The sequence below is a fragment of the Oryctolagus cuniculus genome, chromosome 1 (assembly GCF_051225735.1).
Source record: "Oryctolagus cuniculus isolate XC-2025 breed Fujian yellow rabbit chromosome 1, ASM5122573v1, whole genome shotgun sequence".
NCBI lineage: Eukaryota > Metazoa > Chordata > Mammalia > Lagomorpha > Leporidae > Oryctolagus > Oryctolagus cuniculus.
This window is the reverse complement of record NC_142867.1, coordinates 81,014,779-81,085,675: the sequence shown is the minus strand read 5'-3', so window position 1 is coordinate 81,085,675 and position 70,897 is coordinate 81,014,779. Positions and strand designations below refer to the sequence as shown.

Here is a 70,897-nt window from a genome sequence, read left to right as displayed (position 1 = left end):
GGTATAGTTCTCTGCTGTGGCCCCGGAAGGCAGTGGAGAATGGCCCAAGTGCTTGGGCCCCTGCACCCACATGGGAGACCAGGAGGAGGCACCTGGCTCCTGGTTTCGGATCAGTGCAGCGCCAGCCATGGTGGCCATTTGGGGAGTGAACCAATGGAAAGAAGACCTTTCTCTCTGCCCTCTCTGTCTCTCTCTATGTCTATAATTCTACCTGTCAAAAAAAGGGTGTTCCCCAATAAACCCTTTCCCTTACTCCGGTGTCCGGTGTGTTTTGCGACGGCTGACATTAATATAAAACATTGGTGCCGTGACTCGGATAGCCTCATATTGGTAATCCAGTGTCCCCCAGTGCTCTGGGGTCCTGGATTTCTGCCAGTCGCAAAGCACACCTCCAGAACTCTTTCCAAGCCACCGAACGCTCTGCAATCTCCATCCACACATCGGCCTTCCAAATTTTGAGGTAAGGCACGGAACGGGAAACTCTCACGGCGACTCTACTTGTCTACTGAGTTGTGGTTTACTCTCATCTACATTCGTCTGAGGCTTTTCTACTCAAGTCTAAGGTCGTAGTGCTAGACACCACAACTCCTACTTAAGGCCTTTAGCCTCTACGGACACTGTGTCCAGTGGGTGCGAGTGACGACTCCATCTCTGTTCGCCTCTTTACAGGTGAGGCCCTGGGCTCCAGCGGGCGCTTGGGTGATGACCCCACCTTCTGCTCCCATGTTATCTCGCTAGTCAGACAGCCGGGATGCAAGGACGCTTGCAGTCCACGGATCTGACTCTACAGGTCGCAATGGGAACTTTTCTCTAACCGCATTCCGTCTGATGGTCCCTCTCAAATTGGCCCCAGCCCTCAAAAGCGGCCCCTCCGTGGTGGCACATTTGGCCCTGAGGGATCAGAAGTCGGAATAGTTTGACCCTGATAACATCTTTATCACTTCCGTGAGCGTTCGGGAAAATGGAAGGAGATTCCATACGTTCAAGTCTTTTCCTATCTTCAAACTAAACCTTCCCTGTGTACTTCTTGCTCTCCCACTCAAGTCCTTCTGGTCTCCAAGATTCGCACTAGGGGGCAGAAGCCTGAGCAAAAAATCCTTTCTTCTGCCCATCCTGTTCCCGCCACTACCACAGCCTCCTTTGATCCTGCAGATCAACCTCCCCCTTATCGCTCCAATCTACAGGCACCGGCTCAGCCGCTGAAGTTCCAGTGCCATTGTCTCCCATGCGGCAGATGCGTCCTCACCTTCCCCTCCTGCCGAATTCCAGGGGGCGGTGTCAACCTCTTCTGTCCTATCTGAAATCCCTTGCTCAACTATTCCTCAAAGCCATTCTCATGCCCGCATGTACTTCCTCCCTAGCTGCTACCCCCACTCTCACTGTATCTCCCCCTCCCACCTAGGAATTCTTTATCTCAGAACCAGTCGGGGCCCAAAGTCTACCATCTCTGTCTTATTGGTTTGGGAATGGCGTTTTCCATGGTTTCCAACTGGTCTTTTGTCCCTCTCTTGTCCCAGTCTTACCATAAGAATAGCAAGGGAATGGTAGTCCCAGCCTTTTGGGCTCCCTGCTTATTGAGAAACAAATTAGGTATCCCACCCTTCTGAGGGCTCTTTTGTTTTAACAAGCCAGACAGGAAAATCAGCTTTCCTGCATGGACCTGGCCCACTGTAACTAATTTTTCTTTGAATCTAAGATCACTACCTTTGAAACTATTGCTTTGTAAAATGCTGAACTTATTTTGCAATTGATTTTAACAGGTTTCTGGGTAATCAGTACTCAATGAAACAGCAATGGGTAATTAGCACTTGTTTTAGATGAATGCAATTTTAATTTAAATTAAATTCAGATAGAGATATGATATAATATCAGCATCATAATTCATTTAGATGTAACTGCTAATTTAAATTGGGTAAAGGGGAATAAAATAAATGTGTCTAAATGTGAACTTCTGTATACTCAACATGTTATATTCTATAAAACTATTTGGGTTAGTTCATAAACTGTCTATGAAAATAGTTCAACACCGTTTAAAGTAACTCAGGCTAAAATTTGATGCGTTACCTTAATCCTAATTTGAAGATTTTTAACAGTTTATCTCAAAATGTAAATCAAGGACATTGGCAGATGGAAAACACACAAGTATACTAATCTATTTCTCTTTGACATAGAATTAAATCTGATCCTCTGTTAAAGCAATGTGTTAAAGTAATCTATTATGTTCTTGATGTCTGTTAAATTCTAATTGCTTTAAAACAGCTGAGTTTTTATTAAAATCTATGGGCTATTTAAATATGTGCTTATTTTCAAACATTCAAATAATTACCTTGTAACAGTGATCAAATTTGGTCTATATGTCATGATGTTAAATCTCATTTCAACCAGATATTTTGTATTTTGAGCCTTCTTGACATTCTTGACAGGCATTCAAAAAATCAAAAATCAAAGTTCCAAAGAATTTGGACTCTGAAATTTCCAGTAAATTTTGGACTTAAGTTTTTCCAGTTTGGGCCCAACTGAAAAAATCGAAGGACCTATGTCTCTCATCTTGTAGAGACACCAACTAATCAGGCTATTTGGATTATATTAGAAGTACTGTCAAGATGTGAAGTGGTGCTAAATTTTAAATTTCTATAATATAAAATGGCACTAATACAAACGTCTGAGAATTAAAAAGTCTAATAATCTTGTGTTACTAGACATAATGGTTATCTTAATGAGAAAGCCCCAGAGGCCTAAAAGAGTTACGTGCTTTGTAAAATCCTACAGGTGCTTTCAGAAATACTGTGTGCAGTAAGCAAATACCTCTTGTTGGTTAATGAGTTTATAATTTTAGATGTGGCAACTTAAAGTCTTTTGTCATCCACAGTTTGGTATATCAGATTTGTTGCTCATAAAACTAAAGCATTGTTGGTTCTGTGTTTAGCTGTCCTATAGGTTCTGATGAACTTTTTCCAGCCACATCTATTGTATTGAGTACTTTGGGATGGCTCTGTAAACAGATGAAGCCAGTAATGTATTAAAGGTACCAACTGAGAGAAAGTATGGTTAACTGAGGTTACTAAAAACAAAAGTAATTCAAATCAATTGGTAATTTACAAACAGGAGTTAATTTAAAAAAAAAACTATTTTCTCTCTGTCTCTGTCTCTCTTGCTGTCTCTGTTTCTCTTGCTGTCCACTCTGTCAAAACAAAACAAAACAAAAAACTATTAAAACTGCTATATTGGTATATTATGTTACATGTGTATACATACTGTATGTCTACATGGGAAAATTTAAGAGTTTTATTTTAATTGGCTTATAGATAAAAGATTGCCCATAAATTTAAGCTGTTAAAATTAATCAAAGATACATTTTAATTCGTGTGACCTGAATCTCTGTATCATATGTTTTAAATGTGTTGGTAGAAAAAACTAGAAACATTTTATATGCTTGTGCTGAAATTTGCTGGTTAAACAAGCTACACCATGTTAGATATTTAAGAGATGTTTCCAAATATATGTATTCTTAATATTTATGGAAGGCATTGGACCTTCTGGTAAATGTTTTCTTAAGTTGTTATCTAATGGTTGACACTGCTTTCTAAGTTTTGATGTGCTATTGCTATTGTCAGTAAGCGATCTGGGACTGGCAACCCCATTTCTCTATTCTAAGCCCGACTTGTTCTCTCATTTCTCTATTCTCTTCGAGGTAGGAAACTATTTGTATTATGAAGGAATCTCCAAGATTCAAAATTTGATTTTAGATCTTATAAAAGAGATGGCTAACATTTTTCTGTAATAGCATAGCCAAAATAAGAGCTTAAATTATAATTTCTTAGCTAGATTTACTTCACCATCAGTGAGGTAAACAGAAACAGGAAAGCCTCCCTTTCAGAACAAAGGGAAAGAAAGTTTTAAAGTGAGAATATAGTTTTCCTCATGGGCATTGTCTGCCTCAACATAAACTACTACAGAACATGCCTGTGACTATAGGCTTCTAGTTTAGGCCACCAAGATTAGAGATGGGACTTGAGCACCCCCTTGACTTGCATCCTCTGGTCTGCTTTAAAAAAACCCAGGAGGAAAAGAAAGCTAGGCATCAGAAGCAATGGGTGGCAGCCTATTAATGGCTGCTCTGTACAGTGATCTGCCCTCAAGGAGACCCAACAGGCCAGTCAACTGCAGTGGTTTCCACTGTAGAAAGCCTGGGCTTCAGCAGAAGTCAGCTTGTGAAGATCCCTGGCAGCTCTGTCAAGAGTTGCATCACTGGAAATGGACCTGCCCTGGAGTCGAAGGACTTCAGGTCAGAGCCACGGATCTTATTGGCTCTAAGCTGAAAAGCCCTTCACTCAGTCCAGCTTCCAAGGTGACCACTGCAGCTGAGGGGACGGCCAAGTAGGGTCAGTAACATTGCAAGCAGAACTGTAAATTTCCTGTTAGAGAAGCCACCTGCATTTACCTGGCCAGCTCTTCTCCCAGGCCAGCTAGGGAATGGAAGTCAACAGGGTGCCTTCCCAAGGAGGCTCACACCTCCCCTAGGTTGTAGGCTATATGAAGAGACAGATGAGTCTGAGCCTTATAATTTACAAGGCCTAAAGCCCACCTGACTATTATCAAGCCCCTTCTGTCAGGTTCTATTTGCCTCTCAATCAGAAAACTTATTTGTAGCTTAGCACCTTTCTTAGGTTTTCTAATAACAACTCTGTCCTCTGTATCTAGCCCACTTGGGCCTCATTCCTTTGTAACCATAGCCTCTACTCTACCGCCAATGGCTCTACTCCCAACCTGTGTGTACTGATGGTCCTCTTCCCCACTTAATGTTGTATGATTGTTCAGAATTTCTCTACAAACCCCACTACCTACAAAAGTTAAGTGGCCTTTCTCCCAGTCTTGGCTGGAATCAGCTGAAAGCACATCCTGTCCCCATAAGGGTCCAGAGACACCCCACCCCCATTTCCTCTCTATAAAATCCTCTCATTACCTAGTTAATTAAAAGTCTCACCATGTCTTTTATACTACAGTGTCTAAGTGCTTACAGCAGGTTATAATGGAACAAACGAAGGCCTTCAGCAACCAGGCAGTCAACCAAATGTTGCTACAAGGATATACTCAGCTCCCCACCCAGGAGACAGTGGCTTGAGACATCGCCCCTTGCCAGCGAAGAGTACTTCATCGCCCCGTGTCAGCAGGAAGTAGCTCTAAAAACAGATCATCGTCCCTCTACCCCTCCTGGACTTTTGGGACTAATGTAATCCCATACAAACCCTGCTTTATAAAAAACAAAAGGGGCAGTTTTAGCCAGGTGGCCACATGGCCCAGCTACCTGAGCCAGGCTCCACCCCCATCCTAAGGGGATTCCCTGCTCCTGCTTCCCTGCCCGCCCTCAGGGGAAGTTTTAAAAGGGCCTGTTCCTGAACACGAGCTCTCTTGGCTCTGCTCTCCTCTTCTCTGCTCTATCTTCTCTCCTTGCTAGCTCCTCTCCTCTCTGTTTCTCTCTTATATTCTTTCTCTCTTTTTCTTTTGCCGCTCCTTTACTCGGGTCTGTAGGGTGTTCCCCAATAAACCCTTTCCCTTAAAAAAAAATTTTAAAAAATAATTTATTTCCAATTCTGTACTTAAAGTTACCTAGAACCATTAATACTTATATTAATACTTAGGGAGGATTAAATGAGCATTAATCAAATCAATCACTGTGTAGTGAAGCCTCTGTCTCTTCCTTCCAAAATTTGACCTCAGGTGTAATAATCACCCCATACTGCAAAGATTGATTATTGAGCTTTTTAGCAAATCTAGTGATGCATGACTTAAGATTACCACTGTTGAGGGTTTGCACTGTGGCATAGCAGGTTAACCCTCCAGCTGTGAGGCTAGCATCACAGATGGGCACTGGTTCAAGACCCAGCTGCTCTACTTCCAATCCAGCTCCCTGCTAATGTGCCTGGGGAAACAGCAGAGGATGGTCCAAGTGCTTGGGCCCCTCTACCCATGTGGGAGACCCTGAAGAAACTCCAGGTTCCTGGCTTTGGGCTGACATAGCCCCGGCTGTTGCACTATTTGAAAAGTGAAACAGTGGATTGAAGATCTCTCTCTCTCTCTCTCTCTCTCTCTCTCTGTAACTCTGTATTTCAAATAAATAAAAAATAAATCTTTTAAAAAACAGATTATCATTTTATACAATGTAGTCCCTCAAATTCCTCCCATGCTCTCTGACACAAATTATCCTGTTTTTGCTGTCTTCAGTCAGAATCACTAGACTTCTCCTGAGTCAGAGATTAATTTCTGCCTTAAAAACTGTGGTTCCATGGCCTTGATATAGTTTTATTTTAAATTAAAATTTTCTATGGGTGAAGAACAAAAATTGAAAGCAATTCTGGGGGTTTGAAAAGGACACTGGCAGGCAAAATGGTGAACTTGGCCTCCCTGCAGGAGGTACACGCTGTGTAGTGCCCTCTTCCCTACTTGCTTGAACCTGGAGTTAAAGGATGTGGCCACTAGACTTCAAAGGATTCCAGGACACAGACTCTACTCTTTAGCAGGTTCTTGCCTCTGACTTCTCCCTTTCCCTCCAACAGGAAGTGATAGATGCTTGCCTGGTCCCAGGGTGAAAGTCAGGTCCAATGCTAACTTTCAAGGATCACTAGAAGTGCCTCTAAATTCCTGCCTAACTTTGTCCCCCATCCCTTCTGCATCATCCTAGGTCATATCCCTGAGCTCACACTGCACTTGCCTAAGGGAACGTCTTGGTACTCAGCCAGGCTCTGCAGACCTGGAGCCCCTCTTCTGATGATTTGGGATGGAAGTGGGGGAAATGTGAATGGCACTGTTGTAGGAGTCTCTGGAGACTCGAGGGCCTCTCTCATGTTTGCCTTTGTCAATCTGAAGAGAACTTAAAGCCATGGAGCCCCTGAGCATTTCTGTAGCCATCTAGGGCAGCTGCTGTTACCGAGACTTCCAATAACCTGGCTGTCAGGAAAGGATGTGGCAGTGGCAATTTGAGACTGATGTTTCCACACCACTCTTTCTACTTTGATGTAATTTTTAAAGTTATTATTTGGACATCTTAAAATCATCTTGGATACGTACTGCCGAATCAGCTTTTCCATCACTCAGTATAAAAAAAGAAGTTTTACAAGACACCATCCAAAGTAGAAGGAGCCCTAGAGGCTGAAGAGGGGCACCTTTTCCTCTGGACTGCTCTTAGTGGTTGGTGCTGAAGATGAGGTATTCCTTAAAGAGCAATCTCAAAGGAGGGCTATGGATATCTTGAGTGAAAGCATGAGCAAGAGCTGAGAAAAATGCAATTTCCATACCAGACACTTGGGGTCTTGTGCATTGTTGACTTTTGCCACCCACCCACCCACCCAGAATTCTTACCAAAGTTTAGTTTAAGGGTCTCAAAGTTACAGGTTTACTGGAAAAGATAATAGATCAAGGACTTTTGAGAACATTGCTCTCAAGCAGTCCTATCTTATTTTAACTGGACAGTGGCAAGGATCACAATTGACTAGCCCAAAGAAAGCTGAAACTCAAAATTGCAGCTTTCTGCTCACCTTAATCTCATCTACCAGAACTATCTCTGTAGACCCCAGCATTGTTTTTCCTCTGGGAAAGTGTTGATGGTTATTTCTCTATACAGCACTAGAAGTTAGCATAAAAGGCTTTGAAAACAGAGACAGTAAGCTATCCTTGTTTCCTATCGAAAAACTATATATTATTAGCTGTCAAGGCTATGGAAGCCTGTTCATCAACTCCGATCTTGTTTAGACGAGGCCATATTCAAAGTGGAAGTCCTCTCCTCCCTGAAGAGAAAGGTACTGCCTTATTTGATGGCCCATTCTTTCCGCTGGGATCTCACTCACAAGGATCTTCCAATAAAGTCATTCTTTTTTTTTTTTTGCCATAGTGTCTTGGCTTTCCGTGCCTGAAAAACTCTGATGGGCTTTTTAGCCAGATCTGAATGCTTTAAGACCTGATTCTGAGGTCAGACCTCTCTCTCTCTCTCTCTCTCTGCCTCTCTTCTCTTTGTGTAACTCTGACTTTCAAATAAATAAATATTTAAAATTATATCTTTCTCACATTTTTCTAAGGTATTTCTGTTTTGCTACAATGAAGAGTTTCAGTTATGTTGATCCAAGGAGTCCCTGAGTTGCACTTCTTGGATTTTCTCTCCTGTACTCTCTGAGACTCTTTGGCAGTGCCAGGCAGAGACTCTAGCTTCTTACCTAGCTGTGAGGCCTTGGAGGCTTAGTCTAGAATGTGGGGTGCAGGATTATCATTCTGTGTTGAAGGACAAGGGTGTTGTCGCTTCACAGTACAAAAAATAAATCAATAACTGACAAGTATCAACATGAAAGAATAGAATTAAAGCCACTCTCAGGCTAAAGTATTCTAAATTTTCTGTGACTTTCATTAGTGTATTATATTAACAACATCCTCTTTTGTACACTTTTATTAAAGATTTCTTTATTTATTTGAAAGTAAGAGCTACACAGAGAGAGGAGATGCAGAGAGAGTGAGAAAGGTCTACAATCCGCTGGTTCATTCCCCAATTGGCAGCAATGGCCAGAATGGCGGTGATCCAAAGCCAGGAGCCAGGAACCAGGAGCTTCTTTTGGGTCTCCCACACAGGTTCAGGGGCCCGAGGACTTGGGTCATCTTCTACTGCTTTCTCAGGCCATAGCAAAGAGCTGGATCAGAAGTAGAGCAACTGGGACTGCAGGCAGCGCCTTTACTCACTATGACACAGCTGGCCCCTCTTTTGTACACTTTTATAAAAAAAATTTATAAAAAATTCAAATATAAAATTAGTGTTTTGGAGTATAATGTTGAATCACTGTTGATGGGATGAGGCTTATTGATGTTTGTTTATGGAAATTAGGGAAACTGTTAAACCAATCTTTTTATCCTGTCAAAGAAATCTATTTATCCATTGTAATGGAAACAAAACTAATGGGATTAATTGGGTGTGGTTTTCTGAGACTACATAAAGACCCACAAGGAGCTAAACTCACATTTCCACAGAACAGACAGGGTGGCTTTGGAAGTAGCTCTGGAGACTTGTGAAAGCTGCCACCACCACCTGGAGAGCCCTGAGCAGACTTCATGTCCTTACTTCTACAAGAAGAAGTTGGGGATCACAGAAAGAGTCCTTGGGTGAGTCCACAGCCCTGTTACTTTCCCAAAACAAAACAAAAAAATTTCCAAATTTCAATTTCTCAGCACACTGAATGTATTCCTATGAAATTATGCTATTTTCTTATTTAGGAAAATGATTCCAATTCTCACCGCTCCTCTCCTTCTTAAAAATCTTGGTCTATGTTTTGGAGTTAGAGAGGTGATTAAATTCTATCACTGCAATACTTAGGTGTTTCTGTGTATTACAGCTCAGAAAGTTGTTGTCAGATGCATGTAAGTTTTAAAAAATATGTGTTTATTTATTTGAAAGGCAGAGCTACTGAGAGAGCGAATAAAAGACACTTCCATCTTTGGTTCTCTCTCAAAATGGCAACAATGTCCTAAGGCAGGCCTCATGGAAGCCAGGAAACTGGACTCCACCTGGGTCTCCCACATAGGTAGCAGGGGCCCAAGTACTTGGCGCATCCTCTGCTACTTTCCCAGACATATTAGCAGGGAGCTGTATTGGAAGTGGAGCACCCAAGAACTGAACCATCACTCATATGGGATGCTGGTGTCCCAGGAAGTAGCTTAACCCAATGTAACACAGTGCTAGCCCAATGTGTAAATTCTTGTTTGCTGCAGAGCCTTCATTTTTATTGAAATTAGTTGGTTCTATTTTCTAGATATATGTTGTATTCTAGCCGGATTCTGTCCTGGTTGCCCCTCTTCCAGGCCAGCTCTCTGCTGTGGCCCGGCAGTGCAGAGGAAGATGGCCCAAGTGCTTGGGCCCTGCACCCACATGGGAGACCAGGAGAAGCACCTGGCTGCTGCCTTCAGATCAGTGCAGTGTACCGGCCGCAGCACGTCGGCCGCAGCGGCCATTGGAGGGTGAACCAACGGCAAAAGGAAGACCTTTCTCTCTGTCTCTCTCTCTCACTGTCCACTCTGCCTGTCAAAAAAAATACCTAAAATATATTAAATCATTTGATGAAAGTATTATTGATTTTGAAGAAAATGATATTTTATAAGAAATTTCTTATTTATTCGAAATGCAGAGTGACAGAGAATGAGAGATAGAGTGATACCTCCATCCATTAGTTCATTTGCCAAATGGCCTCTGGAGCAGGGCTGACCCAGGATGAAGCCAGGAGCCCAGTTCTATCTGGGTCTCCCACATTGGTAGCAGGGGTCCAAGTGCTTGGGCCATTTTCTGCTGCTTTTGAGATTCACTAACAGGGAGCTGTGTTGGAAGCCGTCTGATAACTCCAGTCGGGACTCCAATATGGGGTACCCGGGTTGCAAGCAGTACTCAACCTACTACACCCACAATGCTGGCCTCAAATTTTCAGTTTTATGACTTAAAGAATCCAGAAATTGACTGGCTGTGCAGAATAGTAACAGTGGTGACCATGAAAAGTATTAGAAATGAAAGGAACATTAACAGTCATGTGCAGCATAACCATATTCCAGTCAATGAGAGCCACGTACATTATGATGCCTTCAGATTATGAAGCAGCTGAAAGTTCCTGTCACCTGGTTTACCCACTGCAGACATCTTCACATTCTATCAAAACACATCACTTGTGTATGTGATGTAGTTGGTGTAAAGAAACACTATATGAAAGTACAGGTCATTATGTACAATAACATATGATAAGGATAACAAATCACAGTTCCAGGCTTATGTACTATACTATAATTTCTACCATTATTATGCTGAGTGCTCCTTCTGTGCATAAATGAAAACTGCACCAGAAAACAGCCTGCTGTCTTACCCTGGCAGCAGCTTCCTGCATCTCATGTTTACCTTATTCCTTGATTGCATCAATAGGCCACGTGGAATGATTGTCTAAACCACCAAGGTGATGTAAATTTATAATGTTCACAGTGACATCATGACCTAAATAGACACTTCTCAGATCATTGACCTGTGATTAGAAGACTCCTGATTTTACTTACTGGTACCAATATGAGGACCCAGGGGCCAACATTGCGGCATAGCAGGTAAAGCTGCTGCCTCCCATAGGGGAGCCAATTTGTTTCCAGGATGCTCCATTTCTGGTCTAGCTTCCTGCTAATGACCTGGGTAAAGCAGTGGAAGATTGCCCTGATGTTCAGGCTCCAACTATCCACATGGCAGACTTGGAGAAAGCTCCTGGCTTCCACCTGGCTTAGTCCTGGCCATTATAGCCATTTGGGGAGTGAACCAGCAGATGGAAGATCTCTCCCCCTCTCTCTGAAGGACCACATATTAGGAAAATACATAGTTAAAACCACGGTCTATTTTCTGGTGCTCATTGTGATAATAGATTTAGTACTGTGAAGTGGTGCTTGGTATTAGTTTTACAAACTTAGAAATATAGCTATGGGGCTGGTACTGTAGCACAGTGGGTTAATGCTCTGGTCTGCAGCACCAGCAATCCTTATGGGTGCCGGTTCAAGTCTTTGCTGCTCCACCTTCAATCCAGCTCTCTGCTATGGCCTGGGAAAGCAGCAGAAGATGGCCCAAATCCTTGAGCCCTGGCACCCATGTGGGAGACCCAGAAAAAGCTCCTGGCTCCTAGCTTCAGATCAGCTCAGCTGTAGCTATTGTGGTTATTTGGGTAGTGAACCAGCAGATGGAAGACCTCTCTCTTTATAGTTCTACCTCTCTCTGTAACTCTTCCTTCCTTCCTTCCTTCCTTCCTTCCTTCCTTCCTTCCTTCCTTCCTTTCTTTCTTTCTCTTTTTCTCTTTTTTTTTCTTTCTCTCTCTCTTTCTCTCTCTTTCTTTCCTTCCTTCTAGATTTTTATTTATTTATTTGAAAGTCAGAGTTACAGAGAAAGAGAGAAAGAAAAAGTGGTCTTCCATCTGCTGGTTCACTCCCCGGTTGGCTGCAACAGCTGGACTGTGCCAGCCCCTATAATTGACTTTCAGAGCATGCAGAGACCACTCTATAAGTCAGAATTGGGTCAAAGTCTCAAGCTCAGAACATTTGGATGAAAGTCCACCTCAACAAAACGGAATTTCTTTTTAATCTGAGAGACAAGGGTAGGATGTATGGTGCCTACTCTTAGGCAAAATCAGACCTGAGAGCTCTCTGTATATCAAGTTTCGCTCTTCCCCATGCAAAATTCAAACCCTTTGACATCACACAAACTAATGACTGAACAAGCACCTGTTTCAGATTTTCCTTTGGTCTCTGTGTAACAAAGTAGAATAAACTTTGAATTCATTTCCCTTAGGAAAATGGACTCAGGCTTCCCACACATCTTACAAAAAGAACTCTCTTGCTTCATCTGCCTAAACTTCATGATGGACCCGGTCACCATCAGCTGTGGGCACAGCTTTTGTAGGCCCTGTGTCTGCCTTACCTGGGAAGAAGCCCAAATTCCTGCCCGCTGTCCAATATGCAGGGAACCTTCACGACAGGAAGATTTCAAAACCAATATTCATTTGAAGAACCTAGTTTCCATTGCCAGACAAGCTAGTCTCCAGCAGTTCTTCGACTCTGAGGAGGGCATGTGTGGGACCCATAAGAAGATGAAGAAGATATTCTGTGAAGAGAACCAGAGCCTGCTCTGTGTGCACTGCTCTGATTCCCCCGAGCATGAGGCTCACAGACACCGCTCCATTAGTGTGGCTGCTGAGGACTACAGGGTAAGTGATGCTTCTGGGAGCACTTCGAGTGCTGGAGGACGGCAGGCTCAACTCGTAATGAAAATGAAGTTCGTGACGAGGATTAACTCACTCTTCTCTGAATGCCAGGTTCTGTTCTAGATAACAACAAAGAAATCAAAATACAAATGTGTTTACAGATGGATATTTAGCCTCATGGTTAAGACACCCACATCCCATATTTGAGTACCTGATTCAATACCTTGCGCTGTCTCTTAATTCCAGCATTCTGCTAATATGACCATGGGAAGCAGCAGTAAAGGCTCAATTAGTGGGGTCCCTCTAACCCAAGTGGCAACATGGATGGAATTCCTGGCTTCTAGCTTCTGTCACACTTATGCCTATCTGTGTTGGAGATCTAGGCTTTGAAGCAGTGAACAGGAATACTCTTTATCCCTCATTGCCTCTTAAAAAATTTTTTTTAAATTGAATATTGTTGCTAGAGTCAGCTGGGGGACAGACACTCAATTGTCATTATAATATTTTGGTAAAACACAATGGTCAAGATCAGAGAAGAGTATTAGGCTACTAAAGCAAGTTCCAAAAGATTCAATAGTATTTACGAATCCTCCTGAAATAAATAGGATCATATGCTTCGGAATAACAGGGGAAAAGCATTAGTAGATCCAAATTCTGATGTAAGATGCCATATTAAATATTAACATTGCTTTTTTATCAACTTATTTGTGAACATACTTGCATTACATTTTGTGCATCTGTAGTTTGAAATATAACATTGACAATTACAAAGGCAAAAAGGGAGGTATTATGATCCTTTTACTTTCACTAATGTTCTTTTCTCTAAAAGTAGTTGATTTTCTCCCTTATTATGGGTCCCAAATACAAGTCTGCTTGCTTCTCTGGTGTTCAAATTCAATTCTTTCACAGGAGGAGCTGGTAAAGAAAATGAGACTCTTATGGGAAAAGATCCAAGAAAATAAGAAAAATCTGAATGAGGAGAGCAGAATAATCACCCAGTGGATGGTGAGTACTGAGTATGCCTCAGAGGCAACCTGAGACAGATCTGTTAGAAACTTGGACATTCATCAAAGAGCTAAAAGTTTCTCAGGGAAGATTTTATGATGATCTGGTGGTGAGTACCCTGCTGATCAGATAGAATGGTGGAGCTATGCAGTAGAAAGGTTTCATACTTAAAAATTATTAAAAAGAACTTCAAAATATATACTTATTTTTTTTAATTTGAAATACAGAGATCATCAATTCCTTGTTCACTCCTCAAATGCTGACAACAACTGGAGTTCCCTGGGTTATGACAAAACCAGGAGCCCAAAACTCAATCTGGATTCTCCACATGGGTGGCAGGAACCAAAGTAATTGGATCATTACCTTCTGCCTCCCAAGATGGTCATTAGCAGGAAGCTGGAGCCCAAAGTGTAACTTGCTTGAATTTCAACCCAGGCACTTGATAGAAGATGTAGGTGTCTACCTCTTCCTCCTAAAGATTTTTTCACTAGTGCAGAGATCTGAATGTTGCATATAATTACTTATGGATAAACGATAAATCTGAACAACTTGCACACAGTCTATCAGACCTGAGAGAATATATTTTAAAGAAATTATCAATGAACTTATGGCCTATGAGAGGTGAAGGACATCAACTTATGTACATAGCTTATTGGCAGAAGTTTTGTGTAAAAGTGAATATATGAGTTTCAAATGGAGACAGATGAAGTCGTCCTGGTTATGTGACTGGGGAAATCTTTGTCCCTGCAGTGGTATGTGTCTCTGCACAAACAGATTATCAGGGCATCTTATAAAATGCTGCATCCAGTTCCCCATGAAGATGAAAGACGACACACTCAGACACTTATAAAGGAACGGAATAAGATTTTCCAACAGCTTAAGAAAAGCAAAGCCAAAATGATTCTAAAGAAGAAACAGCTAAGAAAAATGTGCAAAGAACTGATGAAAATGTACCATCAACCAGATGGGGAGCTGCTCCAGGTAAGAAATGAGGACATGCATGAGGAGAATTATACTATCTCAAGCCCGTATCTTTGACTACATTATTCAGTACCATATGTGTATCTGTGCCCACTAAATAGTATATATATTAATCAGTATTATTTAGGTGGGGAAATATCTCAAGTGTAAATAACATAGACACCCAATAACTCCTGTTCCCCCTGTGAACAAACACGCTATCCAAAATTGTTACAGTAGATTCCCTCGGGAATATTTTCTTCTGAGATTTGCCTTTTGTATGTCATTTCTTTAGAGATATAAAGAATTATTTTTCCCAGAAAAGCCATATTAGCCTCCAGTTGGGCAATTCAGAGACATTTGGAAGAAGTCATTATTTCCCCTTTCAGTCTGAATGTCCTTAGTTGCAGTTGCCTTTAACATGAAGCATGTTACCCTTTGGAAACAAGCTGTGGGGCTGGGGATTTGGGGCAATGCAGTCAGAATTTCTCTCTCATTGCAGAGTCTGAATTCATTACAACTTGATTGTGTCAATATAGTGGGAGGGGATTTTCTTTGTATTTGAAAAAGGAAACAAATTTATGAGGGTGGTTGGGATGATTGTGGTTGGTAGTTTGCCAGACTCAAGGCCTGGATAGGTAGGCAGAATAGCCCTCTTCTAATGAGATCTAAGCTTTTCTGTTTCTCTTGGCAGGATTTGGGAGACATGTTAACAAGGTATGCTTATCCTCAATATAAATTAGGGCACTATTAGAATTATGAGAGAGACCAAGCTGTTACCAACAAAGTAAAGACAGTGTTAGCAAAGATACGCCACCTTTTGTGTTTGTTTTACTGAATATATTTCCTTTGCCAAAAATAAGCCTTTCTGTGGCAGAGGGATATGTATAGCTGTTTCTAGAAGAAAGCTACCCATGCTTTTAGATTTCAACTTACAGCCATACTATAATGCAGGGAGTAGATTTTTCAGCCGGAAAATGAAGGAAGTAGGAAAAGGAAGAAAGTGAAGATTCCCTGAAAATGGCACAAGCTCAGTTCATCAGTGTGGTTTTACACTACAATATCAGAAAACGGATTTGATGTGGACTTTTAAGTTCTGTGATTAAATGTTTTATTAAACATTCTGATGAATTATTGAGTATGTGAAACATCAATTTCTTATTCTTTCTTCTAGGTGTGAGTCACTACAGCAGCCTGTGCCCCAGCCTGTGAACCCAGAGCTCAAGGCTCAACCTGTCACTGGGCTGATAGACAGGCTCAGGCACTTCCAAGGTGAGTGTCAGCTCTTCGGAGAGATTACTATACAATGCTTCTCAAAAATGTCATCTGTGAGCAATCTTTGCCTCTTAATCTTTCATCCAGGGGATGAAAGAGGGGAACAGTCTATTAGTAGGCATTTATAATTGTATTTGGTAGTGTAATTCTCATGATATTGGGAGAAAAAAATGAAAGCTGGCATAATGGTAAACATTAATTAGTCCTAACCAAAAAAATCTTTTGAGGAAAGGAAACTCAAAAGAGGGTTCCTTGAGCCATGGAACATGATAATAGGCAATGTCACTTGGTCATCAACTCAAACTAATGGAATGTAAATCAAAGAATTTCAGTTTCAATGTCATTACTTATGTCAATAGGACCATTATTTTATATTTAAAAATATGGCCTTCAATTTTCTCAGCAGTTGAATTAGCAACATACATGAGATTAATTTAAAAATACATGAATAAACATAAATAAACATAGAAAATCCTTTAGGTACAAACATAATAAAGTAAGTTGTTGGTTCATGAGGTAATACATAGAACTCCATAGCACACCTAAAGCTGGAGGGCTATTTAGTAGAAGAAGGAAGACTGGAGCAGCTGCACCAAGGTGTGTGAGGCAGAAAACTCTCAGTGGGGTCCATTACTCAGAAGTTATATTTATACTTTCTTAAACACAAATTTTCTTGTTTAACGGGCATATCAAAAAATCCGTGATAAAGTGATTGCCATTTTCAGGTCTGAGATGTTAGTTTTCACCTGAGAAGAGGTAGAGGAAACTCGGATCTGAAGTGGAGCAGCCGGCCCTCGAACCAGCGCAAATATTGGATGCTGGAGCTTCAGGCCAAGGCATTAACCCATTTAGCCACAGCGCTGGCCCCAACTTCTTGCTTTTTTAAAAAATATATATATTTTATTTATTTGAAAGAGTTAGAGAATTAGAGAGAGAGAGAGAGAGAGAGAGAGAGGTCTTTTTCATCCACTGGCTCACTCCCTAAATGACCACAATGGCCAGAACTGAGCAGATCTGAAGCCAGGAGACAGGAGCTTCTTCCAGGTCTCCCACGTGGGTGCAGGGGCCCAAGGACCAGGGCCATCCTCCACTGCCTTCCCAGGTGCATTATCAGGGAGTTGGATTGGAAGTGGAGCAGCCAGGACTTGAATAGGTGCCCATATTGGATGGCTGCCCTTCAGGCCAGGGTTTTAACTCATTGTGCCACAGTGCCAGCCCCTACTGGTTGGTTTTTAATTTGTTATATTTCCAGAGTTATCCCACTAATCTTCATTTCTTATAATTCTCTAGGTAGACTCTGTTATCTCAAAGAAAAGTTTAGGACTGATTGTGACTGGAATATTATGTTCTTTCCAACAGTGGAAATTTCCTTCGATAATGAAATAACCAATTATGTCATGCTCCTTGGCCATGTGAGAAGGTTAATGTTTGGACAGGACAATCAAGACACATCTCCACATTCTGATGACATCTCTGACTATTTTGCTGCCTGGGGAGACCAGAACTTCACCTCTGGGAAACATTACTGGGAGCTGGAAGTGAATGACTCTTGGGACTGGGCTCTAGGAGTCTGCAAGGATTCCAGCATCAGGAAGAAGGGCACACTGATTGGATCTGAGGACATATTTCTTCTTCTGTGTATGAAGGAGGATAATCATTACAGAATCTTAACCACTTCCCCAATGTTTCCTCACTATGTAGAGAAACCTATGAGCAGAGTTGGTGTGTTTCTTGATTTTGAAAATGGAAGTGTGAGTTTTGTGAATGTTGCTAAAAGTTCCTTCATATGGAGGTACCCTGCCGGCTCCTTCAATTTCCCTGTCAGGCCCCTTTTTTTCACTGGCTGTACATGATCAGGGGTCATTCTGGGACCTGGCTGGATGCCTGAGATCACCATATCTGAAGAAGTCCTTCTCAAGTGAAATAAACAGTATCATACTTCACTGTCTTAAGTTTTTTTCTACTTTATAATTGTAACTTCATTTTATGTTATTAAATATGAAGACAATGTGAATGCAAAATTCAATGGTTTGAATTTTATTAATTAAATCATGTTTTATTATTCATTATCCAGAACATATGCTGTGGTTGCCTACTGCTTTCTGAGCTTGTAGTGGTTGAAATACACATGGATGTGTGACTCCAAAGTAAGTTCTACAGGAGCACAATTTGCACATCTGGACCAGATCTGGTTACCTGCAGTGCAATGTCAATTTAAAGTCTTCTTGGTCCTATAAATATTGCTCCTTGGTTCACCCTCAGTAGAAAAAGCAGCCCACATCCTTTAGAGAGAATTCTCCCTGAGCCAAAAGAATTTAGCCTGCCCAAAAGAGCTAGTACTTTTCATTTATGGTATATGAGTCAAAACTTGAAGGAAATGACTGTTCTGTAGTCAATGCAGTATTTCCAGCAGGCAGCATAATGGTTAGATTGTAAGGAGAATTATCAAATACTTGAATGATAAAACTAATGGATGAGATAATTATCTTATCTGAAAGAAGAGTTTTGCTATTTAAGAGAGTCATTTTCGGTTAATGTTTCAAATTTCAGAGATTGAGGTTGACTTGTAAACTTATTGAAATAAGTGAGCTTCCTTAAATCTTGATCCATGCTTCATTGTTTTTGAAGTATTCTCACATGTTGGGGGAGTCAAAGAGTACCAGGGCTCTAATAGTGTGTCATATAGAAGTGAATGTGTGTGTTAGTCAACATTCTCATACATTACTTTAAATCATCCCGTGGCAGATGAGATGGAAGGACAGAAGAGGTGGCATGTACCAATGTCATTTCACTAGTCCAAGTGATCAATTTCAGTTCATAATCGATCACACTGATAGGTCTAAGAGTCAAAGGGATCACACAAATAAGACTAGTGTCTGTTGATACTAGCTGATAGAATAAAAAAGGGAGAGAACAATCCATCATGGGAAGCAGGATACACAGCAGACTCATAGAATGGCAGATGTCCTAAATAGCACTCTGGCCTCAGAATCAGCCCTCAAGCCATTCAGATATGGCTGAAGAGCCCATGAGAGTATTTTAGGCATGGAAAGCCAAGACACCCTGGAAAAAAAAAAAAAAAAGAAGACCTAAATGGAAGATCTCTGCGAGTGAGATCCCAGTGGAAAGACCGGGTCATCAAAGAAGGAGGTACCTTTCTCTGAAGGGAGGAGAGAACTTCCACTTTGACTATGATCCTGTCAGAATAAGATCGAAGTGGGCGAACTCAAAAGGCTTCCATAGCCTTGGCAACTCATGACTAGAGCCTAGGGAGATTACTGATGCCATAAACAAGAGTGTCAAATTGTTAAGTCAACAACAGGAGTCACTGTGTACTTCTCATGTGGGATCTGTCCTTAGTGTGTTGTCCAAGGTGAACTAATGCCATAACTAGTACTGAAACAGTATTTTACACTTTGTGTTTCTGTGTGGGTGCAAACTGATGAAATCTTTACTTAATACATACTAAATCGATCTTCTGTATATAAAGATAATTGAAAATGAATCTTGATGTGAATGGAATGGGAGAGGGAGCAGGAGATGGGAGGGGTGTGAGGGGGAGGGAAGCCATTGTAATCCATTAACTGTACTTTGGAAATTTATATTTATTAAATAAAAAATTCTAAAAAAAATTTTAAAAAAAGAAAAAAAAGAAATGCAGACATGATTTCCTACAGTCATCCCAATACCCGATCAAACACTAATTCATTGATTTTTTGTTTTAACTGTTCTGTTGTCACCCTTCAGTGTATGTTCACCAATGCATTTCCACCAGAACATAGTGCAAAACATAGTAAGTTCTTTTCAATGAAAAAAAAAATGTCTAAAGTTTGTTAGACATTGCTGTTGGCCATTCATGCGAATGAGTGTGAGCTATGGCTGTGAAGAAGTCACTTACATCTTCTTTGCCACAATTTCATCATTCACTAATCCTAGTCACAGTTTAAAGAGTTTACATTTATTAGATACACCATGAAGCTTACATAAAACTGCCTTCTATATACTTTATGTTTTAAAAGATTTATTTATTTTATTTGAAGGGCAGAGTTAGAGGCAGAGGCAGAGAGACAGAGTGGTCTTCCATCTGTTGGTTCACTCTCCAGATGGCTGCAACAGCCAGAGCTGCACCAATCCGAAGCCAGGAGCCAGGAGCTAGGAGCTTCTTCTGGGTCTTCCATGTGGGTGCAGGGACCCAAGGTCTTGGGCCATCTTCTACTCCTTTCCCAAGCCATAGCAGAGAGGTGGATCAGAAATGGAGCAGTGGGGACTCTAATCAGCCCATATGGGATGCCAACACTGCAGGTGGCCACTTTACCTGCTATGCCACAGCACCGGCTCTGCAGTCTATATACTTTAAATATAAAATACCTATATCCAATAGTTACCATGAAGAAATTGAGCCTGTCTAGTTTTTTAAATTTACCAGAGATAGAGAGTGCTGTAATGAACTGATTTACTCCTCAAAGCCCACAGTGGCTAGGGGCCCAAAAACAAAGCCAGGAATTCATTCTAGGTCTCCTATGTGGGCAGCATAAATTCCATTACTAGAGATATCACCACTTCCTCTAAGTGTCACCATTAGCAGGAACCTAGAATCAGAGTTCAGAGCTGGGCTTTCCACACAGATCCTGTGATATGGCATGCAAGCACTTTATTTAGTGAGATAACTGCTAAGCAAAGCAACAGCCACTAACAAGAGTAGTTTGAGGGGCTGGCACTGTGGTGTAGTAGATTAAACTTCCACCTGGGGCACTAGCATCCCATATGGGCACAGGTTCAAGTCCCAGCTGCTCCACTCCCAATCCTACTTTCTGCTAATGCCTGGAAAAATGGTAGCAGATGGCCCAAGTACTTGATCCCGTATAGCCATGTGGAAAACCTTGAAGAAACTCCTGACTTTGGATTAGCCCATCTCTGGTCATTGCAGCCATTTGGGGAGTAAACCAGGGGATGGAATACCTTGCCCTCTGTCTCTCCCTCTCTTTGTAAATCTGCCCCTCAGATTAATAAATAAAGTTTCTTATTAAAAAAAGAGTAATTTGAGCCCTTTGAGATTATATATCCAACATGGGTGCTCTTATCTGTGTGATATGCTCTCTCTGCTGAAATGGTATAGATAATGCAGCAACCCGCTAATGATTGTTGACAATCTGATTGCCCAGTCCAAGTAAAGTGTTTATCCTGGGTCCAGTGCTATGGAGAAGTAGGTAAAGCTGTGGCCTGCAGTGCCGGCATTCCTTATGAGAACTGGTTCAAGTCCTGGCTGCTCCGCTACTGAACCTAATGGCCGCCATGGCCGGAGCTGCACCAATCCGAAGCCAGGAGCCAGGTACTTCCTTCCGGTCTCCCATGCAGGTGCAGGGACCCAAGCACTTGGGCCATCCTCCTCTGCCTTCCCAGGCCACAGCAGAGAGCTGGACTGGAAGAGGAGCAACTGGGACTTGTACCCGACATCCCAACCGGGACTAGAACCCAGGGTGCCAGCGCTGCAGGTGGAAGATTAGCCAAGTGAGCCATGGCACCAGCCTAGATTCTTAATCACTGAGCTAAATGCCCATGCCAAAAAATAAAAACACAAATGGTCAGATTTCAACAAATTTACTTAAATGATGTAACTGCCATTCACTTGCAATTCATAAATCAAGTAGCTTTGCTGAATATGGCAGAACAGTTGTTTTCTGTAATGTAGCTTGCACAGGAACAGGAAAACAGCATAACAAAATATGTCACCTGGTAAACATCAGATTGCTTTTCTTAGGAAATCATAGTGGGCTTCCTTATTTGGCCGGTTACAACTGACCTGTTTGGACATTTGACTGTTTTCTCTCTCTCTCTCTCTCTCTCTCTCTGTCAGTTTTTTCTGTCTTTCAGAAAATCAAGCAAACACCTAAGTTTTGGGTTACTCCCTAAGTAGATTGCTGTAACACTTATTTAACAGATGGGATAATTTTTTTTTTTTTGCTTTCAGACTTTTATTTAATGAATATAAATTTCCAAAGTACAGCTTATGGATTACAATGGCTCCCCCCCCACACAACTTCCCTCCCACCCGCAACCCTCCCCTTTCCCACTCCCTCTCCCCTTCCATTCACATCAAGATTCATTTTCAATTCTCTTTATATACAGAAGATCAGTTTAGCATACATTAAGTAAAGATTTCAACAGTTTGCTCCCACACAGAAACATAAAGTGAAAAACACTGTTTGAGTACTAGTTATAGCATTAGATCTCAATGTACAGCAGCACACTAAGGACAAAGATCCTACATGAGGAGTAAGTGCACAGTGACTCCTGTTGTTGACTTAACAAATTGACACTCTTGTTTATGGCATCAGTAATCAACCTAGGCTCTTGTCATGAGCTGCCAAGGCTATGGAAGCCCCCTGAATTCACTGATTCTGATCATATTTAGACAAGGCCATGGTCAAAGTGGAAGTTCTCTCCTCCCTTCAGAGAAAGGTACCTCCTTCTTTGATGAACCATTCTTTCCACTGGGATCTCACTCGCAGAGATCTTTCATTTAGGTTTTTTTTTTCCCCAGAGTGTCTTGGCTTTCCATGACTAAAATAGTCTCATGGGCTTTTCAGCCGGATCCGCATGCCTTAAGGGGTGATTCTGAGGCCAGAATGCTGTTTAGGACATCTGCCATTCTATGGGTCTGCTGTGTATCTCACTTCCCATGTTGGATCATTCTCTCCCTTTTTTATTCTTCAGCTAGTATTTGCAGACACTAGTTTTGTTTATGTGATCCCTTTGGCTCTTAGTCCTATCATTATGATCAATTGTGAACAGAAATTGATCACTGGAACTAGTGAGATGGCATTGGTACATGCCACCTTGATGGGATTGAATTGGAATCCCCTGGTATGTTTCTAACTCTACCATTTGAGGTAAGTCAGCTTGAGCATGTCCTGAATTGCATATCTCTTCCCTCTCTTATTCCTACTCTTACATTTAACAGCGATCATTTTTCAGTTAAGTTTCAGCACTTAAGAAGAATTGTGTATTGATTACAGTATTCAACCAAAGGTATTAAGTAGAACAAACAAAAAAAAATACTAAGAGGGATAACATATCAAGTTGCTCATCAACAGTCAGGGTGAGGGCTGATCAAGTCACCGTTTCTCATAGTGTTCAATTCACTTTAACTGTCTAAAATTTCCATGGTAAGATGGAATTTCCCCCAATTTTTTCATTTATTTATTTGAGTGGTGGAAAGAGAGAAGGAGTGCTTCCATCAGCTAGTACACCCTTAAGTGCCTGCAATTTTCCCCACTGTGGCAGCAACAAAGAGCCAGAAAATGAAATCCACATCCCCTAAGTGGGTGGCAAAGACCCAATTACTTGAACCTTCAGCACTGCCTTCTACATAATTGGGATGCTCGAATCAAGCGTAAGAAGCCAAGTATGCAACACAGGGACCATACTGTAGGACAAGAAGTTTTAACCAGATTGTTAACCACAGGGCCAAATACCTGCCACTAACTTTGTTAGCTATCTTACCTTTCCTTCAAAAGCCAAAGGTGGTGCTAGCATTGCAGAACAAAGCGTTAAGCCACCACTGACAATGCTGGTATCCCAATGAGTGCTGGATCGAGGGACTGCTCCACTCCTGATATAGCTCTCTGCTAAGGCACCTGGGAAAGCAGCAAAATAATACCCAAGTTCTTGGACCCCTGATACCCAGCTGAGAGGATTGGGTGGAGTCCCAGGCTATTGGCTTCAACCTAGCCAGCCCTGACCATTGCTGCTGTTTGGAGAGTGAACCAGTAGGTGGTAGACTTTTTCTCTCTCTCTCTCTGTAACTTTGCCTTATGCAAATTAATAAATGTTTTTTAAAAATAAAAACCTAGAGGCCAATGGACTACAGTATAATGAACTTTCAGATTATGTACAGGACTCAACTGGAAGAATATCTTTTTTTATATGGGATGTTTCATCATTATTTTATTTAATACAAGTAAAAAGAAAATATATTTGTGAAAAATAAGCAGAACATTTAGAGTAAGCTGCAAGTGGAGGGAAATATATTTTTGATGTGCCAAGAGATCAAGGGCAATTGTTTCCTTCAATTCAGTCTTGCAAAAAGTAAGGGACAGCGACAGATTTGAAAGCATTCCCTGGGGCAGGTATTTGTTTCAGAAATTAAGATCGTGCTTGGAACACCCACATCCCATGTCAGAGTACCTGGTTCAAGTCTTGACTTCTCCACTTCTGATGCAACTTCCAGCTGATGCACAGTTGAGGAAGCAGCAGGTAATGGCTTGAAAACTTGGGTGTCTGCCACTCACATAAGGACCCAGACTGAGTTCCAGGCTCCTGGCTATGGACTGGCACAGCCCTGGCTGCTGCAGGCATTTGGGAAGTGAACCAGAAGGTAGAAGATCTCTCCATCTCCATCTCTCTCTCTCTCTCTCTCTCTCGGCCTCTGTGTGTGTGTGTCTGTCTCTAATTGTCTCTCTGTCTTTAAATAAAAATAAAAATAAATAAACAAAAGTTATAAGGAAAGCAAGTGTTCCCTAAGCCACCCACTGAGCCTCAACCAAGAACTGTGAGCACTGTTGGCTTAAAACCTAAAGCACATTTCTGAGTTAACCGTATGCTACTGTATTCTAGCAGAGAATCCCTAGAAGGCAGGCTTGAAAACAAAGTCACAGTCATCTCAGGATATCAGGAGACTGTGCCCATGCACTGCCTCAGGAGTCACCAGAGGGGAGGATCATGAGCTGTCAGTCCATGTCAGAATGTGAGACTGACTTGTAAACTCCAAACAGGGACAACAGGCTCCACACTGCACATGCTGAATGATAAAGGCTAACGATGGAACTAGCTATGAGGACTTAGGCACAACCTTTGAAATGCAGATTAACATACATATAAATAAATAGATAGGATATGGCTTAGTGTTAGCTGGATTTATAGTAAAGCTTTCCATTATGAATATTTCTATCTCAGAAGCCAACAGCACATCTTCACCTGAAAGTCGCACTTCTTTTTCTTACAAAGAAATCTCTACATTTTTCAGTTAATATGCTAGTTTTCTAAGCACTTTTCTTCCCTCCTTATCCTTCTCCCAAAAAAATCCAGAAGAAATGGTAATAAAACATAAACTATGTTGCTTTTGGAATGATGGACTTATGCACAGTATCTGATAATATGCTAAAGGAATTTTATTTCACACAGTCTCTTCCAGAAGCCAAGCAGGGCAGTAGTGACAGCAGCCAGGGGCTGAGGCTTCCCTAAACAGACCCTGAGCACAGGCACAGAGTGCTGGGACTGCAGGGTTGTAGAGGGGGAAGCAGAGGAAGGAGTTGGGGACCACACCCAAGCCCTGGGGGTTAATGCAGGCAGACATCAGGTAGGATGTGCTGCCCTGGCTGCTGGTCGCATCCTTCAAGGGCCTGGGTCTCCAGGACACAGGCAGCCTCATCATCCCCCACAGGTTCTGCAGTCCTGGAGGACAAGAGGCCGCTGCACCTCTCAACTTGCTCCTCCTTCCTGCCAGGAGTCAGAAAATGATAGGAACCGGCAACACCGACAACACACGACTCTCCCCTCTCCTCCTCACCTCCAAAGCCCTCCTCCCTGTTTTCTTCCCATCTCTGTCTCTGCCTTTCCTCCTCACACTGCAGCCGGTTTTGAGTCCAGTTTAGTTGTTTAGTTCTTGCAGAACAAAGTAAACTGAGAGGCAGTGAGGGAAAGGGAGCGAGCCAGGCTCCTTCATCCCTGTGCACCGCCAGCTCTGACATCCCTGCTCCTCTGCCTTCGGGTCCTCACTCTGGCATCCTTTCTGGACTTGGCAGTAATTGTAGCCTCCTTACTAATAACTTATTCTTAAAGTGCTCGAATTCAAGAGTGTGTTTCTAGGGCACCCACAATACAATGTCATTTTCCTCCCCCCTCCAAACCTCCGCCCCCACCCCCCTGTCATTACCTCCAGGTCACTGGTCACAACCTTCTTTCGCCAGGGAGAGCAATTGCCTCTGACCTGAGACCACGGGCTGACTGAAATGATACCAGGATAACAGGGAACAGGTGCTGAGAACACAGCCAATTTCCCTCTCCACCCAAGTGACAGACTGGGATCTGGAGCCCTGCTGACTCAGCCACAGATACATTTCTTCTGACATTTGATAGCCGACTCAGAAGCACCACTTCAGTAGACCTACCGGAGCTGGAACTGGGAGAAAATCACAAGAAACAGAGTGCAGATCCCGCCTGGCTCAATGCACGCTTTTCCCTTTCCTTGCTCTCAGCCTGGGGTAGAAGTGCCCAGGACTTTGCTGGGCCAGCCATGCTGAGCAGATTAGCAGTGCTCCAAAGGCTACCAGTAGCTTGCACCTGCTACCGCTGGGGGCCAGCATAGGGGCACGGAGCTGAATGTCAGATGAGAAGGAGCCCAGCTCTCAACCAGTCCAAGGCTCCTCTCACCCTGCCCCTTGGAGTCTGCACTAAGAGGGACTTGCTCTGGGCAAGGACTCCCTCTGTGCAAGGATTCTCCCAGGAACTCACCGCTGAGAAGGGGCAGACTCCGCAGAAGCAAGGGCAGAACACTGCAGAACGAGGAACCGGCCTGGGACAACCCAGATAGCCTAAAAAAAAAAAAATCAGAACCTATAGACCCCACAGACTTTCAGCCCCAGAGTTTGGAAAGGCTCCCAGAGGGACATCTCCGACAGTGTCCTGCTCTGTGGTGACACCTGACCACTGCCTGCCACTGTCCAGCCTCTCATGGAGCCCCCAGGATTTCTTACAATCCTCCACAAGGCCCTCTTGTTTAACATGCAGAAATCCTTTCCAGTATCCAATCCATCAAAGGCTTTCCACAGACTCTCCAGTGACAAAGTCCTTGAAAGAGGGAGTTGCACTGCACCACAAAGTTCCTGGGTCCTCTGTCTACTGGCCTCACCCACGTGTGATCACATTGCAGGTGCAGCTTTGATGAAAACCGAATTTCTGGCACAAGCCATGTATCTTTTTTTGGTAATGTTTCAAGACATCGAGAGAGAGGATGGAAGGGAGGGAGGAGGAAGGGAAAACCATTACACTCACAGAATTGTGTCTATGAATTATATTGAATATGTTCAATGAAAAAACTAAAAATAAATAAATAAAAATAAGATATTGACATAAATGAGTATATGGGGGAGAGAGAGAAGCAAAGAAAAAGAGAGAGAGTGAGGGAAAGAAAGAAAGAAAGAAAGAAAGAAAGAAAGAAAGAAAGAAAGAAAGAAAGAAAGAAAGAAAGAAAGGAAGGAAGGAAGGAAGGAAGGAAGGAAGGAAGGAAGGAAGGAAGGAAGGAAGGAAGGAAGGAGAAGAGAAGAGAAGAGGGAATATACCTTCTATCCACTGATTCATGCCCCAAAAGGCTGAGATAGCCAGGGCTAAGCCAGGCAGAAGCCAGGAGCCAGGATCTCCATCCTGGACTCCCACATGGGTGGTGGCAGGGATCCAAGTTCTTGAGCCATTATCAGCTGTCTTCTCACACACAAGCAGGAAGCTGGATAGGAAACAGAGTAGATGGGACTTCAGCTGGCACTGGGATACAGAATGCCAGCACTCCAAGCCTCCTCTGCCTCCCCATCTACCTCTGGAGCTAAGTAGCAGGATGCCAGACGCAGGAGCAGAATCTCACCTCCCTCTTAAACTTGGCTGCTGTCTGTCCTGAGTGTCCTGCTGGGGACACCTGATCTAGATGTCAGCTGTACGACTCACTCACATGGTGACTGCTTGATCTGAGAACCAGTTCTGTCCTTAGAGACTCAATAATGTCCCATCCCTTGATGGTTACATTTACTTAATTATTTTTCAAAGAGACTTCATAAAGATAAATAAGATCTATCTGACTTATATTTAAAATACCTAACAAAAATAATAAAGTGAAATACATATACTCGTAGCTATACAAAGATAAAATAAAACAGGCAATAAAATACAATTAACTTTTTCACACTTCAGACCAGAACTACAAGACGTGGAAGAAGACACTGAAATTGTTTTTAAAACAGGCCACATCATCTTTAAAAGAAGACTACCACTTCTATTGTATTTTTCTTTACTTTTAAAAAATGAGACATCATATACTCTGGTTAAGCAAGCAAACACCAACTTTCTTGTGGGTAAATGTTTTTGAAATTTTTTTAATGTATTTTGAAAGACAGAGTTACAGAGAGAGGAAGAGAGAGAGAGGTCTTCCATCCACTGTTGCACTCCCCAATTGGCCGCAATAGCCAGAGCTGTGCCAATCCAAAGCCAGGAGCCAAGAGCTTCTTCCAGGTCCCCGACACAGGTGCAGAGGCCCAAAGACATGGGAAATCTTTCACTGCTATCCTAGGCCACAGCAGAGAGCTGGATTGGAAGAGGAGCATCCAGGACTAGAACTGGCACCAATATGGGATGCCAGTGCTTCAGGCCAGGGTGTTAACCCACTGTGCCACAGCGCCAGCCCCTTGTGGCTAAATTTTATCCCAGTGTCTTAAAGGGTCAAATTTCTATGTAAAGCCAGTTTGAGGTATTATCATTTTCCCTAGAGGTCTAGAAAAAGTAGTTTATTTTGTTCTACAAGAACTAACAAAAGCAAATAAGGGCCAGACAGATTATCATCATGTTTGAACTGAAGGATAATTTGTGGCTCATCCACAAACACTACCCACTATCTCCAGCTGCAGTCAGTGCCAGCCCCTTCAGAGCTTTGCACTAACATTTGAGTGGTCTGATCTTAGCATAGTGGCAAGCCCCTAGGACAACAATGTTGAAAAGTCTGGGTCACAATCCAGGTCAATTTCACTTCTCAACCCTGAGAATCTGCTGTAGCTTCCTTGGAGGCAAAAGCGAGGGCCTCAACCTTAGCGGTGAAAAGTGGGCAAAAGTTCCTGCTGCTGCTGCTTTGCTGGGTGGTTCTCCTCCAAACTAGGCTCTGGAAAGTTTGGTTTACCCCCACCTTATGGTGAATGTAGAAGCCCAGTGGGAAATTGCTCATCTAAAGGGAGCATTTACTTTGGTTTTCTGGAACTCCACGAAATAATATTTACATTAACTTTCTGGCCATAGTCACATAAAGGAAATCTTGTGAATCTAACTACCTACCTACCTTCCCCCCTATTTTCCCTGTAACAGTTGTGCCACTGGATATGAATCATTGCAAACACTTTTAATGCAAGATTTGTATCTCTATTATCTTTGAGCCCAGATATGTATCACAATAAAACCTAGAAATTCTACTGAACACCTTTTTTATAGTTATATCACGAGCATGTTAACTATAATTGAAAATGAATTTTGATGCGAATGGAATGGGAGAGGGACAAGAGAAGGGAGGGTTGTGAGTGGGAGGGAAGTTATGGGGGGGGGAATCCACGGTAATCCATAAGCTGTACTTTGGAAATTTATATTTACAAAATAAAAGTTAAAAAAAAGTGCATGTTAACGAGATTTTCAGCAAAACCGATACACAAACACCTTCCTTCCTTCCTTCCTTCCTTCCTTCCTTCCTTCCTTCCTTCCTTCCTTCCTTTTGCATATTCTTCCGCATATAAAGGAGAACATGAAGTATTTGTCTTTCTGTGTCTGGCTTATTTCTCTCAATATCATGTCCTCCAGTTGTGTAAATATAGCTTTGTGAAATTTTGTTTTATACCTTTGTCAAACCAGTGATTTTAGAATTTTACACTATTATAGTTTTAATGATCATGTTGATAATTTACTCTGTATGGGTGGAATGGTCATTTTTTGTTCAATTATTGTTTATAGTCATTGTCTATATTCCCACTCAACTAGGGTCTTTCTGCTTTTTAATTGTTAAACTTCTTACTCAGGGAAGTATTAAGCCCTTTTACTGTAATGTAAATTAAAAATATATTATCTCAAAAACTAAAAAAAAAAAAAAAAACAGGAGGAGGTAGGGAGAGGAAGGAGAGAAAGGGAGAAGGGAACATCATTATGTTCATAGAATTGTATTTACACAGCATACCTAATCCATTAAAACCTAATTAAAATTTTTATTTTTTTCATCAGTGTTTGATAATATTATGGTAGATATCTTTCACTTATTTGGTTAAATTTTTTTTCCTAAATAGTTTTGTTGCTATTGTGAATGAGATTTCCTTCTGGATATCTCTTTTAGTGAGTTCATAAAAAAGCTACTTGTTTTTGTATGTTTATTTTGTAGCCTACAACTTTAATGGATTGATTCATTAGTTCTAACAGCTTCTTGCTGGAGTTCTTAAGTTTTCCCGTGTTCAGCATCATGTAATCTGAAAATGTGGATATTTTAACTCCTTCCTTCCTAATTTTGGTGTCTTTTATTTCTCCTCCTGTTGCAATTGATTTCTCAACAATATTGCAGTGGATTCATTTCTGAGAGGAGGAGCGTGGTGAGGGCAAGTGGCGCGGAGTCACCACACAGACCCCGGGAGTCAGGTGAAAGTGGGCTTGGGACAAGCACCCCACAGACTCGTTTATTTCATTTAGTACAAAAGCTTATATAGTTAAGACCAGCCAATCCGGTCAAGGGGCGGTCTATTCCCCAACCTATCACAGCCTGTTGCCAGGCAGTTTTCAAAGCCATCCAATCATAGCCTGTTGCCAGGCAGGCTCCATTGCCAGGTGGGTTTCAAAGCCATTCCTGAGTAACTGACGCTCGCTTGCCAGTGGCCATCATGGCACGGCCTTCTCATTCCACCACATCCTCCCTAACTGCTCTTGCTAATACTTCCAGTACTATATTGACAAAGAGTGATGAAAGTGGACTTTCCTGTTCCAGATCTTCAGGGAAGTACTTTTAGCTTTTCCCATTCAGTAGTATAGTGACTGCTGATCTGTCATGTAAAGCCTTCGTAATTCTGAGGTAAGTTCCTTCTGCACCCAATCTGGGCAGAGTTTTACCATGAAAGGACGCTGAATCTTACCAAATGATTTCTTCATGTCTATTAAGATGACCATATGTGTTTTGTTCTTCATTCTGTTGAGGACATTAATGACATTTTTTGATGTGTGAATGTTGAACCACCCTTGCATTTCTGGGATAAATACAACTTGATTCTGATGTCTGCAATCAATAGAGTGAAGAGATATCAGCAGAAGGGGAAAAACTATTTGCAAGCTACCAACCTGAAAAAGGATTATTGTCTAGAATGTATCAGCAACTCAAGAATAACAAAAGCCTAATCCAATTAAGAAATGGGCAGAGGCTGGTGCTGTGGCCTAATGGGTAAAGCTGCTGCATGCAGACATCCCATTATAGGTACCAGTTTGAGCACCAGCTGTTCCATTTCCAATCCAGCTCCCTGCTAGTTCAGCTGGGAACGCAGCAGAAGATGGCCCAAGTGCTTGAGCTGCTGCCACCTATGTGGGAAACCTGGGTGAAGGGCCTGGCTCCTGGGCATTTGGGCAGTGAACCAGCAGATGGAAGAGCTCTCTCGCTCTCTCGTGCTCTCTCTCTCTCTGCTGCTGCTGCTGCTTCTCCTCTCCTTCTCTGTTCATCTGACTTTCAAATAAATAAATAAATCTTGAAGAAATTGGGCAATAGACAGTTCTCAGAAGGCATACAAATAGTCAACAAATACATGAAAAATGCTCAATATCACTAGCTATCCAGTAAATCCAAGTCTAAATCACAGTGAGATAGCACTTCATCCTTGTCAGAAGGGCTATTAACCAAAGGACACTAACAAATGCTGGCAAGGATGTGGAGAATGGTGAACTCTTATCTATTGGTGGGAATGTAAATTAGTAAAGCCACTTTGAAAAACAGTATGGAGATTTCTTTAGAAACTAGAAATAGATTTGCCATATGATCCAGCAATCCCATTACTGAGTGGGATTTGATACATATTGTACCCCAGAGATAACCTGCACCACCATGTTTATAGCAGCATTGTTCACAATAGCCAAAATCAGGAAGCACCAATGTGTCCATCATCACATGAATGGATAAAGAAAACAATAGAATATTATTCAGCTCTTAAAAAGAATGCAGTGCTACCTTTTGCATCCACACAGATGTTACTGGAGTATATCATGCTGAGTGAAGTAAGCTGAACACTGAAAGATGAATACCACATGTTCTCCCTTATATGTTGGAACTAAAATTTAAAAATAACACATGAAACCAAAAAGTAAATGCCTGTGTGATTGGTACTGCTGTAAATAGTTTCTGCAAACTTTGTTTTATATTTTTATCAAGCCAGTGGTTAAGAATGATATACTTAAGGCCGGCGCTGCAGCTCACTAGGCTAATCCTCTGCCTGCGGCATGGCACCCCGGGTTCTAGTCCTGGTTGGGGGGCCGATTTCTGTCCTGGTGGCTCCTCTTCCCATCCAGCTCTCTGCTGTGGCCCGGGCAGGCAGTGGAGGATGGCCCAAGTGCTTGGGCCCTGCATTTGCATGGGAGACCAGGAGGAAGCATCTGGCTCCTGACTTCCAATCTGCGCAGTGCGCTGGCCATAGTAGCCATTTGAGGGGTGAACCAATGGAAAAAGGAGGACATTTCTTTCTTACTGTCTCTCTCTCTCTCACTGTCTAACTCTGCCTGACCAAAAAAAAACAAAACAAAACAAAACAAAAAAACATAAAACAGAATCATACAATTCTATAGATTTAATGATCTGTGATTATTTTGAAATATACTGCATGAGTGACATGAACATCTTTTCATTTGGTTATTGTTTATAGCCCTTACATCTATTCCTATTAAACTATGGTGTTTTTACTTTTCCCTTGTTGAACACTTTTTTTAGTGGCACATTAAGCCCTGGACTATAATTTAAATTAAAAATGTTTTCTCAAAAAATGAAAAAGAAAGAAGGAAAGAGGGAACTATCATAGTTTCAGAAATGTATCCATGAACCACATGGAAGCTGTTCTCTTTATATTAATATCGCAATATCATGAGAGTTGATTTGAATTGTGTTATAATAATTATCATGCATTTACTGCAAACTTGAGAATCTAAAGTATTAATAATTTTATTTAAAAATAAAAAGTAAATGAAAGTTTTATAAAGCATAAAGTTACCAGAGAACCCAGGAATTCCCTCCCTCAGTATCATCCTAAGGTAAATGAAAGCACATGTATTTGCAAAGACTTGAACTGAAATATGCATAATAGCATCACTTATACAAGCTCAAAACTAAATATCCCTCAACTGTTAAATAGATCATCAAAATGTAGTATAATCATACACTGAAAAACTGAACAGCAAAATGAATAAATAATTAGTGATATACTCATACATTTCACAACATGGATCAACTCACAAACATTATGCTGAGTTAAAAGGAAACAGGAAAGGTTGCATGTGGTATGGTTCCATGTATATGGAAGGTCCAGAGGTACAGGTACCTCTGTAGAGATAGGTAGTGGATGCCCTGGACTATGGTAGCATAAGAGATTTATTGTATGTAACAGCATAAAACAACCTTTGGGCATAATGAAATTGTTCCCAAACTGGATTTGGTAATAATTATAAAACTAAATAAATGTACTGGATGTCATTGAGCTATACATTTAGTATGGGTGAATTAGTTGCTGTATGACTAATATTTCAGTAAATCTGCTAAAAATAAAATGCTTTTCAAAAGGAAGAAAATTGGGGGATTAACATTATCTGTATTCAAAGTGTACAGTGATGAAGACAGCATAGTATTAGTGCAAGGCAAGATATAGGAATATGCACAACAGAACAAAATAGACAACACATATAAGATCAATTGATTTTTGACAAAGGTGTCAAGATCATTCAAAGAAGTGATGAATAATCTTTCTAGCAAATATTGTTTAAATATTTGGAATTTATACCCAAAATTGAACCTCAAACCCATATTACACACATAACAAAAATAAACTCAAAATCGATCATTAGTCTGAATGTAAACTTTATATTATTAAACTTCTGGAAATAATCATAGAAAAAATTCAGTGACTTTGTGTTTTACAAATATTTTCTGCATGTAGCACCAGGAAGAAAAAATGCATAGTTGATTCCTAAAAATTTAAAAATCTATTCTTTGAGAGACAACAGAATTAGCAGAGAAGGCATAGAATGGTAAAAGACATTTGTAAAACATAATTCTGATAAAGGATTTGTATCAAAACTATTGCTAGGACTCAATGGTTAGACAAATTATCCAACCAGGAAATTGTACAGCTTAAGATTTGAGTAGATGACTCACTAAGGATCATTTTGAATGGCAGGGAAAGACATAATCATTCATCAACATCATTTAATCATTGGTAATATGTAAACAAATTGAAACCACAATCAGATCCTACCATAGTACTCTAAAATTGGAATGTGTAAAGTAATAAATGTTGAAACTACTAAGTGTTGGTGAGAAAGTGGAGGAACTGGATCTCCTATAGATAAGTGCTGCTGGCGAAAATGTACAGCCACATTGAAAAGCAGTTTGTTCCTGTAAACTTGTTTAATTCTTAAAAAATCAAGTATGAATACCAAATAATCCAGCACTTTAGCCCCTAAGTAACTACCCATAACTACTACCCTAATAAATTAGAAACATGCATACAAATTTCATAGCAATATCATTCAGAGTAGCCCAACATTGGGAACAATTTAAATGTCCATTCACTGGAGAATTGACATATAAAATATAGTACATGCCTAATATGGAGTAACACTCAGCAAAAAAGAATAAAATAACACAATAATTATGCATCTCAAAAACACTGTAATAAGTGAAAGAAATTCAATGCAAAGAATTATATATTGTGTAATGAAATATATAGTATTTCTAAAATGGCAAAACTAGAAAGCACAAGAGTTTTTGCCTGGTGCTTTGAAATGGAGTAGGGACTAACTTAAATGGGCAAGAGAGGTCTTTTCAGGAGAATGTCGTGTTCCACAATAGGAAGTGGTACTGGTTATATAAAGTAAATTTAAGAAAAATGTATTAACATCATCAAACTGCGTACATGAGGTGGGTGAACCATAGGGTATGTCAATTATACAACTAAGCTGACAAAATAATTGAGAGTCCCCAAGAGCATTGGCTAAATGGGTTCCTTAATTAAATGTTCTAAAATAAAACTAGAAAATTATTAATATGTATTTACTGATCATTTGAAATAAGTTGTAACACTATAATCTATAGCAAAATATTTTTGTGAGAAACAGTACATTTTCTAAAACCACAAATATAAATAAATTAGAGCAGTGGCATTGTTTTCTATTTTTGAAAATCTCTTTAATGTCTTGCTTAGCAGAAAATATCTGGACTCTCATAGCTGCTTGTCCTTCAGTCTTGGGTAATATTGCTTGTCACAGTGCCCTCTGGAAAATTATCCTGTAAAGGCAGAGAAGAACAAGAGTTCAGGGAGCAATTGACAAGATTGACAGAACAACACTTTGAGAATCCTCATGGTGAGGGCCTGTTTCCTGCTCACTGTTGGTTGAAGGCTTAGGTGGGGAAATGGATGTTTCAAAGGTGGGACTTCCTGGGCTCCTGAACAACAGGGCTGCATCTTGTGTCTTGTTTGGGGGCAGGGCAGATCCAGCCTCTGACCAGAAGAAAGACCCATGAAATCACTTGGCCTGGCCTCATCAAGGTAGCCGCAGGCAGGAGTGGAAATTCAACAGGCTAATTTTTAAGCCAATAGTTTTCTATGGCCTGTGAAAGATGTTTTAAATATCCAAATGTCCCCAGGAAGAAAAAATTTCCCCACCCTTTTAGACCCTGGAAAGCAAGTGTGCTGCACACTAGGCATCCCATTGCCCTCCCCTGGTGCTGTAGATGTAGGGCCTTAAGGGACTGCATGTCCCACCATTCCCTTCTCCTCACCACCACAAGCTAAGTGTAAAATCCTGATCCTGGAATTCCAGCGGTGTGTTATCCAGCAAGATTCTACTGTAATTGGTTATCCTTGTGTAACCTAGAAGTATCATCTTTAATAAACATTAAGCTAAGTCAGAGGTTCTCAAAATACAGTCCAGGGACCAGCACCAGAAGCAGCATCTTAGAACTGATTTGAAATTCAAGCTCTCTGGCCCCACCCTCCTGAACGGAGCCTCCGCAGTTGAGGCCCAGCGATCTGTAGTCTAACAAGCCTTGCAGGTGATTCCAATGCACCAAGTAGTTTAAGCCATTAGCGTTGAAGTTAACCTGAGATGGAATCTACCTTTGAAAGGAAACCCAGCACAGGTGATGAGGAAAGCGCCCTCATTCACTTCCTATCTCCTCCCCTTCCTGTGTGAGTGGTTATGGACAGACAGTGTCAGTTCCGGCTTTGAGGGTGGGCATACAGGAGCAGACAAGAGATTGGCTGAGGACAAGAGCTGACTGGAAGGTGAGGAAAGCGCACGGTATTAGCTGGATATTCCCAACCACTAGAACTGTTTGTTTTTCTTTCCCTGTAGTTTTCTCAAAACCTTTAATAGTCTTTAGTCCAAGTTCCAGCCTCATTTCTGGGCCTTGTTTATAAAAGAATTGGGACCAAGTTTCCCTTGTGGAAAAGCCTCCGTTGCGGTCACCTCAGTGGTAATATCGTGTGTGGAGAAAGCATCAAAGAAGCAGAATTGGGGGCAGAAGCACCATGAACACCTGGAGACTTGCTCCAGAGCACCTCGGCAGGTTCCAGGCTTTGCTTTTCACAGTGAAACATGGTTGTTGGTCATTCACAGGTCTTGGGATACCACAGAGAGGGCCCTCTACATTCGCTGTCTCATTACAAAGGGGCACACATGTTTTGCTAATTGCAAAAATTTGTAAAACAACAAATAACAAAAATATAAAGTATTCATGGAATGTTTAACCCCATAATAATAAATGACTTTGTTAATATTTACTACTTTTCTATAAATCCTTTAAATTTGTGTTCTACAGGGAGAAAATTTTAAAATGCACTCTTTAGACTGGTAGGTTTTTTATGTCGTTTGAGAGAGGGAGAGTGAGGAAAAGAGAGAAAGGGAAGAAAAGGTATGAAATTAGTTGTACTTTTCATATACTACTTGTAAATCATGAGTGATGGGCAGATTTTTTAGATCCTTAAAATAGATTTCATAGAGATTTCACTGATCACTAATCTTTATGGTGTCTATATATCATTGAAAAACTCTGTATTCATATGTGTGTATGTGTGTGTGTGTTCATTTCAGGTGTGACAGGGTGGGAAGAAAGATGTTCTCACCCCTCACGAAGACTATCATCTTTGGAGTGAGGTAAGTAGTGGAAACAGAGGATTTTTAAAGATGAAACAGATTCATAAATCTTTTGTTTTTCCTTGCATTTGTTGTGAGCAGTGGCCTTGAAATGAGGGATTGGAGAGGCAGAGGTAATTATTGAAGAAAGGCTCCCTTAATGGTTTGGGTACTTGCTGTCTGCCACAATGAGGACTACGAATCAGAGCACTAATTAAAGGAGCTATATTCAGAGACATGTAACAGGTGATGGCACCATTGAGCAAAGGAAATTTAAGCCCTGAATGTGTGCCCAGCTGAGTGTTTGGGAAAAACCTAGCCAGGACACATGAACTCACTTCTCCATACCTTATAGAATCTTCACCAGAATTTATTTATTTATTGGGTCCACATGAAGCTAGAGATGTCTTATCACTCTAAGTGTAGCTGAGACCCACAATGACTTTGAAAAACTCTTACTAAAAATCATAACAAGGCCCAGGACCCCAGTAGATCAATCTATGGATTCATTTTGAGGTTTTCTGAAAGCCCAAATGTAGCTTTTTGTCCCAACCCTACCAATTGAGGACTATAAGAGGGAACTTCCAAATGGCTAAAGCCCAACTTCTGGATTATGAGTCCTTGGGCCGAGATCTCTGGCTATTTCCTGCTGAAGGTCTTCAGCCAGGCTGGTGAGATGTAGGTAGCAATTCTTGAGATCTGTTACTGCTGTGAATTGTGACCATGGAAGTCTTAGAATCCTGAGTGTAAGAAATAGATAACACATCTATCCCAGCTGTTATCGAATGTGTTTTTGTCCTAGAAAGTTCTCCCATTAAGGATTCAAACACAAATTTTAGAGCTTTAAAAAGACTTGCTGGGTCATTCAATTATTACTGCTACAAACCAGAGTTCTCTCTCCATTGCTTGCTTTTGTTGTTTTCTTTGTTGCTTCCTCCTAAGCACCTATATACTCCCTCTCCTTCCCATCTCTGCCTGTCTCATGGTTGCACGCTTCTCCATCCTACTTTATCATTTTGCTGCTATAATTAAATTAAATCTTGCGCAAAGTGTGGACCTACTTTCTTCTCTCCCTTTGTATGTGTTTATGCATGTGTAATTTACATATTGGTATGCAGTACCTAAATATTTATGATATGATTTTGTACATTATCATATATATTGCTTCTCTAAGTGATGGGTATGGGAATCAAACCTGGGCAACTGAGCTTCCAACCTGTGCTTGTAACCATGATGCCATATTAGTACTGTCTTTCTCACTTGGGCATCGATGAATAGCAGAAACTTCATGTCAACCCCTTATAAGGTAAGCACTCAAGAGTTATTTTCAGATGTATAAGATCTCTCATCACCCTCTCCAGGATCCCGTATTCCCTATGACTTTTCAGGTGATCACCAAGGACTATCTTTCTCTAGGATTTGTTGGTACATTCAGCTAAACAAAGAAAATTTTACTTTGTAATAGATACAGTTTGAACCTCTTTTTCCATAACTGCATACAGAACCACTTTGAGCCTTCTTGGTAAATTTCTCTATAACTGCAAAACCTCCTATTGTGTGGAAGAACTTTTCTAAGATGCTCTAGCTCTAAGTTCAGCTCACATGCCCACGGGTAAAGAATGATCTTTTCCTTTTGTTTTCTCAGAAATATGGGTTCTCTTTGCCTGCAGTGTTCCCTGAATAAGCTCATCTGCTCCATCTGCACAGACTATTTCACCAACCCTGTCACCATTACCTGTGGACACAGATTTTGTAGTCCCTGTCTCTGCATCTTCTGGGAAGATGTCCAAACTCCTGTTTGCTGCCCTGTGTGCCAGAAAATATCACAGAAAATAGGCTGGCAAAGCATTATATTTGCTGAGAAACAAACTGCTCACACTATAATCTGTATGATACATAAGAAAGTCAAGGACCTCATCTGAGAAACTGACAACAAATTTCTGTGTGTGCTCTGCTCTGCATTCCCAGAACATGCCACTCACAGACTCTGCCCAATACAGCAGGCTGCTGAGTACTGCAGGGTGAGTATTGACACTGAAAACACTTTGAAGAGTGGATCTTTACCTGAAACTGACAGGTGAAAGCAAGGATATGCCAGGTATTATTGTTGTTATCCTTTCGTGCAATTAAAAAAAAAACACAGAATTACTAACTCTCATGACTTAGTCATTATTCTGAACATGGGAGATAGAGCAGTAAAGACACCCTACAAATAGCTCTGGTCACCTGTAGCTTAAATTTTCTTGGGCTGAGACAGAGGAATGTGCAATGATGATAAAGATGATGATGTTAGAATTCTGGTATATCAGGATAAGTAGCAGTATAGATAAATTTCTAGTGGTCGTGACAGTCACTGGCTAACTTAGTCATGATCACAATGAGCTAGTGTTACTGTTTCTAAATCTGCTCAGAGTGTCGTAGACAAATGACAGCATTTGAAAACAAAATATGAAGTAAGATTCCCTTCTGAAAATTTACCAGGTTACATACAATTTCAGTACTGTATTACTCAGATAGTGGGTCACATTAGATTCAGGAAATCTATTCTTGGTTTGAGAGAGATCTCAGATATGACAGTCTTCTCGAGGAAATGTCCACTTTCCCTGCTGTCTTTATTCTTGAGTTACCTTCTGTATATCCACATGTCTTTTACAAGTAACAGAAAAGTACTATAATTTCTTCTCTAGTGCTCAAATTTATATTTCTTTTTCAGGAGACACTCCTAATGCAAATGAAGTCTATATGGAAAAAGAGAAAAATCAGAGGAATCTAAACAAGGAGGCCAATATAATCATAACATGGCAGGTAAGTTTTATAAGCCCTTGTCTCTCAGAAGCAGCTTGGGAAAGGACACTACAGTAATACACAGGGAAAGAATTTGAGTTAGGTGATAATATCTCCTAATGGGCTCACTAGAAAAAGCAGTGCATGTTTCTCTATACGTAAACTAACCTTGAAATTTTATGCTGAACCCACTGTGCAACAAAATATTTTCCTGATTTGGGGATAAAGCAATATCTATGATATTATGATATTATGATATATGATAATATATAATATATATATGGTAATAATAATATGATGGCAAGGATGAAATAAAAATGTGGTTCTATAAGTGGAGGACTTTATCCTGGCCAAGGAGGAATCACTGTGGGTTCCCTTATGAGTAAAGAGCTCTAGGTGCTCTGAGAACCTATGTTTCAGGGCTTTCTGAAAACACATGTTTCAGGGGCAGGAAATGCAATGTATAAGTCAAACAGATGAGTGGAAAATAATGCAAAATGTATGGATAAGGGAAGTGAGGTTTTGGGAAGGAAGGCTTTTGGTGAGTTGCAATGCATAGTTCAAACCTGAAAAAATGTAGGGGTTGGTCTCGCACATGGCCACAGGAAGTATGATTGCATTTAATCTTAAGGCTGACCTTGATGGAAATAAAAGTTTTAGTAAGAGAAGGAGGTCATTTGGAAAGGAGGTTTTGTTCTATTATTTTTCCCTAAGTGGTTCTGAAAATTTACACATGCTTAAAGACTATATAGAAAGAATAGAAGAGACATTTTAAAAAAGCAATTAAGTGAAAGAGAGATTCAGAGAAAGAGACCAAAAAAATAGACACAAACCATATAAAGAAGGAGAGGGGGAGGTAAAGGAAAAGAGAGAGGGTGGGGGTGGGGACAGAGAGAAACATGAATGAAAAATTCAAGACAGAGACGGAGGTAGAAAGCAAGAATAAATATCGCAAGATAGTAGTCTAGAGAAAGAGCAGGAGAGAGTAGCCTTGGGAAGTGGGAGGCACAAAGAACCAACCACTGGTTGGAACATAGGGTTTGGAAATGAAAGTAAGAAAGATCAAGTCTGATACCATCAGTTTTGCTAAAGTAATAAATTGTTCTTTTACTGAGAGTGTCCAGTCAGTTTCTGAGAAGCTTTGAGCAGAACAGATTTTTAGATTTAGAAACAGATAATACAATATCATATGAAACCACACGCAAATCAATCTTAGGGTTTATTTACATGAAAACATGGAAATTTCAAGGAAAAGATGTGGAAATAATGATACAGGAAAATTAATGAGTAGGAAGGAAGGATGGGAGGGAGGGAAGGAGGAAGGAAGCAAAATCTGGGATACCTAAAAGCATAAATGAATAAAACTGTATTACAGCAGAAGGCAATGCAGAAGAGGAGATAAGCACAGAATAAAACCAAATAGATCCATGATCTAATGATCCAAATGTCATTGCAGGCATTCATAAACCTACGGATGGTGATGATCAAGGCTGAGTGTCCTACACTGTATCAGTACCTCCATGAAGAAAAGCAAAGAAATTTGGAAAGCCTGGCAATTGAAGGCAGGATGATTTTTCAGCAACAGAAGAGAAGCAAATGAATACACACACACACACTACAAACATCTTTTTAAAGTTTTTTTTATTTATTGAAGAGAAAGAGTTACAGAAAGAGAGAGGGATAGACAGAGAAAGATCTTCCACCTGCTGGTTCACTCCCCAAATGGCCACAATGGCGGGAGCAGTGCTCATCAGTAGCCATCAGCCAGGAGCTTCTTCTGAGTCTCCCATGTGGGTGCAAATGTCCAAGCACATGGAGCATTCACTGCTGCTTTTCCATGCACATTAGCAGGGACTTGGATCAGAAGTGGGGCAGCAGTGACACGAACTAGTGTCTGTATGGGATGCTGGAGCAGGAGGTGAGGCTTAGCCTAGTATGCCACAGTGCAGGCCTCCAGCTAATATCTTGATCAATTGGAGCTAGTACCATTCCTGAAGCAAGGGGAGATGCCGTTACCCCCTGTTTGGGCATTTCTTTAAATATTGTCAGTCCAGAGATATTTAAGGAAATACCATTTAATGCTATCCTATGAAAGATCTCAATTGTTTAGAATCAAAGCTCTGGTCCTGTATTCTGTAAAATTGGACAGTTTGCATTTGTGAGGTTTTGATTTCCAGGTAAAAAAACAAAAGCTTTGAATTTTTATACTAGAGATACTCTGCACAACTTAATCAGAATCTTATAGCTACTAGTATAAAAACAGGATATTATTTTTACCAGGATTCATCAATACATGGATTCCAGGAGTTTATTTGGAGATGGGAACCATCAGTTAGTATGATAAATGTGCTTGAGCCAGTTTATGCCAATATTTTCTTTTCAGTTATCAAAGAGGGTAGATTCGGGCCTGACTCTTCCCTGCTACTACTGTTGATAAAGTATCAGAAGAGTAAGGGAAGCTGACTCCATAGAGCAAATGATATTTAAGGAGGTCAGCATATTAGGAAAAAAAGTCACCAACTGAGTCACAGACACCACTAGATGCAGCCATTATAGAACATGAAGAGCCAAAGAAGACAGGAATACGTGTTAGAATTTCTAGACAAATTGGCCAGTGCTGTGGCATAGCAAGTAAAAGCTGCAGCCTGCAGTGCCGGCATCCCATATGGGCATTGGTTCAAGTCCCAGCTGCTCCACTTCTGATCCAGCTCTCTGCTATGGCCTAGGAATTCAGTGAAAAATGGCCAAAGTCCTTGGGCCCCTGCAACTGCGTGGGAGACCCAGAAGAATCTCCTGGCTCCTGGCTTCTGATCAGTGCAGCTCCAGCCATTGCGACCAATTGGGGAGTGAACCAGCACATGGAAGACCTCTCTCTCTCTCTCTTCCTCAATTTCTCTCTCTATGTAACTATGAATTTCAAATTAATAAATAAATCCTTAAAAAAATAACAAACAAACAGAAAAAGCCCACATATAGCAGGTAGACCCTTAGATATGAATAATAGCTTAAAATAAGTTAAGTGTTTGTGCAGTAGCTAATCACCATTTGGGAAACCTGCATACTCTGTTGCAATGTCTGGTCCATTTCATGGTTGCTTCACTTTACATCCAGCTTCCAGATATTTGGCACACTAGGAGGCAACACATGGTGGCTCAAGTACTTGTGCCTCTGCTCCCACACTGGGGACCTGGATGGAATTTCAGGCATTTGAGAAGTGAGGCAATGGATGCAAGATCTCTGTATCTCTACTATCTCTACTTCTCTCTCTCTCTCTCAGAATTAAATTAATTTTAAAAATAATAGCCAAAACAACAAAAGATATATGTTGAGGCTGGCACTTTGGCATAGTGCTGGCTGGCTGTGGCTCCACCTGCAATACCAGCCTTCCATACGGGTGCTGGTTCTAGTGCTGGCTGCTCTATTCCAATCTGCTATGGCCTGGAATACCAGTGGAAAATGGTCCTAGTTCTTGGGACCCTGCACCCAAATGGGAGACCCAGAAGAAGCTCCCAGCTTTCGATCAGTGCAGCTCCAGCCATTGCGGCCATTTGGGGAGTGAATCAGCAGATGGAAGACCTTTCTCTCTGTCTCTTCCTCTCCCTCTCTGTCTACAACTCTACTTCTCAAATAAATAATTAAAAATCTTTAAAAAAAGAAAAAAAATGTATGCATGTGTGTAGAGTAGATGCATTCCAAAAGGAACCACAGTATGAAAAACATACAATGAGAAACTCTTTCAGAGGAAGTATAATGTCCAGCTAAAAGAAATCCTAGAAAAAAATGAGATGGAGAATGTGAAATATGGACTGCTATGTATAGAAGTGAAAATCATAAACTGTAAAGTGAAAAAGCAAAGGCGTCAGAATGAAAGACACCAGAGAGTACAAAATACAAGAATGACAGAGAGAACAAAATCTATGACTTAATTTTGTTGCTACAAAATAGTGTGATGAAATGCAAGAATATCAAAATATAAGAAATGATCACCAAAATCCACAGAAACAGAATGCTTCTGATGGGAACAATAATTTAAAAAACTTCATTGCTATGCCAAAAGTGATAACCACACATCAAAGCTAAGAAAATTTTTAAATTCCTAATTAATTTATTTAAAAACAAAGTTGCAGAGAGGAGGGAGAGATAGGATCTTCCATCTGGTGTTTCACTCCTCAAATGGATGCAAGAGATGGGGCTAGGCAAGACTTTTGAAGCTAGGAGCCTGGATCTCCATCCATTTATCAGGGCCAGGTACTTGTGCCATGTTCTGGTGCCTTCCTAGCCTCATTAGCAGGACGCTAGATCAGAATTTGAGCAGCTGGGGTTTGAACTGCAGGGCATAGGGCATGCTGACATCCAAGGTGGCAGCTTAACCCAATGGGCCACAGTGCCAGCCCTGATACAATATTGTGTTAACTGCAGTCTTTATTTTGGCTCTTCTGTGTAGTCAACTTTACTCTACTTAATAACACTGAGGATTTAAAGGGAAATGGTGACAATCACAGAATTGCAAATAGCTTTAAAGAGAGGGCCAAGGTTGTGGCATGGCAGGTTAACTTGCATCAACAATCAGGCATCCAATAAAGGTGCCAGTTTGAGCCCCAGAAGTTCCACTTCCAATCAAGCTCCCTGATAATGTGCATGGGAAAGCATGGGGAAATTGCCCACACATTCCCTGGGCCTCTGCACCCATGTCTGCATGCCTGACACTTGGATGACACTCCTAGCTCCTGGTTTCAGTCTGCCTCCCAACTTAACCCCACCCCCAACCCGCCCCAACCCACACACACACTGAGTGTGAAGCCATTTGGAGAATGAACCAGGGAATTGAAGACCTCTCTATAACTCTGACTTTCAATTAAGTAAAAAAAATCTTTAAAAATAAATAAATAAATAATATATGGGACATGCACCTGGCATTGTGACACATCAGTTTAACTGGCTGTTTAAAACAGGCATCCCATATAACAGTGTAGGCTTGAGTCCTGGCTGCTCTGGTTCCAATTCAGCTCCCTGTCGATGTGCCTGGGAAAACAGGGAATACAGCCCAAGTAAAAAGGAACCAGCCACCCATGTGGAAGACAGACTGGAATTCCTGGTTCCTCATTTCAGCATGGCCCACACATGGCTGTTGCAACCATTTAGAGTGAAACAGGGAATAGAATTCTCTCTCTCTCCCTCTTTCTCTCTCTCTCCCCCATCAACTATATGAATAAGCATTAAAAACATAAAATATAAATTATATGGGACAATGTGTGTCGATCATATGCAAATTCTAAACCATGTTCGATAAGAGGCTTGAGCATTCATGAATTTTGGTATGCAGTGGGAGTCTAGAATGAAGCACCCACAGATATAAGAATGGATGATATAATAAATAATGCTGAGTGAGTCACAAAAGAGAATGTTCTAAAAATGTTACAATATAATTAACATATATGAAATAGAGGTAGGAAGCATAGTTACCCAAGATTTTAGAGTTCATTATACAGAAATGGATTTTCAAAATATCTTCCAAATGCATAAAACCATTATTAAACACCCAAGCTACAACCACAAATTTCTGTAGAGAAATCATTTTTCACATTCCACAAGATTCCCCAAGGTCTTCCCCTCCAGTGTTTCAACATGTTCATCCATATGGCATAACAAAAATAACAGAAAACACCATTAATTTATAAGATGCAAAATTCTAATAGAGATGAAAATTCTGAGGCTGGCGCCGCAGCTCACTAGGCTGATCCTCTGCCTGCGGCACTAGTACAACAGGTTCTAGTCGCGGTTGGGGTGCCGGTTCAACAAAAAGGAAAATTCAGTATTTATTATAAAGCACATTACCCTGGGCCTAGGAGTGATCTAAGACTGCTGTTGGTTCAATTCTAAGATGAAAATCCCTCTATTTTCAAGCTTTAAGGTAAAAAGGATTAATTCATTTCTTTGGATCCAGTACTCACCTGATGATTGGAACTGGTCCTCTGCAACTTCTTGGATTGGATACTGGGGTCAGGTAGGTGGTTCTGAGTTCCCTGGGCTCTGAAGGATCAGAAGGTCTCCACAGCTCAGTCAACACCAAGCCTCAGAACAAAATAAACCTTGACTGGGCAGGCCTTTGTACAAGATGAGCAAGCCCCACCTTGATGGGGTTTCTGAAGCAGAGAGGACTAGCGGGAGGGGCACTATTTCCCATCATTCCTTGGGTGAACACCTTCTCAGGTGATTTAGTTAAAAGCAATTCGATCAATCTCAAATTACACAAACGTTCTCTTGATTGAAATGAATAATTATTTGGGAGGTGATATTTGTAAATTTTTGAATTCCAGATAGATATTCTCTGACTACACCCATCGAGATAGATTGTATAACTATGGAAGGCCTTTCTTTCTGTCTCTCGCTTTCTCTTCTCAAATAAGTTAAAAAAAATTTTTTTTTCAAAAAAGGAATGTACTTGGAATGACAGATTATCGCAACTTAAACTGAAGGTTGATCGCATATGGAAGTGCCTGTTCAATCCTTGCTGCTCCACTTCAGATTCCTGCTAATGCAACTGGGAAAGCTGTTGAAGATGGTCCAAACATTTGGACACCTGCATCCAAATGGGATTCCCTGATGAAGCTTCTGGGTCAGCCTGACCCAGCCCAAACTGTCTGGCAGTTTGGAGAGTGAAACAGCTAGTGGAAGATCTCTTTCTCTCCCTCTCTCCTCCACTCTGCCATCTTCTACTGCTTCCCCAAGCCATAGCAGAGAGCTGGATGGGAAGGGGAACAGTCAGGACTGAAACCGGTGTCCATATGGACTGCCAGCAATATAGGCAGCAGCTTTACCTGCTATACCGTAGCACTAGCCCCGGGAAAGTAATTTTCAAACAGTCTTACCATATTTGCAAAAGGATTATGAATGCAGTCGTCAGTAAAAAGTTCAAATAAAAGTGAAATTCAAAAGTGAAAAATTTTGTTCACCGTGACATTACTTTCTTTAAACACCATTGTGGATTCTAGCTTAGATTTTCCCATGAAAGATGGATGTCATTGTTCAAGCAATGACTACAAGTTAGCCCAAAACACTGAAAATTCTTTAGAGTCAACAGTTCCTTTTTCTCTGAAGTAAATTTGAAACCAAACACAGTTATTTTTACATCCAATAACACATGGATCATACAGTAGTAAAATGAAATAATAAAACTTTATCATTTTAATTTCATCATTTCAAAAGAAACTATGAACATTGTGGAAAAAGACTACCTATCATCTATCCATTATCTACCTATTTGTCTACACTAAAGAAGGATGGTGCTCACAGAATTGATTAGCATTTGAAAACAAGGCCTTGAAATTGTTAACACTTGTGCATTCCCTTGAGCAAGATAGTGCTTTAGGAATACAAGGGACAGAGCTGTGGTATTGTGGGCTGGGCCTCCCCCTCAGAGATGCCATCCCATATAGACACAGGTTCTAGTCCTGGCTGCTCTTCCTGCTGGGATCCACATCATCTGGCTTCTCTTGAGTTAGAAGGGAGGACTTGAGATCGGTCAAGGTCTTGGGAGCTGCACTCAAGGACTCGGAAATCTTCCTTCTGTCCAAAGTCTTCTGGCAGTGCAAAAGTGTCCTGTGTGTCCCCTAAGAAGTGGGCTCAGGAGGGAGGGGGATGAGTGGCAGAGCAGAGGCACCATCTGTCCCACTGTCCCCAAGCATGCCCAGGCTCAACAGGGAGCCCAGAACCAGACCTGCGGAAGGCTGATGGCGAGGATTCCCAAGACCTTTGTGGCTGAGATCCTGGTGCTCTCTTACTGGCTCGCATGGCGCCTAAACCCTGATGGGTCCACCTGCCCCAGTTCTGAGGGGGCCCCTGCAGCTGTGAAAGAGCCAGGAGGCTTCCTTTACACTGTGCTGCCTGGCAGAAGCCCACAGTGGGAGGAGCCTGCGAGGCCAGGAACTCCCAGAGAGGGACTGCCCAGGAGCAGGTGGGCAAGCTGCAGTGGGGCGGTCTTAGCACCAGTCTACCAAGTAGTGTGTGTCCCGTGCTGCAAGTGGATGGACTCACAGGGTTAGGCTCAGGGACTCTCTTGTACTGAGCAGCTGTTGCGCTCTGTTGGAGGGGCAACAGTGCTGAAAATCTAGGGAGCTTCAACAGGACTCAGGGCGAGCTCCAGGCCAGAAGGCATTTTGTGAGGCTCTGAGGAGCTGGAGAAGGTGGCTCTGGGTTCTCACAGGTCTAGTGGTGTGCCTGGAACTCCAGTCTTTGAATTAGAAAACCCTGACCAATTGAACCCAGCTGGTGAAGGCCAAGGCAAAATTCAGAAACATCTCTGCGGTTGGGCTGGGGGGTCATAAGCCGCCTTTGTTCCTAGCAAGGAAATGAGAAGACTGTCAGATTGTTTTGGTTCACATGCCTTCCTGGGCTGAGTTCCTAGGATGACCCATGTCCTTAGGCCATTGCCCCCACACAAGGAGTCCCAGAAAAAGATCCTGGCTTCTGGCTTCTGATTGGGTAAGCTCTGGTCCTCTCTCTCTGTCTCTACCTCTTTCTAAAAGCATTTCTTTCAAATAAATAAATAAAAAAAACCTTCCAACTAAGTATTAAAAAAGTATGTAACAAATTTATTTGGAGAATTTTAAGATTATGGTAAAAGATGAGATGATTCCAAGGTTTATTTTCATTAGCTCATTGGCTTAGAAGCAACACAGTATCAGTATTTATTTCTGAATCTCTCTTACTCCTCCTCCTTTCTCTCTCTCTCTCTCTCTGTCTCTCTCTCTCTCTCTCTGTCTCTCTTCTCTGCTTTTCTCTGCTTCTCATTTCCTCCAGGACTCCTTGCCTTTAATGCCTACAAAAACAGTGGGGCTCCATTCTACAGTCTATATTCCCTGCCTTCCAACTCACAGAGGTACTTTTCTGAAGAAATCAAATAAAAGATTAGGTTTAATCTAAGATTGTTTGATTTAATCCGTGTTAAGTTGACTGCTTAAATACTAAAAAAATAAGCAGGTGAGTTTCTTTTTGAACTTTAACCCAAGCCTTTTATTCAAGTAATAAAATACAGAAATCATTTCCAGTTTGAGAAAATGTGATTTCCTCAGAGTCAGTTCATGTCATCAGAGAGATGGTCACATTCTGGAGATGTGAACAGTCAATTACTAGCAATGGGCAGCAAATGCCTTTTGCTTTTATTTTTTTTTTTTAAGATTTATTTATCTGAAGGTCAGAGTTAGAGAGAAAATTAAAGGCAGGGAGAGAGAGAGACAGAGAGTGAAGGAGGAGAGGGAGAGGGAGAGGGAGAGGGAGAGGGAGAGGGAGAGGGAGAGGGAGAGGGAGAGGGAGAGGGAGAGGGAGAGGGAGAGGGAGAGGGAGAGGGAGGTCTTCCATCCACTGGTTCACTCCCCAGTTGGTTGCAACACCTGGAGCTACGCCAATCGAAGCCAGGAGCCAGGAGCTTCTTCCGGGTCTCCCACGTGGGTGCAGGGGCCCAAGGACTTGGACATTCTTCTACTGCTTTCCCTGACCACAATAGAGAGCTGGATCAGAAGTGGAGCAGCCAGGACTACATCCAGTACAATTATGGGATGTCGACACTGCAGGCGGCAGATTTACAAGCTATGCCACAGTGCTGGCTTCTGCCCAATTGTTCTTTAAATCAAGCCCCCAAAATGATAATGAACATTGTGGTTCCTTCCTATTCTAGAATATCCACGGATGCAGGTAATGGAGGCATGAATGATTCATCCTCATTTTCCCAAAGCGACACATGCCCTATCTTGGAAGCACTTTTCTGCTGGTTGGCTGTTTTGAACATTTTTTACAAGTAGTCTAGAAATCAAAGTTTTTAAAGGGATAGATAGCAGACTCTTAAATAAAGGTTTCCAAGTTATTTCAACATATTTAGCATTATTTTGATTTGTGTAAAAGCTACTATTCATTTCTCAGTGACCACAGGAAATTGGTTCCACAAGACCTGGGCAGATACCAAAATTCACTGTTGCTCAATCCCTTATATAGATAGTATGGTGGGATGTTGCTGTGGCATAGCAGGTAAAGCTGCCACCTGCAGTACCGGCAAGTGCATATAGGTGTCATTTTAGTCCCAGCTACTCCACTTCTGATCCAGCTCCCTGCTATGTCCTGAGAAAGTAGTAGAAGATGAGCGAAGTCCTTAGGCTCCTATACCCACTTGGAAGACTTGGAGGAAGATCCTGACTCCTGGCTTCAGAAGGACCAGGGACAGGCCATTGTGGCCACTTGGGAGTGAACCATCAGATGGAAGAACCCTCTCTCTCTATCTCTGACTTGTGACTTGTGTAAAAATTGAAAACAGAAATCTTTGACAACTTAAAATCTAGTAACGCATAAAGACATGGAATAAAAAGTCAAATAATTAATCACACAAATCAATAGATACGAATGTGCTAATGCTAGATACTTTCAATTCTGATATCATTTAAAATAAGTAGGAAAGCCACATGAAAGCTTTGAGAAAACATCTGTAAACTGATCGTTAATGTATTTTTGTAAAAGAAAGTGAACACGAAAGCCTATCCTCTAAATTCTATACAGTGTGTGCTATCAGTGGTCTCACCTCTGGAAGTGCAGATTGACCTGTCATTTCAGCACTCCAGTGCACAGCTGCTTTCAGATCAGGATCCTCTGTTCTGGTCTAAACTCCTCTTGGTGTGTCCCCTTTGATAGGATTTCAACTCCCTCTGGGTTTGTGGAACCTGCTGACCTCCACCATGCGTTCCCTCAGGTGCAGGCTTCGCAGCTCCGGACTGCACCACAAATCTTGGTGGAATTTGTGGTATGCGTTCATAGGGGGCTTCTTGGGCTCTCCAAGGAAGACCAGCTTCCTGGACAAGCCATACCTCTCTGGAGGAGACCTCACATGTTTCCCATTTCCCTGAGACTTCCTGGGGGCCTGGGCTTGGCCTTTCTTGAAGAAATCCGATTTCTTGGAGTCCTGGACCAGATCAGGGTGATCTTCCCTGAACTGAGCCAGTTTTTCCTCATATTCCTGCTTCTCCCTCTGGAAATCCTGGAAGTATTTCTGCTTCATGTGCTCTGGGAGCTGCTTGTATTTCCCAGATAGGATTTTGGTCAGCTCAGATGCAGTCTCTGGCTGGGGGTGGGGAGCTGGAGTCCAAAGCAACCCTATGTTGGATGCTAGTGCTTCGAGTTGCAGCTTAACCTACTGTGCCACAATGCACATGCTCCCAGGAATGTCTTTAAAGAGGCTGCCCCCTTGGGTTGGCACAGTGGCTCCCTTGGCTAATCCTCCACCTTTGGCACAGGAATCCCATTTGGGCGCCGGGTTCTAGTCCCAGTTGCTCCCTTCCAGTCCTGCTCTCTGTTTTGGCCTGCGAAGGCAGTGGAGGATGGCCCAAGTGTTTGGGCCCTGCACCCACATGGTTTACCGAGAGGAAGCACCTGGCTCCTGTGTTCAGATCGGCGCAGCGCCAGCTGTAGCGGCCTTTTGGGGAGTGAACCAATGGAAGGAAGACCTTTCTCTCTGTCCCTCTCTCACAGTCTAATACTCTGTCAAATAAGAAAAAATTATAAAGAGGCTGCCCTAAAGATTTATTTAAAACTAAAATTGTCCATATTTGAATACTGTTCATTTATTCTGGACCACACAGTACTAATTCACTTCAAATTTTGCTTAACACGATAAAATTTGCTGACAATACACAGTATTATCTCACTTTATTTTGTTTATTTTGATGAGACTTAGGGATTCAATTTGAGGTTTTAATTTGTATTAATTTAATGATTAGTTAAGATGAGAACATTTCTATATTTGATTGCATATACACACAGCTCTCTCTCTCTATGCACGTATATTCTGTCTTTGTGAATGTCTGCTCTAAAATCTTACCTAATTTTATAGCAGGCTGACATTCTGTAGTTACTAAATGACTAACATTTAGTAGGCATGTAAGTATGATATCGTTTCATATATATTTGGTAATGTCTTCACGTCTTGAATTGCATTTCTGTCCTGTGAAAGAGTATCTTTCAAAATGCAGAAGTCACTAGTTTTCATAGAGGCCAATGATTTTTACCTTCTTGGTTACTGTTTTATGTCCTGTTTAGGGAAACTTCCTCTATGAGCATATTCTCCTGTTGTTTTCCTGTTCACCTATGGAGCTTAAGTCCATCAGGGGGCAGACATTCAGTACAGTAGCTAAGGTGACATTTTGGACAATCAGGTCTCAAATGGGAGTGCCTGAGTTTGAGTCCCAACACTGTGCTCAATTCCACCTTCTTGCTAATGTGCCCACAGGGAGGGAAGTAGTGAATGGTATCTGCTCACCCATATGCACTATTTGGATTGAGTTTCCACCTTCTGGTTTATCCTGGCTCTAATATAGCTCTTTGTGGGCATTTGTGGAATGTATTAAGAGGTGGGAGATCACTTTGTGTCTCACCTTCAAAGAAGTGAAAAATTGATCAATTTATCAATACAAGTTAGAACCAAAGTGCATCTAGAAAGGTGAGGTAGGGGTCTGTACTAAAATCATTGACTTGTACATCAACTTGATACCCACACTGGCCTGTTGAGCTTGTGCTTTTCAAAGTAGAAGAGAGAACAAGTGGGGAGGCTCTCTGCAGTACCCACATCCCATAAAGGCAGACTTGATTTCCAGCTGCTTCACTTCCAATCAAGCTCCCTGTTACGGTGCTAGGGATAGCAGTGAAGGATGGCCCAAGTGGTCAGGCCCCTAAGCTCATGTGGGAGACCTGTCGTCTATATATATAAATACATCTTTCAAACAAGAGAGACAGAGAGAACACTGGTAATGAATAGATAGATGTGTCATGAGGATTGCAAGGAAAAGCACCCCACCCGATTTTAAGTTTGAATACAGCCAAGTTTAGATGATTAAAGTGATTCAAGATGGGTAAGTAGTGCTGTATTCTGAATCTGGGTTGTTCCCATCAAAACTCATGTTGTGGCCTAATCCCACCAAGCAGCACTGTTGTAAAATGGAACCTTGAAGAGGTGATAAAGCACAGGGCATTTGGTGCAGAGGCAGGGATGTCACCTGGGACTCTTGCATACCATACAGCCTCCTGGTTCAGACCCAGCTTCTCCACTTCCAATCCAGCTTCCTGCTAATGCAGCACTCTGGCAGGCATCCAATGATGGTTGAAGTGCTTTGATCCCTGTCAGCCACATGAGACCAGCACACAGCTCCTGGGTCCTCCAGTTGGCCTGCCCCAGCCATGGCTCTTTGGGGTATTTGGGGTGTGAATCTGTGGATGAATGCTCTCTCTCCAAATGTCTCTCTACCATTTCCATGGAATGAAAACACTTTTAAAAAGTGGGAATTAAATGCCGGCACCACGGCTCAACAGGATAATCCTCCGGCTAGCGGCGCCAGCACACCGGGTTCTAGTCCCAGTGAGGTGCCGGATTCTGTCCCAGTTGCCCATCTTCCAGGCCAGCTCTCTGCTATGGCCTGGGAGTGCAGTAGAGGATGGCCCCAGTGCTTGGGCCCTGAAACTGTATGGGAGAGCAGGAGGAAGTACCTGGCTCCTGGCTTCAGATCGGTGCAGCACGCCAGCTGTAATGGCAATTTGGTGGGGTGAACCAACGGAAGGATTCCTTAAAAAATTAAAAAGAGTAAACCAGCAAATGGAAGCCCTCTCTCAGTCTCTAACTCTGACTATCCCATAAATGTATCTTTAAAGATAAATAAATAAATAGCTATAAATAATAATGAATGACTCACAAACATTTATATGTTCAAAGACTGTTAGGGCATAATTATCATATATCAGATAGAAGAGGGAAGGACCGTCATCCCACATATAAGAATTTATTATACAGAAATGGCTTTTCAAAATCTCTTCCCTGATCTGGAGTAACTAATACAGTACCATAAAAGTAATATATTGGAATTAAATGCACATTTTGAGATTTGATGACTGTTTACAGCCCTTGTCTCCTGTTGAGGAAGAGTGTTTTACTTAATACTATTTCTTGGCGTGCCCCACGGCTCACTTGGCTAATCCTCCACCTGTGGCACTGCACTGCAGTTTCTTGTCCTGGTTGCTCCTCTTCCAGGACAGCTCTCTGCTGTGGCCTGGGAGGGAAGCAGAGAATGGCCCAAGTGCTTGGGCCCTGCACCTGCATGGGAGACCAGGAGGAAGTACCTGGCTCCTGGCTTCAGATCGGTGCAGCACGCCAGCTGTAATGGCAATTTGGTGGGGGAAACCAACGGAAGGATGGCCTTTCCCTCTCTCTCTCTCTCTCTCTCTCTCTATCTCTCTCAGTAACTCTGCCTGTGAAAACAAAATTGCTCTTTCTTGAACTCTTTACCTAGTTTAGGGTTGCCCTCATGATCATTAAGTAAACTGAAAACAGATTTTTGTAAAAATTAAGAGTCAGAACAGTAGATGGAGGAGAAAGAAGAGTTGGAGAGCGGGCAGGAGGGATGGTAGAGTGTGGAATATCAGTTTCTATAATTTTTTAAGGTTTCATTTATTGCTTATTTGAGAGGTAGAGTTACAGACAGAGAGAGGGAGAGACTGAGAGAAAGGTCTTCCATCCGCTGGTTCACTCCCCAAGTAGCTGCAATGACCACAGCTGGGATGATCTGAAGCCAGGAGCCAGGAGCTTCTTCTGGTTCTTCCATGTGGAGACAGGGGCCTAAGCACTGGGCCACCTTCCACTGCTTTTCCCAGAGACAGTAGAGAGGTGGATTGGAAGTGGAGCAGCCGGGACTCAAAACGTTGTCCATATGGGCTGCTGGCCCCCTCATCATATGTTTTCATTTTTTATTTTTTTAAAGATTAATTAATTTATTTGAAAGTCAGAGGTACAGAGAGAGGAAAGACAGAGAGAGGTGCAGAGAGAGAGAGAGAGAGAAAGGTCTTCATCCAATGGTTCACTCCCCAATTCACCGCAATGGTCAGAGCTGCACCTATCCGAAGCCAGGAGCCTCCTCCAGGTCCCCCGTGGAAGCAGGGGCCCAAGGACTTAGGCCATCTTCCACTGCTTCCCCAAGTCATAACAGAGAGCTGGATTGGAAGTGAAGCAGCCGGGACTCGAACTGGCGCCCATATGGGATGCCGGTGCTTCAGGCCAGGGTGTTAACTCGCTGTGCCACAGCACCAGCCCCAACATCGTATGCTTTTAAATGTGTATATTAAAATTTTACATCGTAAATGTAATTTCTACAAAATATTAAAAATATATTCCAACATGCTATTCCATTCTAAAATTTTTGTAGAGAGATCAACTTTCACATTCCACGACAAGATTTCCCAAGGGCTTCCTCACCAGAAATTCAGCAGTTTTCTGCATATGGCATCAGAAAAATAACAGAATAAATTCTATGAATTTAAACTGCTAAAGTATAATAGAGATGAAAACATTGTACCTATTTCTTAGGTACATTTCCCTGGGCCTGGGAGTGATCTAAGACTGCGGATAGTTAAATTCTAAGATGAAAATTCCTCTATTTTCAAGTTTTAAGGTAAAAAACATGAATTCGGTTCTTCAGACCCAGTACTCACCTGGCAAATGGAATGGGTCCTCTGCAACGTCTAGGAATGGGTCCTGGGTCAGGTAGGTGGCTCTGAGTTCCCTGGGCTCTGAAGGATCAGAAGGTCTCCACAGCCCAGTCAACACCAAGCCTCAGAACTTAATAAACCTTGACTGGGCGAGGCCTTTATACAAGATGAGCAAGCCAGGCCCTGATGGGGTTACTGTAGCAGAGAGGTTTAGGGGGAGGGTCACTATTTCCCATCATTCCTTGGGTGAACTCCTTTCCAGGTGATTTAGTTAACAACAATTGGATCAATCTCAAATTACACAAATATTCTCTTGATTGAAATGAATAACTATTTGAGAGGTAATACTTGTTAATTTTTGAAATCCAGATAGATATTCTCTGAATACACCCATAAAAAGGATATTATGTATAAAAGCCTAAATTAATAGAAAGCTGAAGTATATTTTTATATTCACAAATTGATACACGATGCCGGATTTAAATGTGTTCCAAAGGCAAGGCCTGCAGCCAAGTACTTGGGAGTTCTTTTGCTGCTCTCCCAGGTGTATATAGCAGGAAGTCGGGTGATAATTGGTGCAGCCAGGACCCCACCCAGCACTGTGCTGGGTTGCCATCAGAGCAAGCAACAAGTTAAACCTGGATAGGTAGTTAACCTGTGTCCTCACACATCAACAGTCAATAACAGGTTGCGAGTCAGGGAATGCTGTTACTTCAGGATATTGGATGCTGGTGTTGAAAGCCACGGATTAACCAGCGGCCCCACATCTCCCAACCATAGGGAGTTTTTAGAGTTTGCCAAAATGGTTGTTTTTCAATATACACTCCTTCCAGATTAAAGGCATTTCATTTTTTCTACATCTTTGCAGAAAGATATTAGTTTTCTACACGGTATTATCTCACTGTTATTTTATTTATGGGGCTTTCTTGTGTCATGAGGTGTGCACATACAGCCCCTATTGTTAATAGCAACTTCCCAGTTGATCATTAATTTAGTTTTCCTTACTTGATTATAGCAGAGAGGCTGAAGCTGGTGTGCATTTCCGGGCTCTTGCCCTGTGGCACACCAGTCACTGGATGCAAGCGCTGTCCTTAACCCTGCTACCCTGGTCTGCATACCTGGAGATCCAGGAACACACTGGCCACGTGGACTGCTTCCCAGAGTGTACCAGGGCAGCTTGGCAGCTGCTTCTGGGGAGATTGCCTGTGGGGCACCCTGGCTACAAAGACTCCTCCCACCATGTGCTCTTCCCAGGCAGCACAGGGACAGGAGCCAGCAGAGCCATTAAGGCTCAGTCTGCACTGGAGCTGGGTAAGAGAGCACCAGGATCACAGCCCCAAAGGAATCCAGAACCTCACCATAGGCGTCCTCAGGTGTGGTCTTGTCTGCCTGCTGAGCCTTGCTGTGCTCTGGAAGATGGGACAGATCCTGCATCCACTCTGAAGTTGGTCCCAGCCATCCCCTGAGGGGACACCCAGGCCCCATTGGAACCCCCAGATGACTTTGGACAAAGGAAGTTATGGGGGCTTGAGTGCAGCTCACTGAACCACCAGGTCCTTGACCATTTTCTAAGTTCTCCTTTCTGACTTCTTGTGCTGCTGGCACAGGGTGCACCTAGGAGAAGCCATGATTTTTCACTATCTCAGATCAGGCACATTGGGAGGCTCACATGTCATGGCTATCTCCAAGGCCCCTGGGAGCCTGGTGTCCTATTTGTTGCCAGTGAACTTGCCTTGGCATTTCCCTGGAAGCTTGGAACCACCGCTGCCGCTGAGTTTTGAAAACACAGGTTTTTTTCATGGGGGATAGCAGCTTTCTTTGAAGGAGGCTTCTTCATCTCCAGATCCCTAAAGCCAGAAGGGGAGCTGCTGCCAGTCTTATCTCAGAGCCTGGAGCAGCCTAGGAGTCTCATTTACATATCTCTTTGGTCTCTAACCAGCACCTGGAACTGCAGGAGTCCCTGGCTGGAGTCTGTATAGCTACCAGGTCCCAGGGTCTGTGGGAGCCCTCAGACCTTGGCTCCACCCCTGGTGGCATGGACTTCAGGGTTAAGCCAGAACCCAGGATCAGAATCTTTTATGCTCTGTCTCTATTGATTCAGTGTTTTCTTCATAGATGGATTTAGTACTTTGTATTGGATACATTTAATTTATTTAAAATGACAAGAACAGCTGTGCCTTGTTCTACAGCATCATTGAGAGTTATTGGTTTCATAACTAATGGGTTTCCCAATGCTTTCTGTGTAATGTTTTTGGATTGTGTCTTTCTTTTTTTCTCTCTGAGAAACAGGTAGAAAAGAGGATGTCAGCCATCAAGGATTTTAATCCGTGTGTTAGGAAACTTATAAATCCTTTTGACAAGGTTATCTTTATTTATATTTTGTCATGTCTACAATGGTTGGCTTTATTCATTGGTGTATGTTTACATTGTGGTGTAAGAACTTGGCCAGAACAGCCTTGGCCCTCATCCCAAAATGGAGATTTCTCCTGCCCAGCACACTCCAGATCAAGCCTCCAGAGCTGTCCCAGCAAAGGAAGGAAAGATGAGTCTCTGTGTGGCACTGCCTGACCTGTCACCCAGAGCACAAGACAGAAAGGCAGGGGAACCCAACTCAGAGTCTTTCTGCTCAACACTGTGATAAGAAAAAAAGGACAGTAGAAATGACCAGAGAATACAATTCTTTAACCTGATCTTCCCACTTAAGTGTGATTTAATAATTAAAGGAAGACGCATTCCTTTCAGGATGTGTTTCTCATCAGATGAGCTACAGGAATGCAGCATTTTAGGGAAGAGTCACAAGTAATATCTGGTTTCTAACTCTGGGCCAATTGGAAACCTGCTCCTGGCAAGCACTCAGCTGGGACTTCCCTGCTGCACAGCTCTTCCCTCTGGACACTCCTGCCAGGCTGGGGAGGGGAATGGAAATCCTGTGGCTCAGACCAGTGGGAGGCAGAGCCATGAGACTTTAGACTCCACCCCAGCCAGGAAAGGAAGCATCAGGAAAGCAGAGAAGGTCTGTGGAATCCTTGCCATTAATTTCCTCCAGGTTTGGTTCACTTTTTTATGATTTTATTTATTTATTAGAGAGGTAGAGACACAGAGAGGGAGAGATAGAAAGGTTTTCCATCCCCTGGTTCACTCCCCAAATGGCTGCAGCAGCCAGAGCTGGACAGGCCAAAAGCCAGGCAACAGGAGATTCTACCAGATCTCCTACAGGTACAGGGGCCTAAGCATTTGGGCCAACTTCTACTGCTTTCCCAGGCCATAACAGAGAGCTGGATCAGAAGAGGAGCATCCAGGACAAGTACCAGTGCCTATGTGGAATGCCAGCACCACAAACAGAGTCTTAGGGCACTAAGCCACAGTGTGGCCCCATGGTCTACTTCTTGTTTCTGGGCTGAGCCTCATTGCCTGTGGGAAGGTGGGGACAGATTCTGCCGCTGCTCTGAAGCTCTTCCTCCTCCTGCACCCACACTTGAGGGGAAGCATAGGACTCCTTGGCACTGCTGGATATCTTTGGATGAAGGAAGATTTCCGGGTCCTTGAGCGCAGTCCATTGAATCACCAAGCCCTTGACGGTTCTCACATCCTTCCTTCTAACTCCAAGCACTGCAGGGCCGCCCTGTGCCCTGAATAGAAGTCTCCATCTGTTACCTACCTGGGATTTCAGCACATGAGGGGACCCTATGTCCCAAGGATCCACCAGTCCCTGGCAGCTTAGTGTCCAAGTTCATTGGACTCCCCACAGCATCTCCCTGGGCCCAGAACACCCAGCATGTCTCAGGGAGACGCCCAGCAAACTTGACTTGGCTTTGCCGTGGAAGCTTAGAAGGACCACTGTTGTGAGGGAAATCCATGGATATTTCCTTGAAGGAGGCTGCTCCATTCTCAGATCCCTAAGCTCACAAGGCTAGCTGCTGCTGGAGTCTTAGCTGGGGCCTGGAGCAGCCACAATGAGCCTCATTTCCACCTAAGTTGCCTTGCTAAGTTGCGACCTTGACCTATAGGAGCAGCTGGCTGGAGTCTACACACCTGCAAGGTTCCAGGGGTCTGGGACAGACATCATCCCTTGGCCCTAACCAGGTGGTGTGGACTTTGGGGTTTAGCCAGATCTCAGGATCTGAAGTTTTGATTCCTGTCTTTGTTTATTTATTTTTATTAGTAAAATTGGACTTTCTACCTTTCCCTGCTTTTCACATATATAAAAATAAACATTTATTGTATTTTTTATTTATTTGACAGGTGGAATTACAGACAGTGAGAGAAAGACAGAGAGAAAGGTCTTCCTTCTGGTTCACTCCCCAAATGACTGCTATGGCTGGCGCTGCGCCAATCCCAAGCCTGGAGCCAGGTGCTTCTTCCTGGTCTCCCATGCAGGTGCAGGGGCCCAAGCACTTGGGCCATGGTGCACTGCCCTCCTGGGCCACAGCAGAGAGCTGGACTAGAAGAGGAGCAGCCAGGACTAGAACCCAGTGCCCACATGGGATGCAGGTGGAGGAATAACCAAGTGTGCTAGGGCACTGTCCCTAAAACTAAATATTTTTTATACAATGGATAATCATCTCTCTTGCTATTTTACAAGAAATATCAGTCAAAGTATTCTATTTGCCTTTCCATGCTACTTAATGAAAATCAAAATTGTCCAACTGTACACTTTAAATTGGTAAATCATATCCTAAGAATGATCTAGATCGTAAAAAAATTTTGCGCAAAAGCACACTATCAAAAATAGAAGTTGAGAAATACAGATCTAAAAATATATGGAAAACAACAGATGGAGAAAATGGAAAGAAGAGATAGCAGCTAATGTGTGTATTTGGGTTTTTTTCCTCATTCTGGCTGTTCACAGTGTCTGCATTCCTGAAGAAATGTGTGTGGTTCTCGAGTTGTGAGGAGCCAGTATAACCACCATAGAGGGCACCTGTTTGAGTCCAGGCTGCTCCACTTCTAATGCAGCCCCCTGTTAATGACCCTGGGAAAGCAGCCAAGGATGGTTCAAGTCCTTGGGCCCCTGCATCTATGTGGGAGACCCAGAAAGAAACTCCTGACTCCTGGCTTCAGCTTGGCACAGCTATGGCCATTGAAGCCATTAGGGGAGTTAATAGGCAGGTGGGAGATCTCTCTTTGTCTCTGCTTTTCTCTCTCTAACTTTGCCTTTCCAAGAAATAAATAAATCTTAAACTAAAACAGGCATGTGAGGGCATCAAACCTGGCAGTGAAGACACCACAGATGTTCAGAAGGGGTGCTTCCCTCCTCTACCAGAGTTTCCGGGTTCAAGTCTCAGCTTCACTCCCAAGTCCAGCTTTCTGCGAATGGGGACCCTGAGATCCAGCACATATGTCTCAGACAGGTGGCTCCCTGCCAGCCACATGGGTGACCTGGATTGAGTCTTCACTTCCATCTTCCAGCTTCCTCTCCCAGCATTTGGAGAGTGAACCAGCAAATTGGAACTGTGTGTGTCTCATGTCCCTGCCCCCATCTTGCAAACAAATTAGTAAATGAATTAACTTTGTATTTATACCAAAGTGAATGCCTGCTATCAGCATGTTCAGGGACAAGAAGAGCAATTAGGCACGTTTTATTGTAGGAGAATCCCTGCCTCTGGAAATGTCCTGCAGTCTAGGCAGAGTCGTGAGAAGAAACTGAATTATTTTCCTCCTGCTGATTTATTGCTTTTTCTCCTTTATCTCTCTGAATTCCCTTTGTAAGAGTGTCACCAGTTGCTAAACGTGAGGGAAATTCCCTGTGATAAAGCAGTGTTGCCAAATGCTGGACCCCAGAATGCAAATGTTTCATCAACAGTGAGTATTCTAGAAGATGAAAGGTTTACATCTAAGTGAACAGGTGACTGGTATCAAAATTCCAAAGTAATAACAAGGCTATGTTAGGGACCAACTGAATGTGTCTCTGGGAACCACTGGTTGAAACTGAATGCAAGACACAGCATTCCTCTCCATGCAGCTTGTCCCAGGAGCTCTCATTCCATGGCCCTGCCCTTGGAGCAGCTGTTCCCAGGGACACTGTCCTCACCTGCTGAATGCATGTCTGTCCTAGCTTCACCACACACTGCACCCACCCCAGCCTGTGGCCATTGTACTTTAGAATTCATTATTTTGGGGGGTACACAGTCTGTGTTCTGGCAACCCACAATTCATTCTGCCTCTTTTAATGGCCCTGTCTGCTCTCCCCTCTGATGTAGATAAACAAGGTCCTGCTATTTCTGGTTGTGTCTGTGAAGGTGGTATAAGTTGAGATGAGCATTTGAATGACTGTATTCATTTAGGATTCTCCTCCCCAAAACCTATGGATGTCATCCAATCCATTGACTTCCTGAAGAGAGCAAAACACAGGAGAAAGTAATGCCCTCAGCCACTGTAGTCTTCTGGGGCGTGAGCCCCTCTCTCTCTTTCAGGCCCCTCTTTATTTTGCTGTCAAATAAATAAATATTTTAAAAAACAGCTCATGCTTATAGATAGAAATATTGCTGGTATTTTATTATTTGTTTTAAATAAATTTCATGGTGGAAAATAATGTAGACCTTAACTTCAAAGTGAGAAGCAAGAACAAATCATTTCTAGTATTTAGCACTGCTTGCAAACTTCCCAAAGATCATATTGAAACGCGAGCTATAAAAGTTGAAAATATTCCAGTTGTATCCTGAAACAAATTTTGACCTAGACAAAGATAAATAACATTTTACTAAGATTTCCAGGAATAAAATAAACATTCAAAAATGGCTTTCATCTGTGAAGCCTACACTACTACTGTGACACAAATATTCTTTTAACAAAATGTAGAAATAGTCAAAAGCAAAGTAGAATGAGAAGGGAGGAGGCTTAAATAGGTTTCCAAAACTCCATTAACCAAAGAGTTTAAAGGAGTGTCGTCCAGTTGAACTGGCAAGAGTAGAAGTTTGTACCTTTTCAGGATATCCAAATGTGCACGAATCTCTCTATGTCAAATGCTAAACGGGAGACTCACTGGTACTGAGAGAAGGAAGGATTAGGAGCTTCTGCTCAGGGTAAATGAGGGCTCCACACAGAACAGCAGAGTCCAAAGTAATAACGCACTGATTCTATGGAGGAGCTCATTTAATTGAAATAGAAATATTTGTTTCTTGTTTTAAAACTTTTACTCTTTGAAATTAGTAAAAAGAGACCCAGGGAGAGCTAAGAAGTAAAGACACACATCAAAGGAAGTGTGATGATGCCCACTGCTCTCCTGGCAACGTCAATCCTTACATCAGCAAGAGGGAACACTATGTAGAGTCTGACAACTTTCCTAGGTCACCTCTCCTGCTGCCCATCAAACACTCTGGACCCTGGATTCAATGCAGGAGTTGAGGAGCAGCTCCCCAGGCAAGTCAGTGGTCATCCACTCAACCATGTCCCCAACAGAAGATAAGATGACCAACACATCTACCACCGTGTGCCCCACAGCCCAAGCAGTTCCTTGTTTACCAAGAGCTTCAATTACTTGGAATTTCCCAGGGATGGAATTGGGGATGATGATGGGCGATACCAGCTAGCATTTACGTGCATTCCTCAGAAAAGCCATCCCTCCAGATTTACCGACTTGATACAGAGATACAGCACCACCTTCCCCTCATACTACCGTGGTCTACGTTTATTGAGATAGAAGGTGGGGAGAAGGAAAGGAAAAAAGGCAAGAAAATACAAGCAGCAGGGACAAGGGAGTCCTCTCTGTGACATTTGGTCATGAACACTTTTTGTGGAGATCACTGTCACTGTCCAGGCTTCTAGACTGTGAGCAGAGCTCAGTCAGAGTCTGAGGAAGATGAGCTACACACAGCATCCTCGCTCATCCCCATCTTCCCTGCAGCCTCATCTTCATCCTCACTGACAGAGTCTGAAGAGTTACTGCCTTCATCCTCTTCTCCATCTTCCTCCACATCCACGTCTACTCGCTGTGAGGGAGGAGAATCGACCTCAAAATGCTCTGAGCGATCTTTCCTGAGAGCCTGCATCATCTGCTTCTCTACAGGTGCTTCTTGGGAACTCCTTATTGATGTGGGCTGCAGATAACCCTGTCTGAAGTTGGGGTTTGGGCCTCCGGTCATGCGCATATTCCTCCCCTTGCCATAGTTGGCTTCTTTGTAGACAGCATATTCCTCAGGTGACAGACTCTGCAGCCAGAGGTCCAGGTTCACCTTGTACTGTCTCTGCAGCTCCTCCGCCTGTCTGGTAAAGTGCTCCCTCTGGCTTTGTGGAACACGCTGCCAGCGCCTGCTGACCTCCACCATGCGCTCCCTCGGGTGCAGGCTTCGCAGCTCTGGAATGCCCCATAAATCTTGGTGGAATTTGTGGTATGCGTTCATAGGGGGCTTCTTGGGCTCTCCAAGGAAGACCAGCTTCCTGGACAAGCCATACCTCTCTGGAGGAGACCTCACATGTTTCCCATTTCCCTGAGACTTCCTGGGGGCCTGGGCTTGGCCCTTCTTGAAGAAATCCGATTTCTTGGAGCCCTGGACCAGATCAGGGTGATCTTCCCTGAACCGAGCCAGTTTTTCCTCATATTCCTGCTTCTCCCTCTGGAAATCCTGGAAGTATTTCTGCTTCATGTGCTCTGGGAGCTGCTTGTATTTCCCAGATAGGATTTTGGTGAGCTCTTGGTTGCTGAGGTTAGGGTACTTTTGGGAGTAGTGGGGCCGCATCTCCTTGAAATAGCGGATGTAAGCAGTCAGGGGCTTCTTTGGGAAGTCTGGATGTTTCTTGTGGCTTTTCTGTCTGATGTGTTCCATAGTTCCCAGGACAGTTCTGTCAAGTTGTAGAACTTCCTGAAGTGAGAAGAGATCTGTAATTATCTCAGTTGGAGAGCTTCCCCAGCAAATCCTCTCAAAGCTAATTTCCCCAGGGCAGATGTGACTGGGTTGTTCTCTGTTTCCGTGGAGTCCGGTGTTTGGGAGATTATTCTCTATGAATTCCAAGATGTTGTTTTTTGGAACAGAAAGCGTAGTCTAAAGCAGTGCTGTGGACCACTCTTAAAGTCCTTGTTGTGTACCATCCTTGACATGTCTCAAAGTTTTTCTCCCACAAGACTCCAAGAATGTGTTTGTGGGCATCCTATAGTCATTCAGCAGCTCTGAGGAGAAAGGGCAGGAACATTATTCTCCTTCACTAAGATTAGTGGGAAAACCACAACTCACGCAGGGTACATCCTTCATACATTTCATGGGCTCTGCGGTGTAACTGGAAAACTGCCACGTCTGAAATGAAATCTAGGCTTGCCTTTGACATGCTGCATTTGCGCTTTTCACAATCTCCGCCACACCAGCCTCACCAGCTTTTTACGGAATCTCACCGGAGCTTATTTAAAGGGAACTCAATAAGACAAGCAGCAGACCACACAGTCAAGAAGATGAAGTGACTAAGCATCCTGAGATCAAAGTAAAAAACACAAAAAGGAAGGAGGCATAACTTATAAAGGAAGGACAATCCCTGTAGTGACTGAATGTGGCCACAGTCTGTGTCGAGTTCAGATACCCTTGACTGAAGGTATGACCGAGGATCAGAAAATGCACACCATGAGTGCTGGCAAGTGATTGCCCAAGTACTAGGATCCCTACCACCCATGTGTGAGGCCCAGAATGAGCTTTAGCCCGACCCAGCCCGAGCCATGCCAGGTATATGGGTAGTAAACCAGCAGATGGAAGAGCTCTCTCTCCTCTTTTCATTCTTCCTTTCTAAAGTATAATTTGAAATATTTTGCATGTTCCCTGATTCACTTTACAGTCTTTTGTAATCTCACGATATCTCAGGTTCCTTTTTGTCCAGATTCTCTCTGTCCCCATTACTTCTCTGAAAAGCTGAGCAAGTAAAGCCAGAGACTCTGTCCCAACAGCTTCTGGTAGATGCTGTGAAGGAATGTTTCTTCATCGGGTTTGATGTCATATCTGTAGAGGCAGCTGGTACTTTGATAGAGGTAGCTGCTATGACAACCTGGTTCCTGGTCACCAGGGTTCTCTCTCAGTGGTTGCCCTGTAGAGCACTGTATCAGTCACCAGCAGGGTGCTAGCTCCTCTGGTCATGGCTCTGCTCTCTCCATCCTGGGACACCAGCAGTATCATTCCCAGTCAGTTCTGAAGTTCTTCATCAGCAAATGAATAGACACACACACACTGCCTAGTGACATTTTTTAGAGATTTTTCAAAATTTATTGGACAGAAAGCATTACAGAGAGAGGGATAGACAGAGAGAAAGATCGTCCATATGCTGGTTCACTCCCCAAATGGTCATAATGGCTGGAGCAGTGCTCATCAGTAGCCATCAGTTTGCACATATGATGATTTGATTTCCAGGTAAAAAAACACAAAAGCTTTGAATTTTTATACTAGAGCTGCACTGCATGACATAATCAAAATCTTAAAACTGCTAGTATAAAAACAGAATATTATTATTACTTGGATTCATCAATACATGGATTCCAGGAGTTTATTTGGAATTGGGAACCATCAGTTAGTGTGATAAATGTGCTTGAGCCAGTTTATGCCAATATTTTCTTTTCAGTTTTCAAAGAGGGTAGATTCGGACCTAACTCTTCCCTCCAGTATCAGAAGACTAAGGGAAGCTGACTCCATAAAGCAAATGATACTTAAGGAGGTCGGCATCTTAGAAAAAAATGCCACCAACTGGATCACAGACACCACTAGATGCAGCCATTATAGACCATGAAGAGCCAAAGAAGACAGGAATAGGTGTTAGAATTTCCAGACAAAGTGGTCGGTGCTGCGGCATAGTGGGTCAAAGCTGCATCCTGCGGTGCTGGCAGCCCATATGGGCATTGGTTGAAGTCCCAGCTGCTCCACTTCTGATCCAGCTCTCTGCTATGGCCTGGGAAAGCAGTGGAAAATGGCCAAAGTCCTTGGGCCCCCACAACTGTGTGGGAGACCCAGAAGAATCTCCTGACTCCTGGCTTCTGATCAGTGCAGCTCCAGCCATTGCGACCAACTGGGGAGTGAACCAGAACATGGAAGACCTCTCTCTCTCTCTCTCCTCTCTCTGTTTAACTCTCACTTTCATATTAATAAATAAATCCTTAAATAAGGAAATACCAAATCCATTACCCTAGGCCTGGAGTGATGTAAGACTGCTGTTGGTTCAATACTAAGAAGAAAATTCCTCTATTTTCAAGTTTTAAGGTAAAAAAACATTAATTCATTTCTTTGGACCCAGTACTCACCTGGCGATTGGAATTGGTCCTCTGCAATTCTTGGATTGGATCCTGGGTCAGGTAGGTGGCTCTGAGTTTCCTGGGATCTGCAGGATCAGAAGGTTTCCACAACCCAGTCAACACCAAGCCTCAGAACTGAATAAACCTTGACTGGGTGAGAGCTTTATACAAGAGGAGCAAGTCCCGCCCTGATGGGATTACTGCAGCAGAGAGGATTAGGGGGAGGGGCACTGTTTCCCATCATTCTTTGGGTGAACACCTTTCCAGGTGATTTAGTTAAAAGCAATCAGATCAATCTCAAATTACACAAAAGTTCTCTTGATTGAAATGAATAATTATTTGGGAGGTGATATTTGCAAATTTTTGAATTCCAGATAGATATTCTCTGACTACAACCATCAAGATATTTTCTATAACTATGAAAGGCTTTCTTACTGTCTCTCACTTTCTCTTCTCAAATAAGTTAAAAAACTTTTTTTTTTAAAAAAAAAGGAATGTACTTGGAATGAGAGAGATTATCACAACTTAAACTGAAGGTTGATCACATATGGAAGTGCCTGTTCAATCCTTGCTGCTCCACTTCAGATTCCTGCTAATGCAACTGAGAAAGCTGTTGAAGATGGTCCAAACATTTGGACACCTGCATCCAAATGGGATTCCCTGATGAAGCTTCTGGGTCAGCCTGACCCAGCCCAAACTGTCTGGCAGTTTGGAGAGTGAAACAGCTAGTGGAAGATCTCTTTCTCTCCCTCTCTCCTTCACTCTGCCATCTTCTACTGCTTGCCCAGGCCATAGCAGAGAGCTGGATGGGAAGGGGAGCAGCCAAACTGAAAGTGGCAATATTTGTTAATTTTAGAAATCCAGATAGATATCCTCTGAATAAACCCATCGAGATAGTGTGTATAAAAGCCTAAATTAATAGATGGGTGAGTTACATTTTTACACTCACAAATCAATACAAGGCAGAAATGTATAGGGTTAGACATATCAATAAGTATCAAAGGAAGAATATCTGGAAATATAATTCTTGGAATTAATAGCAGTAAAACCTGCTGGGATAATTTTTGAAATTCTGATAGATATTTTCTGAATGTACTCATCAAGGGGATATTATGCATAAAAGCCTAAATTAATAGAATGTTGAAGTATATTTTTACATTCACAAATTGATACATGATGCAGAATTTAATTGTGTTGAAGTTATAACTTTAGTGATAACTTTCAAATTAAAACTTTAATATGTTGAAGTTATATATAGGATTTGCCATATCAATAAATACCAATTGAAGTATACCTGGAGATATGATTCTCAGAATTAATAGTAGTAAAACCTGCTAGGATGATTTTACCTGATTGCTGTTTTATTTCTTTAAGTGTTTTGATTATCTGGAAAAGAGAATTAACCACTGTTTCAAAACAGTTGTAATAAGGCATGTATATCTCATAGAAGTTTCAAAAGAAGACAGGCCCAGCCGGTGCTGTGGCAATGTAGGCTAAGCTTCCTCTTGCAGTGCTGCCATATGTTTGCCAGTTTGTGGCGCAGCTGCTCCTCCTTGGATCAAGATTTTGCATTGTCCCGGGAAAGAAGTAGAAGATACGCAAGTGGCCGGCAGCCACGGCTCACTAGGCTAATCCTCCGCCTTGCGGCGCCGGCACACTGTGTTCTGGGCACAGTCGGGGCGCCGGATTCTGTCCCGGTTGCCCCTCTTCCAGGCCAGCTCTCTGCTGTGGCCAGGGAGTGCAGTGGAGGATGGCCCAAGTGCTTGGGCCCTGCACCCCATGTGAGACCAGGAGAAGCACCTGGCTCCTGCCATTGGATCAGCGCGGTGCGCCGGCCACAGCGCGCTGCCAGAACAGCCATTGGAGGGTGAACCAATGGCAAAGGAAGACCTTTCTCTCATTTCTCTCTCTCTCACTGTCCACTCTGTCTCACTGTCTCACTGTCCAAAAAAAAAAAAAAAAATAAGATGACCCAAGTGCTTGGACCTCTGCACCCAGCTGGGAGAGCTGGAAGAAACTCCTGGCTTCATAATGGACTCAGCTCTGGTCATTGCAGCCATTTCAGGAGTGAAACAGCAGATCTAAGACCCTTTTCTCTGGCTCTCCTTCTGTCTGTAATTCCAACTCTCAAGTAATAAACTCTTAAAAAAAATAGGTTCACAAAAAAAAAGGCTACTTAGTTATGTTGTTTCAATAAAAGGAACATTCCATGAATTGTCTTTTGTCAGCTATAATTTGTTTAAAATTCAATGAATGTTAATATTATTGATGATGATAATGATGAACCTGGGGAACACAGTTATGTGAAAGAAAAATAGAAAATGCCATATATTCTGTAATTTCAGTTCCATGAACCTATAGATGAAAGGATTAGGAGAATTAGAGTGGCTCATTTGTCTGGTGTCTGAGGAGTGATGATTGGCAGATCACATACAGGTGAGGAGTCACACAATAAGCCAGGAAGCCCAGAGAACTCACACATGCCCCACCCTAATCCTATCTCCCAGCCCCCAGAACAAAACTTTTAGTGCAGGGTTTGAGAAATGTTCCTCTGTTATATAGGAGAGATACAAAACTAGAAGAGAATGAAACATTTTTCCACCGTGATTCAGGTTGTTTTAGAAATCAAAGGTACATATTGGAACTGGTGTCCCTCATCTCTACAGCACAGTGTACATTTCCCCTGCATGTCACCCCACTGTTTGTAAGCAAACACTATGTCCCAGGACCTCTTCCTCGCTTAAATGAGACAATGGAACTCATTACTGAACGCCAATAAACAACACCAACAGCTTTCACAAGAATTATCTTGTTCTCGGTTCTATTAGTCAGAGCCTCCGATGACATTTAACATATGCAGATGTATTTTTATAAATGCAGAGAAGATGCCACAAATGATGTTATAAACAGCCAGAAAGAAAATTCCCTATCCCTGGGTAGAGTGTGCCACTCTGTAATCTGCACCATACTTTACACTGTATGCCGATTCTTCACGATTTGCACATCTGAGCAGGCATGTTTCCAAACAGTTCAGAGAAACAGAGAAGAAGAGCAAAAGAACTTGAATCAGCAAGTGACTAAAAGAGAATGTGTATTGCCAGGGATGGTTGAGGTGTAAAATGTGCATTGCACACAAAATTAGCATATAAATATGTAAAATACATTAGTAATATTTATAACAATAGCTATTTAAAATGTTTAGTGTATAAGAAATTTAATAATATCATTAATGTTAATTTTATTTGGTTTATTTTTTTGTGTTCACTAGAAAATTTAATATTAGATATGTGACCCATATTGCTATCTGCTATTTAACATTTTTTAAAATTTATTTAATGAAGGTAAATTTCCAAAGTACAGCTTATGGATTACAATGGCTTTTTTCGCCCCATAACTTCGCTCCCACCTGCAACCCTCCCCTCTCCCGCTCCCTCTCCCCTTCCATTCACATCAAGATTGTATTAATGGTTTAAGAAGTCAGGCTGGTGCTGCAGCTTGCTAGGATAATCCTCTGCCTGCTGCGTCAGCACTCCAGGTTCTTGGCCTGGTTGGGGCACTGGATTCTGTTCCAGTTGCTCCTCATCCAGTGCAGCTTTCTGCTGTGGCCTGGGCAGGCAGTGGAGGATGGCCCAGGTGCTTGGACCCTGCACCTGTGTGGGAGGCCAGGAGGAAGCACCTGGCTCCTGGCTTCAGATTGGCACAGTGCACCAGCTGTGGCGGTCATTTGGTGAGGGGGGGTGAACCAACAGAAGGAAGACCTTTCTCTCTGTCTCTCTCTCTCTCTCTAACTCTGTCAAAAAAAAAAAAAAACTCTATTACCAAGTCCTATGATTATTATAGGTATACCTCCAAAATTATTTTATTTGTCTTATTGTCGCCATTACTGACAAATGTCCTTAGGAAAAAGCTTGGTTTTCCTGTCTGAATTCTTCCCAGACAACTAAAATTGTAGAAAAGATGAAGAAAGTGTCCATAGAATTGGATGATGATTGGTGAAGACAAGAGGTAGAATGTAGTACCCATGAATTTTTAAAATCTTCAAATTGTAGCTAACCCTGTTTCTTTCTTTCTTTCTTTCTTTCTTTCTTTCTTTCTTTCTTTCTTTCTTTCTTTCTTTCTTTCTTTCTTTCTTTCTTTCTTTCTATAGACTGAGAGAGAGAGAGAGCTCCCATAGGGGCGTTTCCTGCCAGGTATTTGATACGGGAGTGAAGGAAGACCTGAAAAACCAAACATGAGACAGTGAAACAACCCAGAAAGTAACATCTGAAACAGCCGTGACCACCCTAACTATGGG

At 42.3% G+C, this 70,897-nt stretch overlaps 2 protein-coding genes and 2 long non-coding RNA genes across 15 annotated transcripts; 2 read left to right on the top strand and 2 right to left on the bottom strand.

Annotated features, from left to right (window-relative positions):
• Positions 1-8,958: 8,958 nt before the first annotated feature.
• Positions 8,959-17,915, top strand: LOC100357973 (tripartite motif-containing protein 43-like). Of its 3 annotated transcripts, none has more exons than XM_002724027.5 (7): positions 8,959-9,135; positions 12,323-12,737; positions 13,644-13,739; positions 14,490-14,720; positions 15,394-15,416; positions 15,874-15,971; positions 17,334-17,915. In XM_002724027.5, the coding sequence occupies exons 2-7, from the start codon at positions 12,327-12,329 to the stop codon at positions 17,825-17,827; spliced, it is 1,353 nt and encodes a 450-aa protein (XP_002724073.3). In that variant the 5' UTR covers positions 8,959-9,135; positions 12,323-12,326; the 3' UTR covers positions 17,828-17,915. The 3 variants fall into 3 exon arrangements, with proteins under 3 accessions (XP_002724073.3, XP_089167979.1, XP_089167984.1); XM_089311853.1 differs by having other exon boundaries at positions 17,265-17,915; XM_089311858.1 differs by lacking the exons at positions 15,394-15,416; positions 17,334-17,915 and having other exon boundaries at positions 8,961-9,135.
• Positions 17,916-34,905: 16,990 nt separating this feature from the next.
• LOC149128476 (uncharacterized) lies at positions 34,906-55,641 on the bottom strand. Of its 7 annotated transcripts, none has more exons than XR_016219212.1 (5): positions 55,416-55,641; positions 45,860-45,980; positions 44,819-44,930; positions 38,860-38,930; positions 34,906-35,274 (listed from the first exon to the last, which is right to left on the bottom strand). It is a non-coding gene; the product is annotated as an uncharacterized LOC149128476 (long non-coding RNA). The 7 variants fall into 7 exon arrangements; XR_016219214.1 differs by having other exon boundaries at positions 35,053-35,274; positions 45,860-45,938; positions 55,416-55,640; XR_016219215.1 differs by lacking the exon at positions 44,819-44,930 and having other exon boundaries at positions 35,061-35,274; positions 55,416-55,637.
• Positions 36,057-42,852, top strand: LOC149128477 (uncharacterized). 2 transcript variants are annotated; one of them, XR_016219210.1, is made up of 5 exons: positions 36,057-36,274; positions 37,083-37,145; positions 39,093-39,145; positions 39,838-39,929; positions 41,365-42,852. It is a non-coding gene; the product is annotated as an uncharacterized LOC149128477 (long non-coding RNA). The 2 variants fall into 2 exon arrangements; XR_016219211.1 differs by lacking the exons at positions 39,093-39,145; positions 39,838-39,929; positions 41,365-42,852 and adding an exon at positions 38,770-38,906 and having other exon boundaries at positions 36,058-36,274.
• A 7,375-nt stretch (positions 55,642-63,016) lies between the features above and the next one.
• LOC127484160 (upstream-binding factor 1-like protein 1) lies at positions 63,017-66,801 on the bottom strand. 3 transcript variants are annotated; one of them, XM_089311825.1, is made up of 2 exons: positions 66,613-66,774; positions 63,017-64,515 (listed from the first exon to the last, which is right to left on the bottom strand). In XM_089311825.1, exon 2 carries the CDS (start codon positions 64,172-64,174, stop codon positions 63,191-63,193), a length of 984 nt encoding a protein of 327 aa, XP_089167951.1. In that variant the 5' UTR covers positions 64,175-64,515; positions 66,613-66,774; the 3' UTR covers positions 63,017-63,190. The 3 variants fall into 3 exon arrangements, 2 of the variants coding, with proteins under 2 accessions (XP_089167951.1, XP_089167958.1); XM_089311832.1 differs by having other exon boundaries at positions 63,017-64,210; XR_016219209.1 differs by lacking the exon at positions 63,017-64,515 and adding an exon at positions 64,524-64,809 and having other exon boundaries at positions 66,613-66,801.
• Between the last annotated feature and the right edge of the window lie 4,096 nt (positions 66,802-70,897).

Excerpts from the sequence above, each read along its gene's own strand:
- LOC127484160 (XM_089311825.1), bottom strand. The coding sequence starts at position 64,174 with ATGGAACACATCAGACAGAAAAGCCACAAGAAACATCCAGACTTCCCA.
- LOC100357973 (XM_089311853.1), top strand. The coding sequence starts at position 12,327 with ATGGACTCAGGCTTCCCACACATCTTACAAAAAGAACTCTCTTGCTTC. Across the intron at positions 15,417-15,873 it reads TTGGGAGACATGTTAACAAG|GTGTGAGTCACTACAGCAGC; the intron begins GTATGCTTATCC and ends TCTTTCTTCTAG. Across the intron at positions 15,972-17,264 it reads CAGGCTCAGGCACTTCCAAG|GTAGACTCTGTTATCTCAAA; the intron begins GTGAGTGTCAGC and ends ATAATTCTCTAG.